Below are 69,296 nucleotides of genomic sequence, written 5' to 3' on the forward strand. Positions count from 1 at the left end.
GCTTTTAATTTCCGTGAATAGCAGCCACCCATAAATCTGCATTCATGAAGTCCCTCTCAACTCTTGCAGCCTTTCTACAGCTGCATTCATGGGTCATGTCAACTTATGGGGTACTATTTTAAGGATGAGATGTTCTAGCATAAAAGCGAAAGTTCTTTTTCATCCATCTCTGGGAACAGAGGTTTTCTTCTTTGTGTTCCTGGGGCAAGGTTTCTCATCTCTCTCATCTTCCTCTGTTCAAGATTCTCATTGAATCATAGCTACTTCAACATCTGCTTACTTCAGTACTGGTGCCTCTGCTCATGGCTGTGGTTAGAACACTACATCTCCCAATGCATCCCATGAATTACAGGGAAAAAACAAAGCCTGATATATCAAATATATATATTTACTATAGCCTTACAAAAGAATTTCAGCCTAAGACTAAGGCATCTTCTCAACTCCCTCCCATCTGGGATTTGAATCCTTCTTTACTGGGAAGACACCTCAGTGTCCCATGTTGTTATCTCTGTGTGTCTTCACCCTTTCCTTTTCCTGATTTGGGAGAGAACTGGTGTTCATAAGCTTATTTGTTTTCAAGCTTTATCAATTGAAACAGTTTTTAGAGTTCTGCAGCACTGAAAGGTTGGTCTCATCCAGGCCCTGAATCAGGGAAATCGCACACGGTGCCTCCACTGCTGGTGACTCAGTCCCTGCTGACATTGTGTGAGCTGTGCTGGCCACCAGCTCCACTCATTGCTTTTCTTCACGCAGAGCACCAAAAACAAGAAAAACTGCTGCGGATTTTCTCCTTCTGTCTGAAGTGTGGCTGGCTAAAAGCAGCTAAACAAAGAAAGTTCATGGCAAGCCATGTCAAGGCAGCCATGACAGCTGCTGTCCCGGTAATGCTGATTTTGGCTGCACAGTCCCGGCTACGAGACTGCTCCAGTTCAGGATGGCAGTGGCCACTCCTGGCCCCAGCTGCTCCTGGCCTTGGGGCCAACCCTAGTGCCAACCATGGGGCTACTCCCGGCCACATAGTTGCTCTCGGCTTCGGGATGGCCTCCGGCGGCATGGCCCAGCATGGCCCAGCAGTGCCACCAGCAAAAAAGGACCAGCAGGCTCTTCTGGGATGGGGCTTGGTGGGTTTCCTGGGAAGGGGGCCAGCGCTGCAGCAGAGCCCAGCACAACTCAGCCAACGGCCTGATCAATGACCGAAAGCCAAGTCACCTTTTCCCAGCCCTTGCTTCTTTTTAAATGTGCTTTTCAAGAGGCATGTTCAACTCTTCTAAGTGCTTTAACTGGGTGTCACTCTTCAAAACCAGCCCGCGGATTGGCCCAGCCAGGTCCCCACAGGGAGCTGGCCCTGCAGCCGGTGGACTGCCACAACCGAAAACCAGACTTCGTTACACCATGATACCAAGTAAGGAGTTACCTGTCCTGCTAAGAATCTGGTGGGAAAACCCAATGTCTTCCAAGGACAGGAAAAATGCTGAGGTAGAGCAGGTGTGCATAGGAAATAAGAGACTTGTGGAACAATGAGGCTGCTCAGGCCTGAGTTTTTGGAGGGACTGTAAGCCCAAAGGACTGTGCTTCCCCAGGGGGATAGTGCCCTTGTAGATTCCCACCAAGCTCGGGGCAGCTTTGACACAAAACAGGTGTGTGGTCAGGGATGAGTGCACCTGATGGGAAGTAGTGCCTGTCTCCCACACTGGTGTCCAGCCTGTTCACCAAACACATGAGCTCCATAGTCTGGGAGGTGTTGCACTTTGAAGAGCAAAGAGGAGGTCTACTAACCCATCATCTCTACTGTTGATTCCTTAGGTGTGCCTGGCTGAGAACAACCCTACTTGCAGGGAGAGCCTTTTTTCTGCTCTTCTCTTGTGCCCCCTAGGAAGAGAAGGGAATTTGCTCAATGAGGTTAAGGAATCCTCCAAATTCTACCTTAGAAAAACTACCTATATAGGGCCTGAAGGAAAGGAAGGCAGAAAAAAAACTGTTTGGAGGCAGGGAGGCAGCTGAGCTCTGCTACAGTGGGTGGTGGGTGGTCTCAGCGTGAGGAGATGGGCTGCAGTGCTTCGTGCCAAACTATCCCCAGCTGCCCCACCATGGCCTCATTGAGTGCTCCCAGCCCAGCTGGTGGTACAGCCAGTCAGTAGTGCCTGGGAGGAGGCAGAAAGCCCAGCCAGACGGGACAGCTCTGACAGCCACCCAGCAGTAATGTGGGAAGAGCTGTCCCTCCTGCAGCTGACAGCCACATGAGAAAAACCAGCCCTGGCCCACCACAGCCTAGTACTCTGCTGGAAATGGGCATTAATTCTGGGAAGGGGATAGTCCCATCACTCATGACTAGCATGAGGGTGGCCATAAGATTTACAGGGACTTGCCCCAAGATGCCTTTGTGGCCAGCAGAGGACCGGGGGATGCAGTGGGGGTGCTGTGGCAAGGGTGATGAATATGTGGGTGATGGTGATGAATAGACAGAGGTGTGAGGGAGGTGGGTGGGGATGAAACAGAGGAATCTGGGGTTGCAGTGCAGACCTAGGAGAGAAGGAGCAGGCTGTTGGAGCCTGACCCAGGCACACGTTTAACCTGGCTCCTGTTCAAGAACTGCTGTCAGGACTCAGATTAGCATGAAGGTTATTTTCAGTCAAATATTTCTACAGCCCACCCCTTTCCCCTCCCTTACAGTGATTGAATTTCTTCTTTCCCATAGTCCTCTGGAAGAGAGGAGGAGAAGAACAAGGCAGGGCAGAAGGGGTGCCCGGGCTCCCTGTGTGAGAGAGCTGCTTTGTGTCCAGTCAGCTCAGGACAAAGTTGCCCCACCTTCCACAGGGGCCAGAGTCTTGCCTGGGCCAGGTGTCCTGAGCAGCTGTGAGCGCTGCAGACATCCATCTCCTGAGTGAGAGGCAGGTACCCTGCAGTGATGGCCAGGCTGCTGACCAAGACTGGCTGCTTCAAAGCTCTTTCTCAGGCTCCCAGGTGCCCCTCTGGGCTGGTGGCTGCCAGATCCTGGAGCCACAAGCCTCTCACTGCCTACATGCCTGAAGCTGTCGCCTTCCCCAGACCCAAGGACCACCAAGATTTATATAAGGTGTCAGTGGAGCAGAGTGACATCTTCTGGGGAGCACTAGGAAGGAGCCGACTCACCTGGATCACCCCCTTCCACTCTGTCCAGGACTGCGACTTGTGCCAGGGCAGAGTCTCCTGGTTCCTGGGTGGGCAGCTAAATGTGACAGGTAAGGAAGGAGGTGGACATGGGATCGTACTAAGTGCCTGCAGGTGCTTCTATGTGTGTGACTTCAGCCCTGGGAATGTATCAGAAGAGCAGAGTTAAAGGTCTGGAGAGAGGGGGATCCCCAAAAGGTCCAGTTGGTCCTGCAGTGGCTGTAGTGTAAGGTTGTGGCTGGCCCTAAGGAAGCAACTGGGTTTCATCAAAGAGGTTGCAGCTGGATTGGTGTGTGCTGGGAGCTGGGATGCTCTCCCTCAGCCCCTGTGGATCCCACAGCAGTGCAGTAGCTCTGTCTTGCAGGACCATAGGCAGTAACCCCAAACGCTGTGCATTCAGCAGGCAGGGTTGCTCTAGGTCATTCCTCCTCAGTGAAGGCAAGATGTATCTTTAGAAAGCAAAATACAGGAGAAATGAGCCACTGTCACCACTATAGTGGGAGGCTAGTGGGAGGCTCTTCTGTGGGCTGGGGTTATTGCCTTAGAAGAGCTGACAGGGGAAGACACTGGGGCTGGTGAGTGTCCTGCTGTTGATCCCCGTGTTCAGACTGACCTCTGAGAAAATCAGGTCTTATGTAATCTGTTTGGGAAAGAGAGCAAGAGTTATTTGACTTGGGGATTTGACATCTTACTTTTTCTCCTTTTATATGCATTTCTTTCTCTCCTGGAAAACTACAAATGGTCAGGAGAAAAGAAGTTGGTATGCAACCTGGGGCTGATGCATAATCTCATGACTTTAGCAGGTTTAAGGAGAAGAGAGAGTGGAACAAGGCTTCTGAGGAAACTGCAGGTTCCAGCAATGTGGGGAACTTTACATGGAAGAACTCCAGCCAAAGCCTCAGCTTACGATGTCCCTGGAAAGCCAGGAGCTGTGCACTCTGTATTTACCCTGGCTCTTTTCCATCTTGGACAAATGCATACTGCAGCCTTCCAGTGCAGAGCTTCCCTTTGTCCTACATTTGTTATTTAGGAGCACCATCACTAAAAAACTGCCCTAGTTTCCCCCAGAGGCAGCTGCAAGGCAGTGCTGGGTGGAGTGGCAGCTTCATTAATGTTTGACAGTGCTCTGAGGGCACTGGGGATGTGACCTCCAAACGGACTTCAGGTGTTTTCTGCTCTGGAGTGCATGAGGTCACAGTTAAGGAGGCAGCTGATAGTGGGGATTGGCAGTACTGGAGTGGTGAGGAGGCTTGGGATGGTGCTTGTGATCTCCTGGCTGGTATCCACAAAGGTTGCCCAAGGCTAATGCTGAGAAGACACGCACAGCCCTGACTTTGACCTGAAAATGGGACTGCCAGTGCTGGTTTTATGAGAGGTATGAGGTACTGAGTATCTCTGGTATCTCTGTCAATGATACTGGGTTTTCCTTTCCAGTGAATTGTCTGGACCGTCACGTCCATGTAGCCCCAGACAAAGTGGCCTTAATCTGGGAGAAGGATGAACCCGGAGAGGAGGTACGGGTGACATACAGGTCAGTTATTACCTTTCAGCGTATGAGAGGCATATTGTAGCATGCATGAACACTGCACAGGGCTGATTTGCTTATGTCTGTCATGTGAGGGAATGCAGCATCCCTTCACACAGAACCAGAGAATGGTAGCTGTTGGCTTGCTTCTGCTGATGTGAAACTTCAGCCTACCCCCTGATTAAATCTTCTGGGTCCTGAGGAGTCTCTGCCCAGCTGGGGAGGCAGATATAAGCCCCTTGGGGCAGTGCTGCAATGCAGCACTTACCTGTCTTACCTAGCGGTAAGACACACAGGAAAGTCATGCATGTGCCTTCCCACCCAGGTTCCTGTTACCTAAACTTCTGGGTAAGTGGTCTGCAAGAAAGGCAAATTCACAGCTGTAAATGTGTTGAGAAATCCCACGCTCATCCTCATGTTAGCAGTGCTGCTGGATTTGGCTCTCTGGGAGGGCTGCCTGTCCAGCCCTGCTAGGTTGGTCTGGGGCCTCCCACCTTCCAGCTTAAATTGCCTACTGTCTGAGTCACTGCCACAGAATTCATTTAAATCCCTCTGCACACCAAACAAGTCCCTCTGTCCTCTCTGACTTCAGGCCTCACAGGACAAATATGACCAGCTACCCCTGCCAATCCCCATGCATGGAGAGCCCTTCCATAAAATGACTCACTGACCGTCAAGCTGTGGTTTTTGTGAGGGACACTTCTTGGGAGAGGTATCTTTCTGCTCACTGCTTTCCTACAGCTGTTGCTCTTGCTTGACCTCAGCTTTAGCTAAGCATGGAACCCTGTTTTGGGGAAAGGTATCTAACTTCTTACATGTAGCCTCCAACTGTGCAGGGCAGTGTGTCACACTGGTTGTACAGGTTGGTAAGAAATGTGCAGGCTGCCACTGAGAAAGACAGCTGAGGCGCTGTGGGTTTGCTGAGCCAGAGGAATTGCCAGTGGCTGTTGTTGTACAGAAATCATTCTAATTTATGTCTTTTCCATAAACAGCGAGAGACTGTTAGAGACTGTCTTTTTTCCTTCCCACTGATTTTTACAACTCTCTCATGGTCTTCCAGAGTGAGGAGGGTTAGGGTATTTAGGTATATAAGTTGTGTCCTTGTGACTCTGAGGCCCACCATCTTTATGCACACAGGTAAGATCTGCAAGAAAGTCTCTAACTGTGTCATTGCTTCTTTGGGCAGGGAACTGCTGGAACTGACGTGCCGCCTGGGAAATACCTTGAAAAGGCAAGGGGTGAAGCAGGGTGACAGGGTGACAATCTACATGCCCCCGTGCCCACTGGCAGTGGCTAGCATGCTGGCCTGTGCCCGCATCGGGGCCGTGCACGCTGTGGTGTTTGCTGGCTTCAGTGCAGAGTCTCTCGCTGACAGAATCCGGGATGGTAAGAGGCAGTGGGTAACAGTGACATATTTCCCTTGGAGGAAAGTGCTGAGCTTGTTGGTTCAGCAGCTCAGGTGGGCTCAGGGTTGTGTGGGTTACATAGGTTTTCTGAGTGAAACTCCCTGGGCTCTCTGAGGCTATCTGTGAAATAATGTGTAGTCATGGAGCAGGTGCTAGCAACTCAATAAATGCCATAAGCCCACTGAATACCTTCCAGGCAATAGGATGAACAGGTTTTCTCTTTCATCCATAAGACTGAAGGACTGGGATACAATGTCTTCTGTAAGGAGATGCAACACAGACAGAAATGAATGGAAAACCAAGATGCAAAGCTGGTGTTTTTGCTAAAAGACATGAGTACTAAGGGCTGGGAGATAGAGGTGAAAGGTCATGGTAGAGCCAAACTGCTCTGTGACTGTTGGAGAGGGGCAGAGTTGCTTATGTGGCTCTTCTGTCTTCTGCAGCCCAATCAGAGACGGTGATTACAGTGAACCAGGGGCTAAGAGGTGGCAAGATTATAGAGCTAAAGAAGACAGTGGACCAGGCTGTGAAGCAGTGCCCTGGAGTGAAACGGGTTCTGGTTTCCATGAGGACCACAAGCAAGGTTCCCATGACAGCTCTGGATGTACCCCTGGAGGAGGTGAGAGGCTGCCCAGCGATTTTGCCACTTCTCCTGGGCAAAGTGCTTGCTCTTGGTGCAGGGACACCAGGTGGAGAGAGGATCTTGCCTGGCCATGGCAGTTTTGCTGGCATTGACAGAATTTGGGGACATTGTCCCACAGCAGCAGGGGCAGTCAGAGCTGCACACAAGCTCAGGACAGTCCCAGTAGCCATTAGAATGGGCAACTTGTATGTGTTCCCACACTACCAGCCCTGTACTGTCAAGGGCAAGCAGTGCAAGCCAGAGCACATAGCAGGGTGGACAGGGGCCTAGAAACACATGAGACATGGGCTGCTACTTTGTGAATCCAACCTTGAACTGCCACTATACTGTCACACATGCGTCTGCTGGCAGACCTGGCATGTGCCTGTTATTCACAGCACACAGGGTGGCAAGGCTGCCAGCATGGCGCACAACTTCTGAACAGGTGAGCCCCTGCCATGCATTTCTTCTGGAAGATGTTTGTGGGGAGCAGGGTGGCACAGGTGCTCAGAGGAGACTCGGGAGAGAGGTGCACAAGCAGGTGTGGACACAACACAGCAGAGGCTGTGAGACCCTGAGAGAACTGCTGTGCTCTTTCCTGCAGGAGATGATGAAGGAGGATGCATGCTGTGAGCCTGCTGTTATGGACAGTGAAGACATGTTGTTTCTTCTGTACACATCAGGCAGTACTGGCAAACCCAAGGGCTTGGTTCATTCCCAAGCTGGTTACTTGCTGTTTGCTGCTCTCACACACAAGGTAATGGATCCCAGCCACAAAGTGGTCATAAGCCAGCAGTTCATAGGCAGTGCAGGGAAGACACATGCTCCTTGTTGCATTACAAGCTCATCTTTATCCAGTGCAAAGCTTCTGGGAAGCCCTCCAAGCCCCAGCAGACTATATCTGGCTACAGGTAATGCTCCACAGCAGGGTTTCCTAAATACATACTACTCTGAGCTTGGAACACTTGAGGCCCTGGAGCCCCTGGATGAAAGTCAGCAGGGAGCTGCAGGAAGAAATGAATGGATTTGAAACCACAAAAAATCAGAGGAGACAGCAAGAAGTGGTAGGGTAGTGGGAGAGTGGCCCCTAGGAAGTTTTCCTGGCACTGAGTAAATGAAATGAAGAACAGTGCTTTAGGAAGCTGGTTGTATTGTTGCCAATATGACAGCACTCAGCCCCACCCTGCACAGGGTAGTCATAGATCCTTCATGTTTCAGCCTTGCAGCCAAGGGTCTCATGGGGAATAAATGGGGCAGTGGGAAGAAGAGCTTGTTTTGCTTTCTGCCTGCAGGCACAGCACTGCACTCACCCAGCAGAGATGGAGAGATTCCAACTCTTGTGGGCAGGCTGGGGGTTGCTCTGGGCCAAGGCATCACATGGTCCCTCTGCTTGCTGCCTCGCTGCTTCTGTGCTGGGCTCCTTGCTGAGCTCAGGGGGTTCTGTGTGTTTACTGTCCATCTGGAGTCCAGCAGTGCTTACAGGAGGTTCATGGAGTCCTCTACCACTTTGCCCTTGCCTACAACTCCTTCCATATGGTCACATAAGTACAGGGGCACCTTTCTTACCCAGAAAGTTCTGTTTAGATGCTACAGGATGCTTGGATCAGCCTTGTCTAGATACCAGCAGAAGGAAAGAAAGGCTGTATCTCATTCCATTGGAAAATAGCAAATTTTGCTGGTTTTTTTTTTTTTAAAGTGTCTCCTGCATCTTCACTTTTTTAACTTCAATTTTATTTAATTAGGTTTTTTTCTGATTTTTAAAAAACTCTTTGCAGGAAGGTGTCCCTGCAGGGGTGGTAGGAAGACAGAAGAACACAGTAACTTAGGGCTGACACAGAGTACACTGCTCCCTGTTGTGCCCCTTGCCAGGAGTGGAGGCCCAGGTGAAACCCCTCACTGTCTCTCTTTTCTTGTTCAGTATGTGTTCGACTACCAGGACAGGGACATCTTTGGCTGTGTGGCAGACATCGGCTGGATCACAGGACACACCTACGTGGTCTATGGCCCCCTCTGCAATGGTGGTACCACTGTCCTGTTTGAGAGTACTCCTGTTTATCCTAACCCTGGTGAGCGAGGTGACTTATGGGAGTGGGGGCATTCCACAGCACCCTGAGATCCACAGCAGGTAGGGAGCTGGCAGCTTGAGGCCAGGACATGAGCAGCAAAGGCTCTGTTGCCCTCAGCAGCAGCCCATGGGCTGTGCCTAGTAGAAAGCTGCAAGAGGAATAGTCTTTTCCTCTGCTTAAGAAGCCACTGTTGCTTCTTCAGGGGTGGAGCTGTTAATCCTTCTCCCTCCCTGCAGAAGGAACGGTAGCAGAGCTAGGTGATGGGAAGAAAAAGGGGCTGCTGCTCCTGAACTGCTTCCATCCTTCCCCCCATGTGATTAACTTGGCTGAGGGTCCTGGCACTGCCGGAGAGTCTTTGCTCTCATCTCTTCTTTCTCTGCCTTGGTGTTGGGCTGGGAGGACCTGTATGGATACTTACTGGCCCTGATTCCATTCCAGGCCGCTATTGGGAAACAGTAGAGAGGTTAAGAATTAACCAGTTCTATGGGGCACCCACTGCCATCCGCCTGCTCCTGAGATACGGCGATGAATGGGTGAAGAAGTACGACCGCTCTTCTCTTAAACTGCTTGGCTCAGGTAAGTGCAGCAACATGGGCTGGGGCAGCAAATCCTTGGACATCACATTGTGCCTCTTCCCACAAATGGCAATAGTAGCACATGAGACCCCAGAGTCAGGAGACTGCACTATTTCAGCTCTGCCCCCTTGTCTTTCCCCTTGCAGTGGGGGAACCCATCAACAAGGAGGCGTGGGAATGGTACTTCCGCGTGGTTGGCGAGAAACGATGCCCAGTAGTGGACACTTGGTGGCAAACTGGTGAGATGCATATGATTCCTTGTTCCAGCTTCTGCTTTCCCAGGCTTTAGGAGTGACCTACTACTTTGCTGACCAAGTGATAGTGGTTGTTGGTGACAGTCTTGTATGAGCAAGACTGTAAGGGTCCATGAGCACCCAAACATAAAAGAGAAAAGCTATCTTTAAAGCTAACCCCGATAAACACGGGAATTTGATCTGAACAGGTCCCTGCTGAACTAAATGAGCACAATCATCCTTCTGCAAAGTTGTTCCCCAGCTCTCTGGCAAAGCCAGCCTCAGCCTGTGCAGTGTGTACTAAGGGACAGGGCAAAGGCTGTTGGCCAAGCAGTGCTACTTCATATTCCTCTTGTCCTCGACTTTGATGACCCTTACTGTTTCTTTTCCTTCAGAAACAGGAGGCATCTGTATCTCACCTCGTCCTTCTAATCCTGGAGCCAAAATCCTCCCAGGCATGGCTATGAGACCCTTTTTTGGAATCAGCCCCTGCCTCTTGGATGACAAGGTACATTTATAGCATGTGGTCCAGGCGCTGGCTCAGCCCCCTTTCCACCAGGTATCTGTAGTGTGTATTTGCCAATGCGAGTGGAAATCTGTAAGCATGTCTCTCCTGCTCATCTCTGCTAGACAGCAAGCTTCCTTACTGGAAAGGGACAAACAGGGAAGCTGTTCTTCCAGCTAGTGCAGAAGTTGAGTGGTTGTCTAGCTTGCACTGTCCTGACAAGAGAGGCTGTGTTTGGGCTCCCTGGCACATCTGTCCAGGAAGGATAGAGTTGGGCAGGGACAGCCAATCTCCCTGGAGAGGCCTTGTATCCCACCATGGGAGGCAGTTTCTTGCAGGCATATGCTGGGAGAGACTAAGCCTGTCCTACTGAAGTGAGGCACACATGACCCTCCTTGCAGGGTTGTTTAAACAGGCAGTAGCTAAACATCCCAAGTACCTACAGCCATGGTTACTAAAAGGTAACTATTTTACAGGGAAATGTCCTTCTGGAAAATGATGTGTATGGAGCTCTTTGCATCTCACAAGCCTGGCCCGGTATGGCACGAACCATTTACAATGACAACAAGAGATTTCTTAAAACTTACCTGACTCCTTATCCAGGTAAGGATAACATGCGGCAAGACACTTGCACACATTTGGTTGGGTATGGTTGGATATGGTTGGATCTGCTTGCTGGTTTCTGTATGAAGGCAGGATTCAGGAGAGCTGGTACTGCTCCTTTGTTCTTCTAGAGACCCTCCACAGCCCTAAGGCCTTTCATCTCCCCAGGTGTGATATCACAGGACTGCCCCTCACCAACCTTCCTAACTGGATCACACATTGTTTTAAGGCAGTGGATTTGTCCTTCTGCCCCCAGTCCCCTTGAGCACAGACCTCTTGCCACATCTCTTGCAAACCCTGTCAGCCTCAGTGACTCACCCAGAGGCGCTGAGCAAGCCCAAGACTGTGTGTCTTGATGTAATGCAAAGAGAAGCAGCAAGACCACAGGCACCTGCACTGGAGCAAAATGCTCCCAGCACATGGTGATGGGCCAGGCACAGCATTAGCCAGTACACTGCAGAATGAGGACAGGAACCTGATGACAGAGCAGGTACCAACAGATGCAGAAGACTAACAAGGAAGGAAGGCACATTTACCCATGACCAGCTGAGGAAGAAGCAGAGTACATGGGCTCTGAAGCCAACAGACAGGAGGAGGGGAAATGTGCCAGCATGCTGGAAAAAGCCCAGTATGGCTGCTGGGCAGCTTACATGCTCCCTCCAACAAGTGACTATGGCATGGTTCTGGCTACTGCAGGATTTTTCTTCACTGGGGATGGTGTGTATCGTACCAGTGAGGGCTACTACCAGCTAACAGGACGGCTGGATGACGTCATTAGCATCAGTGGACACCGGCTGGGCACTGCAGAGGTGGAGGATATTGTGGTAAGAGATGTGGGTGGGAGGTAAAACCATCCAAACTAAAGCAGTCAGGGGCAGGAGAAAAAGACCAGTGCTTGCAGACCTACTGAGGCAGGAAAGAAAAAGGGCAGAAGCCATCTGAGGCCCTTCCTTATCTCCCTGCATTATGATGGGCTGGAACAGCCAAGTCAGGTCAGGGCAGCTACAGGTGGCAGCCAGCCTGCCAAAAGCACTGAGTCAAACTCCTGCCCTGTTCTCTTCCAGAATCACCATGTGGCAGTGGCAGAGTCTGCTGTCATTGGCTACCCACATGAGATCAAGGGAGAAGGTAAGATGCTTTCTTTCCTGTCCCAAAACATCTCCCAGTGCTATGATACTGCAGTGGGAAGTGGCACTGGTAGCAGTGCTGTGTCCACACCATAGAGCATGTTAGCAGGGACCTCAGCACAGCCATCACAACCTGCACCACAGACCAGCTAGGCTTTGCAGCAGCAAAAGGTGGCAGCAGCAGTGCTTCTGTGTGGCCAAAAGCACATTCAGTTCTGGCTACAGAGCATCCCCTGAGGCTACCAGAAGAGAGGGACTCTCATGGCACTAGGTCCAGGCAGGGGCTCAGGGGCATGGTATGCACCATGCTCAGTAACCTGGTGGTCTTTCTGCCAGGAGCCTACGTGTTTGTCGTGTTGAAGAAGGACAGTGGCCACACACAGGAGACTCTTGCTCCTGAGCTACAGGAGCTCATCTCAAAGAAGATCGCTAAGTACGCGGCTCCAGATTATGTTCAGGTAACACAAGCAAACTGGTCCAACACCCACACTGGCAGACTGGCCAAGCCCTTTCCTTCAGCCATGACTCTGCTCCTCCCCATCACAGGTCACACACCGGCTGCCCAAGACACGCTCGGGTAAGATTATGCGTCGGGTGCTACGAAAAATTGTGGAGAACAAGGCCAATGAACTTGGGGACCTAACCACCCTGGACAACCATGAGGCTGTGCAGCAGATAATAGAAGGACACAAGCACCTTGTGGAACAGCAGAAGGGCCACTAGCTTGGCTCTGCCAGCAGCCACCTCCTCTTCCTTCACCGTGAAACCAGGGAAACATCCAGAAAAGCCTCTAAGCAAGTGGTGGCAAGTAGGTTGTCAAACCATGCCTCCATTGCAGTCTTAAGAGTGACCTCTCTACAACACACGAGACCTTCAAAACCTGTCTCCATACACCCATGTGGACAGAGAACATGACTCATCATAGGCAGAAGAATAAGGGGAGACAAGCTTTCATTCCATGAAAGCAGAGGCCAGAAAGCTCTCCTTGAGGTTCCTTGTGCCTTGCAGTAGCTGCAGAGGTAGCAGCAGGCAGGATGTCCAGTCCTGGATACAGATACTACTTCTACCTTTGCTCTGCTCTTTAGCAATAGTCTTGTCCAGGACCAATGCCAATATACAGGCATCTCCTCCAAAGCAAACCCCAGAAAGAAAACATGCAACACTCTGGTTAACAAATATTTGATCCTTCTCCATAAAAACAGCCTGAAAACTGGCCCCAGATTTTAATACAGAAATGTTCCTTTCACTTGTATCCATGTGTTATAAGGAGAGCAGAGATATGCCCCTTCTCTGTGCTAGCATTCTCCTCCCCTTGTCTCCTGCTGGAAAACACAATTCTCAACAGAGCCATCAGGTACATAAATCTGTTCTGCAGAGCTCCTAGCAAGGCACAACGGACAGAAAAGGAGGCTGCATTCTAGCCTCACAACACTGTATCCCAGACAAAGTGGAGGTTTCTCTGGCTACTGTTTCTACAAGACCCATGAGGCAGCAGCTTCTCTCAGGGAGGCCTAGCAGCTCAGCTCCTTTGTCTCCTGAGAGCCAGGGAGGCAGAAGGAGGCTGGGAGAAGGATGGCATAGTTGTGTCTACTCCTGATAGAACTCCCCACCACGAGTTCAGACAGTCTGTGTCTATCAGCAAAATCCAGAACTGGTCTTCCACTGTTTGACACAGCTGCTGGCTTGGCAGCTCCATGTCTGCTATTGAGAGCTCTTCCACACGTGTGCAGGTTCTGTGACTGGCCAGACAAGGGTGTGTTTTTCAGTGTTCTTCCTCAGAGGGCAGCCGCTTCATCTTCTCACATCGAGTGAGCTCCCATCTTCCCTCCCCATGAAGTTTCAAAATCCAGCTGTGGAACTGCAATTTAATAGCACAACGTTGAGGGATGATCACCCACAGTGAGGTACTCCACTCCCCTCTGCTCACCAGAGACCTGCTCCACACCTCACCACCACGAGGGAGGCATGGAGCACTGCCTCCCTGTCTCACCTTTTCCAGGCTGCGTCTGTGTCCCACACTGATCAGTGTCATGCCCAGCTGAAGGCACATTCGGTACAGTTCATGCTCCACCTCTTCTGTCAAGGCACTGGTGGCTTCATCTAACACTGAAAGAAAAATCATAAGCCCCACAAATCCTCTCCCAACCAGAAATCTGTAGCCAAGAGCAACTCCCAAGAACATTTCACATAGTATCTGGAGTTCCCCAAGGGCATCTGCAGAAGGGCAAGTGAGGAGAAACCTAAGGACTGTGGTATTCCTCTGTCACAGCAGGTGTCAGGCAAATAGGAAAGCTGTCCTTCCCCTCAAGTACTTGAATCCAACCACACTGTTCACCTCACTCCTCTCCCTAAACAGCTGCCAGCCACTACCTCATCCCTATCATGGCAAAAATCAAGATATGACCTTCTGCAGGCAGACGATGTGCCAGAGTGCCAGGCTGAACAACAGTCAGTGTACTCTTCCAGCACAGACCCTACAGGGAACATGTGCCTGTGGCACCTTCCTGACTATTAAGGGTAAATACTACAGACCTGTAGCAAATAAATTCAAATCATCTCCACAACTTTTAGTTTGGAATCCACAAGTTCCTTCTGCCCAGACATCACTGAGCTGTGCCACAGGCTTCAGGGGAAAAAGAGGTACTTACATGTAGCTACCTGCTACTGGAACTGGCTCTGTTCACCCACATCCAACCTGGCCCTCATGGCAAGTCCTCCACCAGTTCAAGCCCCCAGCAGAGCCTAAGGAATTGGCCCCACTAGCTAATCACAGATGCTTCTCTGGTCTCTCAGGACTGTTTCTCCCACTGCTTCCTGTCTTCTTTTGCCACATCAGGGCTAAACCTTCCATATTGCCCCCACAACTGTACAGATGTTCATGAGCTTCAGATATGACAGCTGCTGCCACACTCCTCAACACATGCACTTCTTTACATAGCAAGTGGTGAGCAGGTTGACAAAGTTCTTCTGGTGCCATTGCAGGTGGCCGTGAACATTAATCACCAGTTCCCTAAGAAGAAAGTCTTACATACAGCCTCTTGATTTACCTCCCTTACAGCCTTGTTTATACCTCCATAAAAATAATGAAATATTTTCACATTTCACAAATTAATCCTCTGTGCTATGCTGCTAAAATAATGTCCAAGATAAAGCATATTCCTAGCACAAAAGGGATTTCATGAGCTGTCTCTGTACCAGCTTCCCTAAACATCAAAGGCCTTGTCTTTTTTTCTCCCCTCTTTTGTAGTCAGTCACTCACCTGCGTATTTTGGCTGGAGGTAGAAGAGCCGTGCAAATGAGAGCCTCTGCATCTCCCCTGGGGACAGGATGTCATACCTGCAGCAGGGTCGAGATTCAACACCTTCCTCAAGAAACAGAGCTCATTTGCTGAAAATCTTATGGCTTCTGTTATTGGAGACCAGCAAACAACTGTCCCTGTGTGTCCCTTGTGTCCCGCTCCATGCTGCACCCCTGTATACAGTCAGCTGCCTGTAGAACACTACATCTGGATGCAGATAAACCCAGCAGCAATGTGTATCTGTTTAGAAGTGTTCCCCATTCAGAAATCACCCAAATACACACAGACAGTGAGCTCCCTTACCAGTTCCAGTCCACCTGTTCATCCAGTCCTCCAGCCCTTGCCAGCAAATCAGTCTACAGAGAGCACAGCAGACTTGTGAACACAGTCCCCAACCCTGTCAGCCTGTGGCCCCTGAGCACAACTACCCTCTTTTTGCCGGTCGCCTTTCCCCACTTGAGCTGAAGTTGTACCATATCTCTCTCTCCCCTCCTCTTTCTGTCCTATAGACAGTTGTGTCCCAGGTACAGACAATGTCCCCACACAAGTTCAGCACACAATCATGCTGTGATGCCACAAAAAAATCACCTCTTCTTCCCTCACTGGTGGCACCAGGAAAGAAGGCAGCAGTGCTGCCAATGACTCACCAGCCCAGCCAGCTCCAGGAATTGCACAATCCTCTCATCATCTGCGGACCCTAGGGAGAAAGTCATACAGCATAAGGAGAGGCAGTGTGAGCTGAAGCCACTGCTGAATGAAGGGGCTGGTGGGGCAGAAGGGAGGAACTGGAATTTCTCCTGAGGCTCAGTATAGTTAACCTGACCACTTAGTTATACCAGACCCTGAGCTTTGGCAGATAGCCCTAAAGACTGACCTTCCTTAAAAATGTTAACCATGCCTGCAAGCAGCATACCAGGAGGTAGCTGGGCTCCACAGATACATCTGAGATTTGCCTCAGTTCATGGCCACAGCCGGAACACAAGAATCCAGGCTTCAATTGCCAAGGCCCTGCCCAACAGTTACTCTCTTAGAGCTGAGACTACACATTACAAGTGGTGGAGTCATGGGAATGGGTTTCAGGTAAGAGACAGAAAAAGGAATGTGGGAAGAGAAATACCTCAGGGTGGGTCAGCTGTGGAGCAGAACATACACTTGAGCTAGTACAGTCAGCATCTATGGAAGCTGAGTAGAAGGGCTGTGCATCTGCCATGGACCTCTCTGAAGCTGCCACAACAGTAGCTGATGGCTGTAGTTACTCTCAGCAAGATTGTGACTCCCATGTGTTTGAAAGCAGCAGGTAACACTGCTGGACATCTTCAAGCTACAGCAGACCACATGTAGTCTGGCTTTGGAAGAGAGCAGGGGAGATAAAGGATCCATATGTTCTGACCTGGGACATTATTTTGAAAAAGTGGAACAGTAAAAGATTGAGATGGATGAAAAATGAGATGAAGGCAAATATGACTTGCTGAAAATCAGCCTGTACCAAACAAATCAGATGTATCCCAACAGCAACATATATCATGTCTAGCATAGCAGGAAGAGCACTGCCAGCTTGTCCTCACTGTACTATGACAGCAAGTTGTTATGAAGTGGGTATGCTCCTTCACAAAAGGAGGGGGACAGACAATTGACCTTAACACACACTAATCTGCTAGGGAACACCAGAGCAACAAGAGCAAAATGGATGAGTGTTCCTGATGGGTTACAGCATGGGAGAATCTGCACTGGGTACAGGACAGTGAGGCAATATAACAGCATTGGTTAATTGCTCTAATGGATTTCCACAAACCTGAAAGTGGATAGATCTCCTTCAGGGGATAGATCACCTGTTTAACAGAGCAAAAGAAACCATGTCAGAAGGAGATGGACGCTGTCCACCAGAGATGCAATAGCATGAACAAGCACAAGGGAAGGAGCAGTTACAGGCATCCTCCCTCTTGCAGGCCTGCACCCCACAGATTTGCAGAGCATGATCACAGCTGGGAGCAGAGCTATGGCCAGAGCAAAGACAGACCCTGGGCTCACCTGCTCACGCAGGCTTCCATCAGTGAAGAAGGGCCGCTGTGGTAGGAACACCACTCCTCGGGGGCCAAAGCAGGTCAGCATCCTGATGCTCCCTGCACAGAGATACTCATCACACCTGCAGTGCCAGGCAGCAATGCCCCACTGTCCCATGAAGTAGCCAACAAGTCCCCACAAAAGTGTGTTTGCAACACAGAGCAAAGCAATGAGAGCCAAAGACTGTGGCAGAGATGAGTGGCTCAAATCAGTGTATCAGTGACACATTCACCATCACATGGTGGTACTGGCCTTACAACCTGGCACACTGCCACCTTGCAAACTAAGGGTAACCTTGGCTGAGAAAGAGAAGGCTGAGGCAAGTAGCAGTCCTCACCCCGTGTGCTCTCCCAGAGTCCTCCAAGAACCCTCAGGAGAGATGTCTTCCCTGTACCAGTGTTTCCCACAATCATCACACTGTTTCCTTGTGAGATCCTGAGGCTCAAGTCCTTGATGAGGAGCTTGCCAGAGGATGGTACTGAGAGTGTCACTCGCTCCAGAAGGAAAGCTGTGTCCCTTGGCACTGGGTCCTCCCCAGAAGGGCTGCTGGGCCACCACCAAGACAAAGAATGAGAGATCCAGAGGTAAGTGACCATGCTGAGATTGGCAAAGCTCAGGCACTTCAGACCTCCTGTGCCTCTGTGACAGTAGCCCTGCCCCACACACCCTGGGAATGACAATTGACAGGGAGCACTGGCTGCTCCAACCAAATGCATGCAACAAGACTACGAGACCAAGGGCTACCTCCATCCTATGGCAACCCCACATTCTGGCACATAAGTTGCAAGCCAGCCAGTTGCTGAGGCGACTCACCTGTCCAAATCCCAACTGGTTTTGGCTTCTGAGTAGTTACCATTTTTTTTCCTGCCAAGGCTCAGCAAGGTCTCCTGCAGTTCACCAATCCTAGACACACAAGATGTTGCATGGAAGTCAGGGACAATTCCAGCAGCCTCCTCACAATATCCAAACTTGCCCATGCTTGCACACGAGCGACTGTTTCTTTTTTTTTTTTCAGCACAGACCTGGGCAGGGTCTTGCCCTGCACTGCCCTTTCCTCCAGAGATGTGTCCAAAAATAAGCTCACCTGTGCGTGTAGCCAGCTACATCAGTCACAGTGCTGGAGAGATCTATGAGCTGACTGAAGCAGCCAATGAGGTAGATGGAAACAAAGGCATTCTGGGGAGAAATCACATGCTAGAGTAAGGGTCAGTGCTGAGCTGGGGCCCAGACCCTGAGTCCATGACTACAAGGAGGCAGCCAAGGAGTCCACACATTTGGTTACATCAGCTGTCTCACAAGATGAATGAGGGGCGGTAAAGTCACCCAGGGTGGTGGGAGTGAAGACGACCACATTTGAAAGAAACAGGGCTTCCCTGATCAGTACAGCAGTTTTTGCCAGGTAGACACATGTCCTGTCACCCAGGGATGTTGTTTGCAAAGTGCCTGATAGCCTGTCTAGGGCCCAGCATGTTTGCCCAAGTGACACAGATCCATGCCACAAACCCTGCCTCAGCACCGTATATGGCTCAGAGCAGGGTGTCCCAGCCTGCAGTGCCTACTTAGCTATTTTTAGCTCTGCATTCTCTATCACAAGCCAGTTTTGAGTATCTGGTAATGAGTCAGGTTAGGAAGGTGAATGCAAGCCAGCTCAGCCTCACTGGTGGCCAGACTCACCACAGGCCGTAGCTCAGGGCATAACCCAGACCCACAGCACTACACAGACCCCATCCCAATCTGCACTGCTGAAAACCAGACACTTTCTGAGCTCCTGGTTCTTTTTAGACACAGAGGTCTGAGCTAGGAAACACTTATGTAAATGTGTCCTTGACAGTTCTCACCCCCAAGTTAATCACATATCAGCTGGCTACAAGCTCCCATTTCCATGACACCGTGAGTAGGGACAGTCTAACCTGAAGATCAAGTACTGCAGGTTATCTAGCCCCAGGGCCACCAGCCCCACATGAAACCTCCATCCTCAGTGCCTGCTCGCTCTCCACAATGGGGTCACAGAGATTACCCTTAGCTCACCTTGCTGACAAGGGCACTGAGCTCTGTTGGACTCAGGTCACCGTAGACCCCAGAAAAGATGGGAATGGCAATGACCACGTAGCTCAGGATGCTGCCCAGATAATCAAAGGTGTTGATCCCAACTGGGCACAAGCACATTGAAAGAAGACAGTGAGTTAAAGTAGAAACCTTTGTCCCATCCAAAGTGCTGACCCTGAGCCCAGTAAGGAAGAGCCATGTTCTAGCTTTGGCCCTTTATGATGAAACTGAGCAGAAAAACCCATTTGCAGGATAGCACAAGCACCAGGGTGAAAATCCATTTGCCAAGCAAAGAGCACTTTGGGGCAGGCCCCTGAGTAGGGAATCATCATCCAGACACACAGCTCAAGGACCACTATGGCGCAAAAGCCACTTTGTCTGCTTGTTGCTATGCCTCAGAGGCCTCACTGTCTCACAGTAAACAGAAGGGGAGGGCAAAAAGGAAGCTCTGGGGTGAGATGGTTTGCCATAAAGTGTGTCTTGGGAGCACACAGCAGGCAGAAAGACTTAAGATCCCAAATTCCCACAGACACTTCTGTTCAAGGTTCTCCCTCCCATACACTTCTCACTGTGCTGGTGAGACTGGGAAGAGCTGTCTTTACAGGGGTCATTTAAAGACAAAACCTGGACCCAGTGAAAAAAGGGAGAAGGGATATTTTCAGGGGACAACTGTGCTTAAGGGACAGGCTCTACATGGAAGAAGTTTCCACAGCTCCCAATCACATCTACAGTCCCCAAAGCTCAAGCCCTTCCTTCTGTTCTTGGCCATTGAACACCTGCCCCACAGAAAGCTGGATTCTGGGTCCTACACAACTTTGCCTCTTTATGAAGCTTTTACACAACAGGATTCCCATTCAGCACTTCAGGAGGCACTCTCTATTCACCCTCGGGCTTTTATGTATACCAGCAAGAAGCAGCAGAAGAAAATACAGCACTCACCCAGCTGCTCTACCAGTAGAACTTCCCAGTGTGTGGGCCACCACAATGGAGTTACCACACACCCCACTTCACCCCCAATCTGCCCACTCACTGTATAGCCACAGCTCCTTGCCTATCAGCTCCCTCTGGGTCTTCAGCAGGCTCTGCAGCTTCTGGTCTGTGCGCATGTGCTCCACTCGCCCAGCCCTGTAAAAATAAGATTGCAACATGCCACAGATATCCCTAGGACCATGGGCTTTAAAACTGAAGCTTTGAACGGGCCTGGCACCTTTTTCTCCAACTAACAAGCTCTTTATTGACCAGGAACTGAACACCCAGGACTGCCTTCCTGAAGGGTATCATCAAGGAACTCTGGCTGAAGCAAACAGTCCTACAAATCTGTCCCAGAGCCCATGGCTGCTGCTGTTGTAGCAGAAGGAGGTAATGCCAGGCCAGACACTGTCAGCAAGGCTCCAGCCTGAAGCAATGTACACCCAAGGTCAAACACAATTCCCAAATACACAACAGTCTGGCTGGAAAAGAGGAATGACACTGCTACAGAACTGGACCCAGAAAGGAGAGGGCAGAGGAGTGTCCAGGCGATGATAATCAGCCTACATGGCCTGCATGGCCAGCTGCCTCAGCCTACCTCTTACCATTTCCCACTCCACAGGAATGGGACAAAGGCAAGTCCTGAGCAGTGCAACCCCTGGTACGGGTACCCCAGCTCCACAACTCCCCCCTTCCCAGGGCTATCTCCATCAGATCAACCACCACACAAGTTAGTGGTGATGCTCCAGTGGCCAGGCTGAGCCAGGAGCAAGGAGATATCTCCTAAACCACCACCTTCAAGCAATCATGAGAGCTCCTCCTGCTGCTTTGCAAGGCCTGGGCTGCCCTCAGGTGGCAAAATGCAGAGAAAGCTCCACATCACACTTCAGACTCCCACCTGCCATGGCACCTATTGTCCCTGACATCCAACAGAGGCTTATGCCCACTACCCAAACCATGCTCCCATCACAGTCTGTGCAACAGAGGAGTCACTAGGGCCCAAGAAGATAAGGCCAGAAGCAGCATAAAAACATCCAAAATAAGATTTTTGACGTCTCATTTCTAAAGATTCTCAGTTCATAGAAAAATACATTTTCTTTCTCAAAAATGCACCTGGTTAGAATTCAGTTTGGCTTTACTGCCTTATAACACATCTCAGGTATCTGCTGAGCTGCAATCCATGAATTAGGAAAGGAGAAAGGCTTGGACACAAGGAGTTAAAGGTGAGAAAGGAACCGAAACCTTTGTTCTACAGCTATAATTCTGTTGTAGATGAGGAGAGATTGCTGTATTGGTCTCCTCTTTTCCTCCCATTCACTTCAAGTTTAAAGAAAGTTTGCCAAAGGCTTAGTAACAAAACAAGTAAAAAGGTGGCAGTGCCCTGCTTCTGTTTCTTCTTTTACCAAAAAAATGTTTAGGCAATCTTAAGAGGACAAGATCACAAGCTGGAGAAGTTGAGCAATCAAAACCAGCCATTCACCACATGCTCCTCCTCTTGCAAGATTCTAGGAATGCAATCTTTAAAAAAATTCCTTAATTTTTAATTATGATGCATACCATGAAAATGTCTGGTTGTGTGCAACTCAGCTACATTCTAGTTTAACACAAAATGAAGCTTTTCTACTAAAACACTGTACTGAACCAAGACATTCTGTTTTCTGGTATAATAATCCACTTTCCATTTTCTACTTAGTAATAGAATAAAAAATTCAAAATTGAGAGGGACAGTACTGAATTTTAAACCAGGGCATGTAATTACAATATCTTTTCCATTATAAAAAATTATCATCAACCAGTAAGAATCAATCAGAGCACAAAGAAATAACTCAGGCTTGCCATGCAAACCAAGATTGATTTTGGTTACTTAAATCAGTTTCATGCCTGTCAATATAAGGTATTATGAAATCTGTGATTTTGAATCAAACCACTGTGGGGACAGCACCACAACACTTGAAATGCCCACTCAATCCAGCATGAATGAGCCAAATACAGATCACAGGCAGGGAAGACCAGAGAGAGAATACGTGCTACAATTCCTGGAAGAGCAATTTTGCAAAGTACAGGACAAAGGCAGACTCATGGCGAGAGAAGAAACACTCTCCTGCCACCCAAATGCAAGCTACACCAAATTAATGCCTCTTTTCCTGGTGAACCAAGCAGCAGGTCAACAGGCTTCACAGCATCACTAAATAGGAGTGGTGCTTCCAGGCTCCTGACTGTGTACTCAGCTCTTGGGTGAATGGCACTGAGCAAATTCAGAACACCAGTACAGCATACAGAAGGTCAGGGCACAGACTGACCAAGAGGAGCAAAGCAGAGCTAAGATGGCAGGTAGCAGCTAGCACACCCACAGAAGACATACAGGAAAGCAGCAGCGGGATGGGTTCAAAAGGAACATTCAACAAGTCCTCAGCAGAACCAGATGCAAAAACTTTGAACAAAACATCAGTAATGATCTCTAAGCCAGCACCAAATCTGTATTTGCCTCTGAGGATGTTAGAAGGGAGGCAAAGGAAAGATAGTTGTCTCCAGTTGCTGTGGATTATTTCTGCAGATGATGGACAGAATGCAAAGAACAGACTGTCAGGGCTGTATGATGCTGCAGTGGAAGGGATAGAAAGCCGCAGCAACAGAACTTGGGCTCCTTTAAGATACGTGAACACAACAAGGATGCTCTGAAATGGGACAATCCTTTTGAGGATACAAAGAAATTAGCTCTACTAACCTGTAGAAAGCAGCTGGTTCTGCATTGACACGAATCTGCATGTGTTTGAACCTGTACAACCAAAAAAACACCATAACTGTACACAAGTGCTTGGTATTACGTAGCCAAAACCATTACTAGAGGAAACTTATCTTCCATGTTAGACCAGTGATCTGAGGCATCTCTTGAGAGAATTATTCAACAGGTTCAGAAAGACACCAGAGACCAAGGCTTAACATGAGGTGCCATCATTCAGGGCTAGCTCAGTGGTGCATTTGTTTGATAATCCTGCTCTCTGTGCACATCTTCTTAGCCCTCGGGCTTACTGTTTGCTGCTAGTCCAGCATCTCCATCATACAAAATCACTGCAGCCAACTGCCCTGGGTTCCCTGTGCAACAACAGCTTATGCTTCTGTCCCTGGATGCCTTGAGCCTCAGGGAAAGCTACAAAGCCCCCACCGCACACATAGCCAACCCTACAAGCAAGGGGGAGGAAATGAGTTACAGAGCATATGGAATGACTGGGCTGTGAGACTGAACCAAGGGCATTGCCAGCTATGACACAAAGCTGTGAATGGTTGACAGGGGCTCAGTACACCAACTCTGAGGCACCATCGCACAGGCAGCCTTCTCAGAGAGTGAGGAAAGTCAAAAAGACAAAAAAAAGTAGCTACATACATAGCACTGAATGGAGACAAAAAAGAAACTTTCACAGGAGCTGCCAAGGGCCAGTGAAAACACAGCTCTGCTGGGACTCACCTGAAATCTCCCTCCAGTTTTTCCTGCTGCACAAGTTTGGACACAATTGGGCTCATCAACACTTTGTTAATCATTGTCCCGATGACGAAATACCCAAAGATGCTCAATGGGCCTAGCCAGCCTGTGCTGCAGAGGAGAAAGAGAAGTCAGTTAATAATCCAAACAAAAGGACACTCCTGCACCATTGGACTCAAGCAATCAGAGCCCTCAGCTGTCACCTCTCTTGGCTTTCACAGAAGTTTGGGTGCCAACATTGCACATCCCAATATCCCCAAGACAGTACTCTTTGGAGTGTAGAGACCACTCACACATGTGTACAAATATCCATCCGGGGAGTTGTAACGTGGGTGGCAGGCTCCAAAGAAAGAACACAGAAAAGAGGTGTGCAAGCAGGGCCAGGATACATCCTTACCCTTACCTGTGAAAGCACTGGTAAGTGTAGTAGGCCAGTGTGAAGGGTGAGATGACAAGCTTGCTGGCCATGGAGCTGAGCTGCCTGCAGAATCTCTCCACATCCTGGCTGATGCGCTGGTCCCTGCTCAACACAAAGAGCCATTGACACCATTACACCAGAAGTAAGTACCTAGCAGGGCACAAACCAGGCTGTTTCATTGCATGAACACAGGACAGGCTGCAGGTGAACAACCTTGCCTGGGAAGGACCTGCAGCTCACCTACAGAAGATAATTTTCATGGCCCAGCAGGACCCACCCAAGGGCCTTTATGGCACCCAGGAAGAACAACTCTTGCCATTGCTTTCACCATGTTCCTTATATTTATCCCTTGTTCCACTTTCAACATTTGTTCAACAATTGTTCAACACTTATGCTGAAGTCTCTGCATCAATGTCCTTTACTCCTCTCCTGGAACAAGCCCCATACTATGAAAAACTACTGATTCTCCCCCTAACCTTAAGTACTGGGCTGAGATGCCATCAGACCCACCAGGACAGGCTAGGGCACAGGGCAGGCCTTCACCAGCTGTTGGATATTTGCAAACACTTCCATCAAAGCTACCTTTCCACAAGAGCCGATGCCTTGGCTCTGCATAGAGTGGCTCTGCATAGAGTGGCTCTGGTTCCTTTTCTGCAAAGAAGGAAATGCTTCCAGCCACCCCAGCCCCCAAGAGCAGGAAGCAGCACACCAAGCCTTCTCACCTCACTGGCAGCAGGCACATGGGTGACAGACCCTCAAGCCCCATCTATCCCACTACTGAGCAGGTGTTGCACTTGGATAACTAGGAAGAATTTCAGTATATTTACTCCTAAGCACCTCATCTGTCCAGCGCAAATGGATGAGGGCCTCAGCCTGCTGTGCTAAGCTCCAGTGGAAAGGCCATAACTTAATGCTGCAGTTCAGAACAAAGAGCAAGGATGGATTCTTGGTTAGTCTTGGTACAGATACAACCACAAGGACATTCATCTTTTAACACTTCTGCAGTTCTGGAACAGCAATGGATTTAATTCTGGGGCAGCTCTCACCTAGACGGACCTTAGAGTCATCATTTTTCATTTTCCTCAGACTGTAATATTCCCATAAAATTGTAACTTAAATTGTACTATAGTCTCATAGAAGGATATTGCCTCTTACCAGCTATTAAGTAACATGCAATGAAAACATATGAAACACATGAAAGCATCAGCTCAAATGCTCTGCTAGGTGCTGCAAGTGTTTGTATGCCACTCAGAACCCACTTTTCATTCCTTCAAAGTGGATGACTCCATGCATTTAACACTCAGTTTAGTCTACACTGCATAATGGGAGGCTCTGTTGCTCTAGTTTGTTCTCTAAGTACCTGGTGAAGGGAAAAAACTCTCATCAAGGAATTGCAAGGTGAAGAGAACTTTTGCAGTGACACCAAAACCACACTAAACAGCAAGACCGAATGTTGGAGCAGAAGTAAGGTGTAATGAGACATGCTCCACAGTAATCTCATTTGGTCTGCAAAGGCCAGAAGAGCTGTCTCTTTTGCTGCAGAGCAGATTGACCCAGTTGTCTCCTACATTCCAGTGCACAATATGAACACGTTCCCTAGTTAAAAATAAACCTGAGAAGAATAATCATGTGGTGAGAGGCCCCTGTCCTCCACTTCCCCTCACGCCCCCAGAGAAAAAGACAGGCATGCAGGAGCTTCTGGCTTCAATGTGCTGCACTGCCTGGGAAGTGCTGCATGCCCTGGTGACAGACATGTTTTTTTAACCTCTCCTTGCAACTCTATGCCACTGTAAAACACTACCAAAAATCAACATTTAATGATAGTGGAAGTAAACCAAACAGCAACCTCAAAGTGCATCAGCTTGATAATGATGATCTACTGCCAAAAACGTAGAGCTGTTTTACCCAAGCTGAGACCTCTCCCCTTGCTTGCTGCTCCCCCTTAGATACCCAGCATGTTTTCTTGCAGCAGCCACACAAACCACCCTGCTTGGCAATGAAGGAGCAAGGACAGGCAGCAGAAGTGCAGAAGCTGCTTTGGTTTCTTGAAGTTTCCACTATTAGCAAGAGTTAGGAGGCCTTGCAAGACAGCAATTTTTGCCCAGGACCCTGGGCATGGCTTCTTCTCTTGCCATCAACATGAGAAATGGCACCAATGCAGTGAGTAGATCAGAGGTGCCCACTCCAGTGAAGGAGAGGTTGGAGTCTCAAAACAACAGTATAACAACACATTATTTAGACAACATTCCCCCTTGATTTCTAGTTTTTCAGCTAGTATTTAATAATAACTTTGAATTCTGGAGGGGGAAGAATTAGGGGGATTCTACACTGAGATTAACTCAGCTGGTTAAAGCATGGTGCTAATAATGCCACAGGTTCAATCCCTGTGTGGGCTATTCACATAGAGTTGGACTCAATGACCCATGTGGGTCCATTCCAACTAAGAATATTTTGTGATTCTGTGACCTCTCACATGATGTCTAATATAGGATTTTTAGCTCTTCACAGTAAGCAACTATTGACAGCAATGCCCAAGTACAGGCTGAAAGGTCAAGGTCCACACACAGCTGTGAGGAAGGGAATTCGACCTTTGCTGCACAGCCCAGGTAGATCAACAGCTCTGCAGTAAGCAGGACAGTGCACAAATCAAACTGGAGTGGGACCTCTTGGGGGTGGGAGCTGGAATCCACAAGGACACTGAATGCTCCTCCTCTTGTATTCCAGGTCACCACTGACCCTTCCTAGGAACAGGAAAGGGAAATGAAATAAAGCCCTTCCTGGATGTGACTCCCATGGGTTATCAAACCACTAAAATACAACAGAACTGTGCTCAGCTGCAGATTCTGGTGTTTGAAGTTCAAACTGAACATGGACTGTCCTAACACAACAGATGCATGAGGGAAAGAACAGGCACTGCTGACTCCAACCAGGCCCTTTACAAGGTCACAGAGTATCAAGGATTGGGTTTGCAGAGAGAGTGTTTTATAGCAGCACTAGATCCCTGTTCCAATGGGTATCCACTTTCCTTGCAACTGAAACAACCTGCCCCTAAAACCATCTCCACCAGCAGTCACAGGAGCTCCCAACAACAGGTATCACCTCCCACTAGGGTAGAAGAGGGTACCTAGATTTGTGCCTAGAAGGTAAAACCTTCTAGGGCTCAAGCCCCTATGCAGAGACAAAGAGAAGTCAGGAAAAGGTGTGCAGCAGCCCAAGAGAAGCCCAGCAAGATACTGAAAGAAGCTGCTGGCAGCCTACGGGTTATCGATGTCCTCATGCAGCACGTGCAGGCTGTAGTAGACCTGGCCGTGGAAGTAGCAGCTGTGGAGGTATTCAGTGAGGGATTTCCTCCAGTTCACATACATCATGTTGCAGATAAACTGGTCGAAACTTTTTAGCTGGAACAAGGTAAAGAGATGGATGGGGAGAGATAAGTGAGAACAAACATTTTTTTCAAAACGAAATAAAAACTAGCAGTTTGTACTAGTGATCCAGGGCATGGACAGACTTGAATCCTTTGTGACCAGGATCATGCCATGAGCCATGGGCAGCTTTCCCTTTCTCTCCCAAGACATGTGAGCCTCTGGTCTTACCGTGGAGTTCACAATAATCAGAGTCACGGCAACGGCAGTCAATGTTTTGAACCCGGAGAAGTCCTTGTTCCCCAAGACCTCATAGTACTGGCTGGGGATGACGCCGACCTGGTAAACAACCAGCTGCTCTGGAGGAGAAAGGCAAGCAGGGGAAGAAACTGATGGCCTGCGGTAACACGGCAAAGTGGGGGACCACAGGGAGCAGACATGGGACACAGCCCTCCATCCCCACCACCCAGGCTCACCCAGCAAGGCGACACCGAGCAGCGTCAGGAACATGAGGGCGCTCGGGGAGGGCCAGCCAGGAAAGAGCACGGCCAGAAGCCGCAGGAACCGCCGCAGGAACAGCCCGTCCAGCCGGGAGCCAGCTCTGCAATTGAGGGAGACGCGGGGGCCGGCAATGAGCTCGGGGATCCCTCCCCACCGCCCCTCCGCCACGTCCCGGCCCAGCCCGGTCCGTCCTCACCGCCCGCCGGCCCCGGCGCGCCCCGCGCTGCCGCGACCCCCCGCCATCGGCGCCCGCCGAACCGGACCGGCCGGGCCAGACCCACCCCCGCGGGCGCTTCACATGAATATTCATCACCTCTCCTCGCCCTGCATCAGCCCCGCCCGGGGCCGGCCGCCGCTGCCGCCGCTTCCTCGTGCGCCGTCACCACAGAGGTCCCGCCCGCCAGCGCCGCCTCTGCCGCGCCGCCCGCGGGAGCGCCCCCTGGCGAGACGTCGCGCTGGCCGCGGGCACAAACTCCCCCTGGCGGTGCCGTGCGCGTGTGCGCGGTCAGCGCCCGCCCCGCCCGCGCGGTCCCGACACAGCGGGACCGGGCGGGCGCTCCCCTCACGGCGGGACCGGGCGGGCGGTGCCCACTCGGCCCGGCTGGGAGGGCTATGCTCACGGGCGGGCCCGGCGCGGTAGATCTCCCCGCGTCCCTCAAATCCTCCCCTCCCGCTGCTCACGGACACCGACCGCAGTGCCGGGCAGGGTCCAGGACCGAGCCCCAGACCGCAGGGCCGGAGAACCCGAGCCCTAACGCCTCTCTTGAGGAAGGAGCTGGACAGGCACGAACTGATCCCTCTGGAGATCCCAGAGGCTGAGGGATAGTCGCCGTGGGCAGCAGGTATTGCCCGTATGTTACAGGGGAGACAAGAAGGAAGTACCAGTACTAATTCTGCACATTCGTCTTATTTTGGGTAGGCAGTGAAGTTTCAGGTTGTTTCCAAAGGACACGCAACTTGCAGTGGCCGTTGCAGATTTCTCAAGCCGGGACATTGAGATTAGGCAGCGATCCCCACCGTGATGGTGAACGGCAGCGTGTCCTCCCCGCCTTGCTGCAGGAACGGGAGCGGAGCAGTGCGAAACCCCCGGCAGAGGGAGGGACTTCAGGAAAGCAGCAATGAGCTGTCAGTCAATGGACCCTCTCTGGCTTCTCACTGATACCAGTTTTAATATAGAAACCAACAATTTTTTTATTTTCGGGTTTGGGCTGGAATCTGGTTTCATAACCCAAAACTCTAAGTTATGAAATATTTCAGAACAAGTAAATTTCTGGGCAAGGCTGATGATTAGAGGTGAGAGATCCTATGAGCTGTCATGCCTTCCTTACTTATGTGTCTCTCACCTACCACTCTGTTGATGCCATTTCTTCTGCAGAGCCTTTGGGCTTCTGCATGTACCCTGCGGGTCCCTCTTCCCATATGCCTGGTAGCTTTGTTCTTCTGCCAGTTCCCTCCCTCCCAGCTCTCCTTCTCTTCCTTCATCCTCATCTCCTTCATCTTTGCTCTGCTGATACCTGCTCAGTGGTACAGATAATTCATACTTCACACTTCACAAAATCAGTGTATATGCTCTCAAGGATGAAAGAAGACACACCAGTGTGTTTCCTCAGCAAATGGCCTTGTCTCTAAGCTGTGCCCCTTTCTCCTTGCCCTCATCTCCCTTCTCTCAGCTCTTTTGGAATTCACAATGCTATCAGTCATACCTAAAGGTTAAGCTCCAGAGGGCAGAGATCAGCCCTGTGAAAACCTGACCTCAGTGATGACTAACTTTTATGTTAAAAGAATCATGTTGTTTTTTTTTTTTTTTCTCAGCTGTTGCATCAGACCTGGGTGATGGTTGCTCCAAGGCAGTCACATCCTCTCATGGGGCAGCACTGCAGCTGTGGCAATTGTGTGTGTCACCTTGTCAGTGCTCACCAGTATTGAACTCACTCCTTTGCTCTTTTGTCCACTTTATGATGAGGGGATATTCCTTTCCTTCCTTCCTCGACTGATGAAATGGCTTTCCAGCAGCAGGGGAGTCAGAGGATCTAACACACAGATGAGATGGCCACAACTGTCTATCCCAAACCTGCCCTCCTACTTCTTCCTTCTCCCTGCCCTTTGTTCTGTCACTGGCACCCCACGACCTCCACCTGATAAAGCACACGCTGTGAACTCCCTTTGGCGTATCAGCTTCACGATTTTTCCTGGGAACCATCTTAAGCCAGCCAAGATCAAGAACAAAAGAGAAGTGCTTTCTCGGTGCCTCTCCACCCCCCTCTGAGGCTGTGCCCTAGACACTCAGCTGCTGTCAGCACAGAAACATTTACATCTTTTACAGCACTCCAGCTCTACTTCTCACGTTTCTCCCCCAGCAAACACCATGGCCACTTCAGTGTGTGCCTGGGGGCAGGGCTTGGGAAAGGACTGGGGAATCACAACTTGAACAGAGTTTTATGGGTCTGTTTGCATTGAAGAGCCATATCTCAGCTCCCTGACTAGGTACAGACCCAAGAGAAACCCCCTCTGCATTGCTAACCTGTCTCCAAAGTGTATGTCATGAATCCAAGGAAGTGAGAGCTGGGCCTGGCTTGCTGAGTCCTGGGCTCCTTGAGGCAATGCGAGTTAATTCCTTGTGGTGTTTAACCGAAGCCCCATCTGCTCCTGCTTGCTAGGTGTGAAACATCCCATCCCCCATCCTCCCCTGTCTGTTCCATGCATTTTTGCATGCCCTGGACCAGTGAAGGAAGCCAGATCCTCCTGCATCTCTGGCCTCCCAGCCGCTGGCTCACGTTTTTCGCCACTGCTCCTCTATGTTTCCATTTCCCTGTCATCCCTCTCTGCCTGCTGGCCTGTAGCTGGGGTGCAGGGAGGAGCCTGACAAACCCATCTTTCGCTACCTTTGTGTAGTAGGTGGTCCTGGGTGTTCTCTGAGTAAGCAGCAGCCTCTGTCATCACGGAAAGAAACAAAGTTGCAGCCTTGAATCCGTAGCTTGCTTTCCCTCTTTCCCAGGTCTTTCTTAATGCTGCTGGCTTTTCATGATGTTGCGTAATGAAGCACTGGCAGAAGATTATCCCCTTCCTGGGCTTTCCAAAACTGAATCCACCATTTCCTGCCCATGTTTCCAATTTCTAGTCTCCTCATAGGTACCTGTAATCACCGGAGCTTGCAGCTTCTTCAGTGTGGGATCACCTATAAGCTTTAGCCCTCTGTCAGACCATTAGTAAGGAAGGGGTAATGAAAACTCCCATACCGAGTTTCGGCTCTGTCTGTATTAGGGTGTGAACTAAACCAGCTAATTTTTAGCTGGATCAGCAAGCTGAACTGACTGACAGAGTCGCTCACAGTCCTGTGCCACCCCAAAGCAGAGGGTGGGAATGGGAAACCGAAGGGGAGCAGACAGCATAGGCCAGGCTCAGCATGGCTTAAACCTCCATGGAGCCGCACCACGGGCTCCTGCTGTGATATCTTAATGATTCTGCCTTTTCCTTCTCCACACTCTGTGTCTTAATTAGCCTTCCCCCTCCTGTGGGCCAAACTGCTCTGCTTTCTTTTCAATCCTCCTTCCTTGTGCTTTGCCTCTAACAGTGTCTTTCTACTGTACACTTCAAAGGCTTTGCTTGCTGCATCTCCCCCATGCTGGCATTGGCTGGTAACACCCCCAAAACAGGCCAGGTCTGCCATGAACTCATAGTCTTTGAAACGGTTTTGGGTCCTTTGGATCTGGGTAAGAAGCAGGCATGGGGGAGGAGAGGTCAAGGATTTTCAGCATTTCACCTACCAGAAAACTATTTGTAACACAGGAAAAAAAAATAGGGGGAAAAGGGACCCCCTCCTCCACCCACCCTCCCCAGAGGAGAGCCCGCTGAGGGCAGAGTGCTTTTATGTGCAAGTGGGAGGGAAGGAGAGTGTTAGGGCTTCAGAGGGAAATGCTTTGATCTTGACTTTGAATCTCCTTCAGTTCCCAGCTCTCCCCCACTCTCCCACCTATGGCCAGGACCACAGGATGCAGCCAGGATTCCTAGTCCTTGCTCAGTGCGATGGTACTTCACTTGCTGTTTCACATTTAATTTCCTCCTGTGCACCTGAGAGCTTCAGGGGACAAGAGCACAGTGCCAACACCAAGTTCAAACTTTCTCTCCCATCTCACAGAATGGGAAGAAAAAGGGAGCCCAGTTGGACAGAAGCCAAAAGGGAAAAGAGCCCCAACATGAGCAGAGGTGAATTAGAGATGGGACCTACTGTCAAGGCTCTGGCACCTCAGGGCAGGGGGCAGGCAGACCTGTCTCTCCTATGTGTCCTGGTGCATTAGACTGCTCAGCGCTGAACATGACCTAGAACATGAACTGGGAATTAGTAACCATTGGGAGAAGGACAGGGAGTGGCTCTCAGGAGACATCACTGATGTCCCCTGGTCCCACAAAGAGTTATTTTAAGTTGCAGAGAGGAGAACAGCAATGACGGCCCTTGGTGTTCTCTGCAGGATGGGAAGGAGGTGGCATGATGGATGATGGACAACGACCCTGAGTTCTGATTCACTTCAAAGGAAGAGGATGATAGGGTGTAGGAGAGACTTAGGGGCCTCCAGTCTCTTGTCCAAGGTGGGATCCAATGTGTAGGCAAGTTCCCCACTTCCCTTGGGAGATGAAACTCCTGACTGGGCCTTACCCTTAAGCTGTCTTGAAGTTCAGGCCAAATACTTCTGCTGTCTGTGTTGACTCTTTTTTTCTCAGCTGAAGTGACTCCTGTTAACTGTTCTCCCTTGTTGAGGCTGATGCACTTGAATATCCCTGCCTGCCAGTTCTCACTTCAGCACCACTAAATAGATTTTTTCCTCACATCATCTATTTATAATTCAATCGGTCCAGTTCTGCTACTCCTGAAAACTTCCTATAGTTTGTCACTTTCCCTTTCAGTATGATGTGAGCAGACCTGTCTGCTGGTGTCCAGCACTGTCCTGGACATGCACAGGCCAGAGGGTGCCTCACCGGACATCTCTGCAGAGCCCAACCATTGCTCTCTCTCAGCATAACTTCAAGGACTTCAGCACAGCCATGAGGCAGTGGGTTCAAAGGTGGCTTCAGGTCTGGGAATGAAAAATACCAGATAATGTGAATGCCAAAACAGGACTTCGGTCATACACAGTAAACAAGTTACTACAAAAATTGTGGTGGACTCCATGTTTTCAGGTCTCTCTTGGGCAGTATCACACCAGAACCCCTTGAACTTCTTTCTCCCTATGACTGGTGGCCATATTGCAGCCGCAGCAACCCGATTTCTGTTGCCATGAACTCGCTGCAAGCTCTGCTCATTGCTCTTTCCTTGTGGAGCAATGCCAGGCACAGGAGAGAAAGCAGCAAGGACAGTAGACACTTAGACCCTCCTAGAAGCTCCCATGCTCTCATTTCCATCAGCTCTTCTACAGTCCTAGCTCCCCTGATTTCCCAGAGAGGTTCAAATTCTGCAGTGCTCTGGAGGGGAAAGGTGGGGAAAACAGAAACCAGGGTACCAGTAATGGCTCTAAGAGGATGGACATGTCAATTTAGCCCATGTATAGATCATAAATGGGTCATAAGGTAGTATGGGTCAACCTTTTCCAGCTCCAGAAGCGATTTTGGCAACCGGTTCAAAGGCTGACCTGCCTCAAATAGCATTTGGCTGCCCAGGTGTTTCAGTTATATTCCACGCTATCAGAATAGTCTGATCTGGTCCACCCATGGACAGCCCTGCAGTACGTAGGGTGCTCTGACTCCTTCCACTCCTGGATGTCCCCTAGGTGGGACTGGGGAACTTTCCTGATGGGGTGGATAGCTGAGTGTTTAAATATTGTCCCCATATGTGGGACTGTCAAGATTGTCACATTCCAGTGACAGAACCAGGGCAAGCCCTATCTTATTATACAAGAACTCAGCACCAAGTTCTTGAGACATCCTTCCTCATGAGGTTCAAGCCAACAAGAAATCTATCTGCTGAACAAAGACATTTCTCTTGACCTGGGAGACTCCGTGCCCAAACTTAGAGCAGTAAAATCTGCCTTACAGCACATCTGGTAACATGGTGCCTGGAGACCCCCTTACAGCTGGACATCTCTGCACTTTTCTCTGAGCCCTGACTGGGAGAGATGGGCTGCAAGCAGGCAGGTTAAAACACAACAGACAGAAAACTTCAGGCAGTCATAGCTAAACTGCAAAGGTCTCCATGGTTGTTGTGCTGAAGTATCCTGCACCAAAGCAGGAAGCACTCTGGTCCCCCACTGAATTCCTCCGAGGAACAGAAAAATGCTAACTACTTGTTTATAAGCTGGAAGCGAGTGTGTGCAGTCATCTACATAACAGAACTGCCCAAGCTGTCTCTTTGTGTGTTTTCCAGCTCCTATGTTAATCACTGACCCTGCTGACTCTGGCATTTACCAGTGTCTCACTGCCCTGTGAGCACTGCTTTGCATTTGCAACCGAAGAAGTTAAAAGGATGAAGGATGGGAAGGGAAGCTTAGCAGCTGTGGATATGAACACCAGCCTGCCAGAGGAGAAAAGAGCCAGGACTGGACATGTTGATAGAGAGAGTGGAGCTGGCTTTGAAAGATTGTCTGAAGGGCATAAATCTCACCAGGGAATGGTTTAGGTCTCTCTTCCTTGAACTGTAGCTTTTCTGTGTCCAGTGAGAGAGACCTCTTTGAGTCCTGAAGGCCAGGGTTCAGTGTCACCTGGAGTGATTACTCCTAATTGAGGCTGGGAGGACTCATGAGCAGCCAGTCCACAGCTTCCAGGGAGCCCTTTCCTCCTGTCAAAGCCTCCTTGCCTGGCCTCCCCCTGCATTCCTGGGATCTAATATGAGACAAGAGAAGTGAGGGAAAATGCTCTGGGATATATGCCTTTGGGCAGTGAAGGTATGCCTTGATTTGTGAGGCAATGCTTGCCCCTGGACTACGGTGGAAGAGAAGGCAGCAGGAGAGGGAGCTGGACACATTTACCCTTTGAAACATGTGTTTAGTTGCTTCCTGAATTGCACAGGAATCCTATACATGGTGTCTCCATGAGCCCTCCTGCCCTCTCATTCCCAAACGCTGCAGCAGAAATGAGTGCCACAGTGAGGTTCCCCAAGGGCAGAGGCATGTGGGGCAAGAAGACCTTGCTATCTCTGGCATCAGGAGTTACTTTATGCCCCTCACTGAAATTGGGGAAATTGTGGCAGGTTTCAGGCTGGTCCCCAGGGATAGGCTGGGGAGAGGGAGAGGAAACTAGATACTGCCTGCAACTGGAACTATACACACACAGGGGGCATGAAGCACTGAAACAGTTAGCGAAGATCCCAACTCTTCCCTCTTGACCAAATTATGACCCTGTCATTAAAATGCACCCAGGCTTCACACCCAAGACCAAATGGGCTCCTTGGGTACCTGTTTTGAGGTGGTGTAGGTTGGGATGAGATAGGTTCTGGAGGAAGCTCTAGGGTTCTGGACATATGAAGAGGCCATAGGGTAGAGGCAGTGTTGACAACTTAGCAATGCTGGAGCGATGATGGAGAGAGGTGCCTGATGTGCTAGCTGTTTGCACAGCCTCACGTGATGCCCAAGAGACAGGATGAAGCCATTGTGAGAGTGGGAGTTAAGGAGGGGGACCTCGGCCCTGAGATTAGGCTGAGGAGGCAGCAGGGCAGAGATAATAAGGAAGAGGAGAGCTCCACTGAGGACCCAGGCACCAGTAGGCAGATGTAAGGCTGTCAGAAGGCTGCTTAGAACTGAGGACAGGTAAAAGGTTTCCGTAATTTGGGTGCCCCCCCACAGACAAATGAGAAGGTTTTGACGGGCAGCTTTGTCTGCCTTAGGAGCCCAAGGGTCCCACCAGCCTGGCCTTGCTGGTGAAAGGGTCACCACACTTGGCAAGGAGGGAGGAAAGGGCATCTCCTTGCTAGCAGGACAGAAGGACCGTGGCCTCGTCAGGAGCAAGCCGGGAGAAGGGAGCAGACACACATAGAGGCTGTGCCAACCCTTGGACTGCAGTGACACTCACCTGGGACCGGCCTGCTCCCAGTAGGACACGATGAGTGCCCCGCGCGGGAGCCCAGCTCCCACCCCGTGACCCAAATGGGCTCCGCCACTCGCCATGGGGCTGCAAGCCCGGGCGGGGTGTGGGGCAGGAGGATGCTTTGGGGCGCAGGGTGCCTGGGCGCTCCGGGACAGGGCGGCCTGAGGCGGCGGGCCCTTTAAGTGCGGCGGCGGCAGCACAATGGCCATTATCACTTTAGCTTTGGAAGTGACCCCCGGCCCGCTCCGCTTTCATCTGGGCCGGGGCCGCGGGGATGGTCCGCTTCCTGGCGGGGGAGGGGAGGGCGGGGGCCGGCGGGGAGGGGAGGGGCGGCCCGGCCCGGGTCGGCCCGGCCCGGCGCCGCACGCGGCCGCCCGCTCTCGGGGGTCACTGCGGGGCTGGCATCGGGGCGGCCGCGGCTCCGCGCCGCTTCCTGCCGCCGCCCTTAAAGGTGCGGGGCGGCCCAGGGTGTGGGCTGGGCGTGACTTGACCCCCGGAGTCAGGTGAGTGCGGAGCGGTGCTGGGCGCCGTCGGGGCCGCGTCTCCTCGGCATCATTTCCAAACCCGCGGGCTGACCCGCTGTGGCGGCACCACCGTTCCTGGGCGGGCTTTCCGTCCAGTTCTGCCCTCGGTCTCCGCTCGGCAGCTGCCTGGGCACCGGCGGCCTCTCCCCCGGCCCGGGGCTGTGTGTCCCTTTGTCTCCTGGCGAGGGGAGCGGCCGCCTGTGCTCCCACCCGGGGTGCGGGGCCGTCCCCGTCGCGGGGCAGCTGTACGGAGCCACCTCCGCCGCCTTCGGGAGAGGCGTGAGCAGCCGCGGGTGCCTGGGGCTGGGGGTGTCTGTCAGGCGCCGCCCGCACCCGGGCGCTCAGTGCCCCCGCCCGAGGGGCGGACGAAGCCGGGCTTGGCTGCAGCGCTTCGGCCTAGGTTAAGGTGGGTCTGAGGCTTTTCCCTCTCCCCGTGAGCGACGCCCCGTTTGTGAGCTTCGGTGGATATATGGGTGTTGGTAGATGGAGCAGGCATCCTGCTGCCTTTGCTGCTCATCCCTGGAGCTGCTCTGATTTCTAGCCTAGACGGCTCCTAGACGGAGAATACCACTTCTGTGCTCCTGCTTTACGGTCCCAGTGGTTCAAATAGCCTTCTCTCAAATGAGAGCCTTTGCCATTGGGGTGGCCTGACCCCACAGCTGGGGCTGGGAAGCGAGCCACTTAACCCAGGTGGGTTGGGGTGCATAGGCACCCCCGCTTCTCTGGGGTACCAGGGATCCTGTGCAGTTGGGGCTGAAGTCTCCTGGATTCCTGCTGATGGGAGCATTTTTGGGACTGGCTGGGGGAACTTGCACTACTGGATGCCACCAGCCATCAGTTTAGGTGAGGGAATGTGACCTGCAACTGTTTTCTTATCTGTTACAATGCAAAAGCAGTCAGGTTAGGTAAAACCTTTATCAGCAGCAAAAAGCTCCCTTAGTTATTTCTTGGCGCTGAGGTGGTTTGGTGAACACTTGTCTGTCGTGTTCAGTATGCTTCCCTGAGGGTGCGCAGGGAGAAGTGTTCCCTTTGCATCAGGTTCTCTGTGCTGAGAGCTGCTGGGTTTGATCTGGCCATGAGCCAATACCCCCAGCTTGTCTGACTTCTGCTTCTGATTTACCCAAGCCCCTTTCCACCTGCCCCAGGAACTCCCTGCTGCTGATTCAGCTGTGGGTTTTGCCTTAGGATCGCTGTGGGCGATGTCAGCAGGAGCTGACAGTGACATTGAGGCTGTGGATTTATTGCTGAAGAAAAGGATTAATGGCCATTAAGTGGTGGTTCTAGCTCTCCCTCTCTATCTACTCCAGTCTATAAGAGGGTGGGAAATGCCCACTGGGACAGAAATTCTAGGGTTGTTGCTGATGCTTTCTAGCCTATGTTAGTTATGTTCTCACCCTAGATAGGGTGAGAAAAGTTTGTCTTGCCTCTCTTGGCTCTTCTGGTGGGATGGTGCTCAGCAGACCCTGGCTGCTGCAAGGGGATATGGCTGGTCCCTAAAGCATTTGACAAACTACAGAGAGGGAGGACATGGCCTCTGTCAGCCCTGTAACTGTCCTGAGTTGTACCTTAGTTCTAGCTCCTCAAGCACAGCATAGGCTTAGTCAAATTGCCATAAACTACTGTAAATTTCTACAAACTTCTAGGAAAATAGCAGACCTGACCTGAAGTGATAAATCCATACCTTCTCAGCCCAGGATTTTAGGATTAGTCTGTCTTCCCTGCATCACAGCTGTGTGCATTCTCCTGTGTTAGTCTCTAGTAACTGATGCCCTACAGCTGTGAGAACAGCTGTAAGAATGTTCTGGCCTCTGACATGCAGGCGATAGTGGAGGAGTTTGGAACAAGGGAAGGGATGTGATTGGTGACTACCTGTGATTAAAGGCAAGGGGCAGCTGTGGCAGCAGCATGGAGCCTCCTTGTGATGAGGAGCTTGTATGTGTCAGTGTGATTCTGTGTCACCTCATGTGGTTTGGTCATGGCTAGGGGCCATAGATGTTACAGCACTAATAACCATATCTGCAGCAGGGCTGAAAATTGGGAGAGTTCAGGTAAGAAATCTGCTGATTTTCCTGTTTGTCATGTACCCACAGAGCTGTGAGTGCCTAGTGATGCCTGCAAAGTATTGAGAGAAGGTGAGCTCTGGCTGAGCAGGCTGCAAAGTGACGCTGTACATATTAGGCATTATATGAGAATGAAGCTTAGGAGAAAATGGAGAAGATCTGTCTTCTTGAGTGAGGTGTTGTGGTCCCTGGGGGAAAATTGGCCCAAGAGGGAGCGAGTAGGCTGGCTGGGGAGAGGCCTGAGCTGGCTGACAGTGAAAGGATGCTGAAGAGGGTTGTGCTGATGAAGCTAGAGCTGAGAGCCATGCAGCCATCGTGAAAGCCCCTGGGAGTGGTGGGGACAGAAACATATAGGAATCCAAAAGCTGAGCAAAGAGGGCAGTGCAGGTTTGACACTTAGTATTTCGTGAGTGGGAATTGATATGCAGAGGGAGGTAGGACAGGACTGGGACCAGGTCAGGTAGGGAGGAGCGCTCCGTAAAGACTCCAAAACACCCACTCAGTGCTTGCACTCTGCCTGTACTTTTGGGTTGTCTCCTGCCTGGTAGCTCTAGAAGCCCTCCTTTTATGTCTTCTTAGCTGGTGGTGTGTGTTGGCTGAGCGGCAAGTGACATCTAGTGTTGGCTCACCCAGCAGCAGCCGTGTCTTGGGCTGGCTTTGTCACTTCCATACCAGGTTCTGTGACAGGTTTTGGTGCCTGCAATGGGTGCCGCTGCATTGCCCTACTCTGAGGGTGAGGGCAAGCTCCTTACCCCTTCTTCCACTGAGCTTGAGTAGCTTGAGCCAGGTGCGTCCATGGTCCCACAAAAGGCGGTTCTGTCACAGGTCCTTTCCCGCAGAAAAGACAAACGTTTTCCCTTTGAGGAAAACTTCTTTCTGGGTGCTGGTAGGGGAGTAGTAGAATGGAAATGATGAAACTACTAGTGGGAGAGGTGGGCATAGGAGTGATGCCAGGCCAAAGCTAGGCATGCAGTTGTAGGAGGTGACCTGGCTTCCCACCCTATGGGTGCAGTCCTTCCTTAGTTTTGCTTTGACAGGTGGAGGTTGTGTGCCATATGTGCTGCCCACAGGAGGTCACTGGTGAGCAAGCTGAGCCCATGTCCCTCTCCCAAGTATGCCTGGTGAGGATCCAGGCTCCCTCTTTTGTCCTTGAAATGTGCATGGTGGCCTTTCCTCTACCTTTTTCCCCCATCCTGTCCTTTGGGCAGGAGCTGGACCTGGAGGCCAGGCCACTGCCTGTCTGGAGTGTGCACTTCATCTCCAGTGACTTCTTTCTATTTGCCATCCTTCAGGATGATCCAGAGGCACCAGCTGGTGCAGTCTGTGCTGCAAGAGCTACAGGAAGCCACCGAATGCTTTGGTCTGGAGGGCCTTACCAGTGCTGCGCTGGAGGCAGAGAGGACCTTGTCATCTTTTTCCCTACCTGGCTATTGTGGGAGTCAGTTCCAAGAGGAGCTGGAAGTTGACCGGGTAGCCAGGAGCCTCTATCCTGAGGATGCCCCAAGTAACATGTTGCCTCTTGTTTGCAAAGGTGAGGGAAACCGCCTCTTTGAGGCTGCCAGTGTGTTGCTCTGGGGCAACCCCAGCCTCAGCCTGGAGCTGCAGGTGCGTACTGTGGTGGAGATGCTGCTGCACAAACAATACTACTTGAATGGCATGATTGATTCCAAAGTGATGCTGCAGGCTGCCCGCTACTCCCTCTGCACTGAGGAGACCCCGGAGATGACCAGCCTCCCCATGGCTATCCTGGAAGCCATCTTTGATGCTGATATCAAAGCTACCTGTTTTCCTGGCACCTTTGCCAACATGTGGCACGTCTACGCTCTTGCCTCAGTACTGCAATGTAACATCTACTCCATATATCCCATGAGCAACTTGAAGATACGACCCTATTTTAACCGGCTCATCCGGCCCAGGAAGTGTGGCCCACGAACCTCTACACTACACATCATGTGGTCAGGGCAGCAGCTCTCCCGGCAGGTCTTCAAAGCACAGTACTTTGTGGCCGTGGTTGGCCTGGAGGAGCTGGAACCTACAGTACCTTCACCAGAGCCTCCTGTCCAGCCCATGAAGACCCTTGAGCTGCTGAACAGTGACCCCCAGTTGACCTACTCCAACCTGCGTGACCGCTACAGCATTACCAAGAGCACCTTCTACCGCTGGAAGCGCCAGTCTCGTGAACACCGGCAGAAAGCAGCTGCCAGGTTTGCAGCTAAACACTTCCTCCAGTCCTGCTTTCAGGAGGGTAATGTAATCCCCCTCCAGCACTTCCGGCAAATGTTTCCAGAAATCTCCCGGTCCACATACTATGCCTGGAAGCACGAGATGCAGAGCATGGTCAACGGTGATGCCTCTGCTCTGTCTGAGGCCCACAGGTTGCAGGAACTTCACAGGGTTGTCCCAAGAAAGGCTGATGTGAATGAGCCAGTAAATCCACAGGGGAGCTTAAAATCCTCAAGTCCTTCCCTAGATCCCATTCAAGCAGGAATCTTTATGCAGGGAGCCAAATCCTACTTGGAGAAATGCATTTCTATGAACACTCTGGTGCCTTACAGATGCTTCAAACGCAGCTTCCCTGGCATCTCCAGGTCCACTTACTATAACTGGCGAAGAAAAGCAATCAAGGAGAACCCCAACTTCAAACACCCCCAGTCACCCTTGGATAACCAGAAAACTCTAGCTATAGCAAAGCCATTCCTGCAGTTGAAGCCAAGCAGTGTACCTGTTAGGAAGAGACGGAATGGAGACCGACCAGCATCCAGGAGTCTCCTACAGCTCCATCCTTCTCTGTGCTGGAGAAAGCAGCTGCGAGATGTGGCCAGGAGGCAGGTCCAGAAATGGCAGCTGCCTTTCTGCAAGTACCGTCTGCGCTATCCATCTCTCTCTTCCACAGCCTACTGGTTTTGGAAGGGCAGTGGCCAAACCATTTGGCAGCATCGCCTGCCCTGGAGCAGCTCCAGCCTGCCATTGAACCGTGTGGCTTCCCTGGCACCTCCAAGAGCAGAGCCAAGCCTCAAATCGCAGTGCCATTTGGAGGTAGCCACCAAGCACATAGATAAGCCAGTGCCTGCCATGCCATGCAACACCACTGTTTCGGGCTATGCCATGTCAGAGAGAGCCAACAGCCGGATGTTTGTGATGGATGTGATTGCCACTGCCCAATTCAAGGCACAGGCCAAGCTGTTCTTGCAGCAGCGCTTTGAGTCGAAGACCTTCCCAACCTACAAGGAATTCAGTGCTCGCTTCCCACTCACGGCCCGTTCCACCTATTACATGTGGAAGCGTGCACTACACGATGGGCTGACGTTGGTGGATGCCTGAGTGCCACAGCTCCTCTGCTGATGTGCCCTTTGGCTTCCTGGTGTGGTGCCCAGGCTGGGGCCTTGCTAATTTTTGTTCTGGTTTGGTTTTGTTTTGTTCCTAGTCTCTGGCTTTCTTCTTTGTGTGGTTCAATCAGGTATGGGAGCATCCTCACAGTGCCTATTCCCAGAGGTGGGAGGAGTGGAAGAAGGCATTGAGCATCCCCAGGGAGAGGGGCCAGATAGTTTTCCTCTATTTGTGCTCAGAGGATGAGAAGGGGAGGTAGTACTATGCCATGGGATGCTGCTGGGCCTCATGAGATGGATGATGTGGAAGTCTCTCTGCCCCAGGCAGTTGCTTGAATGAGTAATGTGGATGTGCAGGATGAGCATGGAGGTGCCTAGCATCTCATCAGTGAGCAGAGTATTACTGGCTCAGCTGTAGGTGAGGAGAGGTTTGGGGAGTGCTCAGCTTTATGTGAAGAAGTGTTTTTGGTCGGTTTTTCCTGGCTAAGGAGAATAAAAGCTTCACTTGGGATGAGTGAAGCTCTGGCTTTTAATACTGGCCTCTGGCTGCCCTGATCTTTCCTAGATGGAGCAGAGGCTGGTACATGAGGGGACTTGTTTGTGTCCTCACTGTAATCTGTATGCTGGGAATGCTAAAATAGGAGTCAGTGTCTTTTGCAGGCTCTGGAGTCCCTGACTTTCAGGTCTTGTAGCAATAAACTTTTCACACAAACCTTTATTCTCTCAGCTGGCAGCTGCCTTACTTTTCTGGGGTCTTTCTTCCCTGATGTCTAGGAGAATGCAGAGAGACTACAACTTCTGTGCCCAGTGTCCCTGCATCCCCTGTGATGTGCTGCAAGCAACATGGATGTGTATGTCTCACTTGTAAGAAACCAAAGCAATAAAGACTCTTCCACTCCTAGTCCTGTGTGGTTTCTCACTCTCACTGCATGATTTCTAGGCAAAGCTTTCTCCTCCCTCTCTGCTTTCTAAAACTGTCTAATAGGCAGGGAGAGCCTGTGCACTCCTCAATTCCTGCTCCTGAGAAGGCAGTCTTCTTCCTGGTGGGGAGTGTCTGCTGCTGTGGAGGCCTGGCTGGAGTTGTGCTCTCCCTGGTTAGAGCCTAAGTCTTACCTTCCAGAACAGCTGCAAGGCTGGAGATAACCCAGTGTTACCCTTGACACAGGGCTGTCCCTGTGTGACAGCAGGGATGCAGAGACTATGTCTGAGATGTGGGTGGTCCTGCCCTGAAGTGGTGGTGGTGTACTGGGAAGCTGAAACCAGCTGTTTGCACCTTTACCTTTTGAGCATCTTGAGCCATAAGGCTGAGAAGGTTGCTGCCTGACTCCAAAAACCCTCATCCTCTTAGTGTGAGTTCTCCTGTGGTGTCTGCCAGCATGGCTATGCAGGACTAAGCTGTAGGATGTCTAGGGCTGGCTGATACCACTGAGGATTGTGGTGATAGCTGCAGTACCTGTCTTGCTTCCCAGGAAGCTGTCAGAAGTCAAAGCAACTTACGGATGTGGGGGGGGAAAATATTCCCAAGCTCTGCATTTTCAAGGTCAGCTCCTGGGTCAGCAGGACTGACTCTTGTCTTGCTCTCAGGCCTTTGTCAGGGCATTATGAGCCTTGGTGACCATGTTAAGAGGAGATGCCATAACACTTGTGGTGTGTCTGTCCCAAATCCATCCCTCTGCTCTGCCTCACCTCCTCATCCTCCCAAATAACTTGTTTTTCCTTAAGGTGTCTGGAACCTGTTGCCAGCTGCTGCAGCCCAGTCCTGTTCCTGACATAGTCTGGCTTCATTCCCTGTGAGCCTCCTAGGCACAGGAGCCCTATGCTAGACAGTTCTGCTGAGCTTTCTTCTGCAGCAGCCTGCAGGAGAAAGGGGGGCTCAGGGTTGTCCTGTGGTGGGGCAGCCATGTTGAACCAGCATCTGAGGCATGTCTTAAGAAACTGTTTAGCTCCTTGTCCTTGGTGATGGTGGGATCTCACCACTGCTCATCCACTCAGCATGTCCTCTGTGGCCCTAGAGGCGGGGTTCTGGGGCACTTGCTGCTTTGGGAAGGGAGAGGAACGTAAGGAGCAGGGAGCTGCCAAGCAGTGCTGTGTGCTGCTGCAGGGAGCCCTGGGCTCTGTGTCGGGAAGTAATTGAAGTAATTAGCTGCCAGGGAGGATTCATCCATGAACTCCGCTGAGGGAGTGAGCTCGTAATTACTCCAGAAAGATTACCTATGTCTCCAAACTGCTGGAGGCTGGAGATAGCTGCTTTCAGCAGCAGTGGTGGTTGTGGCAGCAGCTGTGAAAACGGATGGAAGACCCCCACAGTATTCCCTGCCTTGCCTGAGCCAAGGGAAGCAGCAGGGAGGGTGGGTTTCCTGACAGTGGGTGCCAACATGGGCCCTATTTGGGCAGTCATGAAGCTGAGGCAGACTGTGCCTGACAGCAGTCATGTGCTGGTGCGTCCATTAGCATGGCATAGTACAAGGGGTGGTGGCCAGCTGCTGCTGGGGGCAGGTGGGCATCAGGAGAGCCTGGGGGAGTATTTATGATGTGGCCCAGTGCTCTGCAGGGTGGAGGGATGGCTTCTGCTTCACATCATCCAACTCTCTCTGAGCTGGGAGTGCTGTATGCATCACACCTGGCTAGTTGCAGGATTAATCTCTTCTGGGTACAGGGCTCCACAACCCTTTGCAAGGCATTTTTTTAGAAGCCCCGGTGAAGAGATTTAGGTGCAATATTTTTCCTGCCCTTAGCCGGATGCCTGAATGGGGCGTGGTGGGGAAAATAATACTCCCTCCCTCCCTTTGCCTTGATGGCAGCAGGCCATGTTGGATCACTGCCAGTTGACACCACCTAAATGGGGGGGGTGCTTGTTCATTACTGATGTCCTTCGTGGCTGAGCAGAGCTCAAATAGGGGGGAAAATTTTAGTACTTGATTTGTGAATGTCATGCTGCTCTCACACTGAGCCGGTGCTGGGAGATGAGTTTGAGGCAGGCTCTGATGCTCTGTATAACACTGCCAGGTACCAGATGGTGAATCTCTCTCCCTTTGCAACAGGGCAGTGAGGTTTAACTCAGGTGACACCTAACTCCTTCACAGACAGGTGCTTATAAATACTGACCCCAGAAAAGATGAAAATTTAGAAGGTGACTGAAAAGCAGAGGCTGAGGGGCTGCAAAGCATGTGGGGACCAGCCTTTTGTTTACCTGTAATTCAGGGCTCTCCTCTGCCCTGCCACTAAGGCATCCCATTTTCATCCTTGGGGGGAGTGTGGAAGGTGGGCAATGCAATGAAGCAGAGCTTGCCCAGGTGCTGTGGGAATAGTTGATTATACCCAAGCAAAGCTTTGGGGCACTTAGCTGATACGTTAGCTTGGCATGGCTTTGCCTCCAGATTTTGCACAGGCAACTTTTTGTTGGTGCAAAGAGCAGTAGTGCTGGTCTTAAAAGCATGTCAAGATGGCAAAAGGGTTGCATTTCACAGAATTGCTCCTGTGCTTTGCTGGGATCATCAGAATGGGGAAGAAGAAGCAGCTGCTGGAAGATAGAGAAGCCAGAGACACCATTCAAAACTGCTCATGAGCTGACAAGTGTAGCAGCAATTCATTATCAAGAATATCTGCGTGCAGAGGGGAAAAAAAAGATAAGAAAGAAAAGAGGGGGGGAAAGGGATTGTTTTTATCAGTCCCCTGTATAATTCCCTCCATAGGGCCAGACTACAGGCAACTAGTGCAGCCAAGCCAATTCAGTTGTTCAAACAGAATCTTTTCCTCTTGTGCCCCAGCGGTGTCTGTGGGGAACCATCTGCTTCTGTCCCAGCACGTTACCCCAGCCACTGCCAGGTCCTGTTCCCTGCTCTTCTACTACCGCTCTGCCTCCTTTCTATTAAAATTCATCTCATGTTCTGTGGCTGAAAAATGTCTTTTGGAGTCCAGCTGTGGCCCATCACTGCCCTGCCATTATGCTTCATGAATATTTTTTTGCTGAACCAATTACCCAAACATCAAATCTGCTTTTTTCATGTTGGAGCAATGGCTCAGGCCTTTCCCTGGTTCCCTGGTTGCTGTAAGCTGAGGACTTCCCTGCCTGCTGCAGCAATTCCTGCTGGCAACACCTCATCACATTTCCCTGCATTTCATCCCATTTCCACTACTCCTGCTTTCAAGGTAGCCCAGTTTCTCTACTCTTCTGTATTTCATAACCCTCCTAATTTGTCTCATTAGCAAATTACACTAAGGTACCCCTCTTTCCAGCTTGCTAGTGAAGATCAAGTGGAAGATGAATCCTCATATAGATCCTTAAGGATCTTGCCCTCCAGTCCAACTGATCTTCTAAAATTTCAACAGTCCCTTAATACCTGTCTTAGCTTTCTTGGACCAGCCCCCACCTGACAACTGGTGGTTGTGGTTCCATTCCAGCCTGGCATCTTCCTTTACTGACCTCCCCATCCCTTTTCCATCACTTCAGTAACTGTACTGCTGGGAAAGGTAGTAGAGCTGTGGCAGGATGGACACACGCTCCTGCCAAACTCAGGTGCTTGAGAATAAAGTTATATCTTCATGGCATTTCTGTAACTGTGTGAGTCTGGGCAGAAGGGTGGTCGAAGGGACCCCTTGCCCATTGGGCTGTCCCTCAACTCCCCATGCCAGGAGAAGGCAGCACTGTTTGCACTCTGATTTCTGTGAGAAACTGGGATTGATCCTGCCTGGCATTTTGATTAAGCAACAAGATCTATTTAAAAATGAAGCCAGCAAATACTGAAAGGATTAAAACCTGGTTAAGTATTGTGTCTCCAAAAGTAGAGGGTGCAATTGCAGACTGGGGACATTTCTGCTGGGAACCCTTCAGAGGAAGGGAGCAAGTTGAGTGCGGCCCTGCAGCCAGAAAAGCTCCTGAGCAGAAATGGGCAGGAGTAGGGCAGGGCAGAGGGAGAAGAGGAGCTCTTCCACTGCTGCCCTCAGCCTGTCCCATCCCATGCCATCCCGTGCTGTCCCATCGTGCCTCACCCTGCCCCGGCTCTGTCATAGCTGGAGGGGCAGCACCAGCTTCTCTGCCCAGGGGAGCTTGGCTTGAGGGGAGGTCCTGCTGATTTTGGGTGGGGAGACACAGGCCCTGTCTGGCCTAGGAAATCCTAAGTTGAGTTCTTCTGATACCTATTAGTCTTGAGTCTCCAAAGCTTCTGAAGTACCATCAGTGAAAATACTTAAATTGCATCTTCAAGACACACCTACTAAAGGGCATTTGTGGTCCATCTACAAAGGCCAGCCTTGCTTCTGAGCTCTGGCCCAGACATCAACTAGAGCAAAACCAGGGTCAGCTCAGAGCACACCTGCAGATGTGGTCCTCAAATGTCCCTGTGCCTGGACACCACCAGGACACAGAGTGGAGCAGTGGAGAGGGGGCTGTATTGGGTACAGTTCCTTAGCACCACAAGGGATAGATGAGCATGGGGAGGGTGGTGCCAACACCCTCCTGTGTCACCCTCACTAACCAAGCCCTCCAGAGGCATCACAGCAAGACCTGCCACTCATCAGGGACCATGGTGACAGCATATGCATTGTCCTCAGCAAAGTGTCCCCACCTAGTGCTCTGTCCCCTCCTGACACCACTTATCCTCTTGCCCCATGGGGACAGCTTCACCCCAGCAGGGTGTTCCCGCACGTGTGGCTACCAGAGTCTGTGGAAGAGTGATCTGGTGCCTGCATGTGTGGTGAGAGGAGAGGTAATGAAGCTCCTGATTTTCCAGAAGCCGATGCCTGCCTGAGTGATAGCTCTTAATTGGCTTCTCTCTGCAAAAATCCTCTCCCACCAGCCCCAGGAGAGACGGCATTGCCACAGGCTGTGCCTCCCCATACTCTCTCCAATGCAGGCTGTTTTTGGGGAGCAAAGAGGAAAAGATAAACTAGTTGAAGAGATGCAGTGCTACAATTTATAAAGGGCTTTTTTGACAGAAATAAAAATTTGCCCTCAGATAATTATCTATTTCCTTACTGGATTACTGTGAAGGGAATTATGTTATTATTATTATTATTATTATTATTATTATTATTATTATTATTATTATTACTTATGCTATTAAGTGAGCCAAAGGACTCACTCTGCTTGTATTTCCCCATATCTCTTTTCTCACCATCCTCCAGATGAGAGATGGGGTTGAAATAAAGGCATTTCTGCTCCACCAGCATGGTTGCAATCCCACACCACTGATGGGTGCTGGTGAGAAGAGCAGATGGTGGCTTTGCCTCTGCAAGGGGCTTTGTCCTCCGAGGGAGTAAGGGTTCTGGGCATGCAGCAGGAAGGACACCCCATAACCAGCTCTGGTAGTTTCCCCATCACCCATGTTGTGGCTGACCCCAAGGAGGAGCAGGTTGGCTGGGGGTGTGTGGGAGGACCAGTGTCCTGGTGGATGCCATTGACTGGGGACAGCATCTCACAGGGGTTCTGAGTCCCCCACAAACCACACCAGTTCTTCTCCCCTTCGCCATCCTCTCACCTCATCCCTGTGGAAAGAGGAGTGAGATCCAGCATGGCCCCATCCCAGCACCCCCCATCACCACTTCCCAGCTCCTATTTGTAGCCAGTGAGACTGTTTTGGCACACCACAGCACTTGCCAAGGGGCAAGCAGTGGCAGCAGAGCAGGTGAAAGCTCAGATGTATTGATCACTCACATCTGTGCTGAGGTGCTGGTGCTTTTTTCCTCAGCAGCTTTCTTCCTGGCTGCATCCCAGAAAGAGGTAGGATTCAAAGGCCACCCCTGCCCTTGGCACAGGCTCCATCCACCTTGTCCTTAGCTGCTTCTGAAGAGAAAGGCCCGCAGGAAGTGCTCACCTTGATGCTGTAGAGGTTACAAAAGGAGCTCAAGCTGGAAGGCAACATGTTTTTCACTGCTGTAAAAAGAAACTAAATCCAAATACACTTCAGACAGTGCTGCTCTGAGCTCCTGGCTGAGCAAGGAGCATCTCCAAGGCAGGGGAGGGATGGAGGGGATGTTCAGCCAGTCCAGGGAATGGGGCTGGCTTGGTCCCCAAGTTCTTGTTCTCACAGCAAGGAGGGCATTTGGGACATCTGGTCATGGCACTTCTGACAACCAAAAGGCCACAGACTGTGTGAAATGAGAGACGGGTGTTAGTGCACAGATTTGGGGAAGAGGGCAGGGAATGGGCTTTTTGGTGACTGTCTGTGTCTGTCTCTTGGTGTCACTGGCTTAGGATGAAGGCTGGTATACTGGTGGGGCAACTGAGCCAGGGCATGGGCATTTTGGGAGCACTGGGGAGGAGGGTGATGTTACAGGACTGCTGAAGCAAAGGGGTTGAAATAGCTGTGCTGAGGTGCCTGTGCTGAGGGTGTCAGACAGTACCTGTGTTCACAGGGACATGCACCTGCAGCCATCTGCTGGGGAACTTGGTTACAAGCAGATGTCCTAATAATGAATGGAGAAGAGGGAGTTGTTCTGCTATGTCATGAAACTCGTCAGTACCACTTGCAGTTGTTTTTTAGAAAGCTCTGGGATGCAGAGAAAGAGAGCAGGTTGTGGTTATAGGACATCACTGTTTTACCAACCCTCCTCCACCCCCATCTCAGAGAAACCCAAAGCCTCCCTCACAGCCACCAGAGATCTCACTTCGTCACCACCCCTCTACACAGACAAAGATCATCTCTGCACTATCTGCCCTTTGCATCATCTCCCATAGCAGTGACCTGCCAGGCTCCCTCCATTCCTTCTCATTTCTGGGATAGACATGTTGCCAGGCCAGAACTTGAGGCTATTCCTACTTTCCCCCCAAACTTCTGAGTATCCCCTCTGGGATCTGGACCATTACAGAGCTCTGCTGCTGAGCTGAGGGTCCTGGTTGGGAGAGGGACCCCTTCTCTGGGAGGACAGGAGGAAGGGGGTGAGGAGTCACTTCTTCCACACCCACTGGTAGAGTTTAACTTTTTATTTTTTAAGCTAAATAAAATTTCTGGAGCTTGAACCTTCCCTGATTTCTGTGTCTCATTGCTTTTTTCCTTCCTTCCCTTCTGCTTAGGCAGCTACAGCAGGCACTGTGAGTCTATAATAAGTTATTCAGCAGTGATCATGCTCTTCCTCGGATTTCAATATCCACATGTTTCCCTTCAGGCTGTTTCCAACTAATTTCTCCATTTGCATAATACCCCCCTTAGGGATGCTCTGGCACAGCCCCTCCTCCCCCGCTTTGACAAGTTCATCAGAGATTCAGGCTATTAGTGGAAAAGACTCTAATTCTGTTGGCCCTTTAGCCTGCTCCTTCCCCATGCATCTCCAATTAATAAAAGACAAAGAAGCAGTTTGGGGTTCAGAGGAATGGAATGCCCATGGGAAGTGGGCTGAAGACTGCTGGACCCCCCACCCTTGGAAGCCCCTGGAGGAAACCAGCTGGAAGAATTAAAAATTCAGAAGCAAATGCTGTATGTTGTAGATTCTGGTCTGGCTGCCCAAATAATTTTGTCTGGACTAGAAGCAGCTGTAACCCCCCACCCTTGCTGATTCTGGGGTGCTTGAAGGGGAGAGATGAGGAGGGCTTTAGCTGAGACAGCTCTGAGCTGGGGGGTGGTGGGGCTGGTCACCCCTGCTGCAGATGCACCCACAGATGTCCACTCTCCTGAAATAATGCTCTTGTGTGGTTATTTGGAGGGATAAACATATAGGAAAGCTGAGCACATGCAGAAGAGAGGAATGAAAGCCATCACATGGGTGCTGGGTGAGTCTACCCCTTATTACTCTTCTCTAAGGCCACCTCATCTCTTCTGGACATGCCTGCTCTTCCCTGCAAATTCTGCTTCTCTGTCTGCCATCAGAAGCAGGATCTGCTTACTTCCCCCGATGTTTGTATTCTTCTGCCCCTCTTCAAGCAGATTTTATGCTTCTACTACACACAGATCTCTCTCCCTAATTCTTGTCCAACTACACAGGTTAAAAAACCCTACACCACCATCCTGTTCTCAGTGGTATTTTCCCACTGTGATCTACACTGAAATACATCTCCCTCCAAGATACCCAGACACCAGCTGGATTATAATTTGCCTCATGAACAGCATAAGCACCTCCAGGTTTGAGTGAGTGTGGCACTCTCATGATGCTCACCTCTTTGATAGCCAGCTCCATGTTATTATAAACAGAGTTTTTTCTTCTGCTTTTTTTTATTAGCTCTTCCATGTTAAAAAACATAATTGGAACTTTCAGACCAGCTTCTGTACAGGTCTCTGATGCACTTCTCTCTTTTATGGCTCAAGTACAATGGCAATCTCAGACATTAACATGCTTCTTTAGGATGAAATGTACATTTGAATGGCACCCAGCTGGAGGAACATGCTGCATCTCTTGCAGAGCTGGCTGCAGCCTGCCCAGAAACTGCCAAGGGGGTGAGGGATGCCCAGAGTCTGCCTGCAGTCTCCTGCACCTGGGGAAAAGAGGCAACAGGGAGCCAGAGAAAGGAGGGATGGTCAAAGATTGATGCTGGAGAGTGTGGGGTAAGGCATGGCTTTTTAACACCAGCCCTTTGGGACATCCATTGCCTTCATACCCACCTCTGAAGCACTTAATATGTTGCTGACAATATATAAATAAGCAAAAGTAAGATGTATGGGGGGAATGCTTGGTATCTCCTTGTTACCAGAGGCTTTTGGATGGATGGAGATACCTCTCTCCATGGCATGGGAAGGAGTGTGTTGAGGTCACCCTGTGTTTCAGGGTCCTTCCACATCTCTTCCTTCTCTGATCTATCTCGTCCCCTCACAAACAGCACTCCCACCCCAGATTCTGCAGGTTTTGTCAGCCTTTTCTTTCCATCCCTCTTTGTGTGCAGGGCCCTGACCTAGTACAAGGAGTGGAATCCTTCAGGCTAGCAGCCCTCCCAGGACACTTCTTAGGTAGAGATTTCCATTATAAATCTTTCTGAGGGCCCAGCACTCTTGGATGGCAACCTTATAAGGGCTCTGACTTGGGATCACCATAACAGACACTATTAACACAGAGAAAACCTTGCTGTCTTTACCAGCTTGTGCCAACAATGGGAGAGATGGTGTGCAACCACCAGCCTGCCTTCCTCCTTGTTTCTGATTTGGGATAGACCAGAAACTGGGATGTCCTCCTGTGGATCAGGGGTTTGTATGCAGAGGGATGCAGAGAGCATGCTTCTTGGTCTTGTCCATGCTCTGTCCTCCTACTTCACTGCAGCTGAGGGGTCAGGCCACCCCACAGCACTGAAGTGAGAATGCCATCCCCATCACAAGAGTCTGGAGACCCCACCAGGACTCTGGCCTCCCAGAAGAGGCAGCAGTCATTCCCTGGCAACATACCCCCTCTTTTCCCTGTGTGTACCCTTCATGAGCCAAGCCTGGGCAAGTGATGGATCTTCCAGCTGCAGGGCTGAGAAGAGAAGCCATAGCCCCAGATCGGGGTGGTTGCACCAGCCCAGCGTGTGGTTTCTCTCCTGCACATCTTCCACCAGGCAAACGTGCTCCTCCTTGTCCCAGCAGCAAGGCTGGTGCTCAATTCCCTGTTGTTAGATGGTTGCACACCACAGCCTCAGGGAGAACAGGGGTCTACTGTTTGTCTGAAAGAGGAAGAAACCTGCACAGGACATCCATGCTGGGGGCCTGCTGTGCAAGCAGCCCTTGCGGGCACTGGTGTTCTGTGCTCCGCAGGAAAGCTCAGTCCCAGAAGGGTCAGCGTCCAGGGATGGCAGTGACATGCAGGTGGCAGCTACACGTGGCCCCCTTTTGAGAGATAAGCAATCAGTGCTACCACCACCCCGATGTACACTCCTGTGCCGATGGTTATGGAGAGCGCGGCAAGGAAGAGAGCTCGGCGGGAAGCTGAACTGGCCAGATGAAAATCTCCTTTGGAGACAGCCTTGCTGGTCTGGAAGGAGAAGAAATGCTTGTTGCTCACAGCTGTACCAACCTGGCCTTTAACCAGCATGCAGTTGTTTCATTACTCAGTGCTTCTTGTCTGGCCACTGCACCCCATGGAGGCTGGGAACAGACAGCAAGGTGTCTGTCAGTCTGGGAGGGCTCAGAACAGCTGTTCCACCTACACACAGTTTCCTGTGGATTTTGCCTCCAAGGGAAGCATGGGCTTCAGATACTTGTCTGAAAGAACCCATCTGGGCACCCAGCCAGAGCTGTGAGTGGGTGGCTGGACCCTTGTAAGACCTCAGTGCATGGAGTGATGGTTGTGTGGTACTGACCAGATACCAGTGCACCTTCTACAGAGATGTAAGGAGAACTGCCTAGGCTCAGGGAAATGACTCTCGATGGCATGATCTGTCCGTCCAGCTGTGCTGCCACCTGATTCTTCCTGCATGGGGTTTTCTGCTGAAGCCTATTTGCTATTGAAGGGCTGACAGAACTAGCACTGGAGATACATCCTCATCTCTCTGGAAAAAGATGGGAACTTCCAGCTTCTGTGTATGCTTAGGGCATATTCCAAGGTGCTCTTGTTATTACCTACTATTTCAAGTTCAAGTTGCCAGGTATGCATCGATGCACTCAATGTGCAAAGATACCAAACAAAGATATGGTTCTTGCCTCAGTGAGTGAACAAAGGGGGTAGTTATAGAAAATGGGGCTAGATATAAATTTCCCCATCATTGCGTGGAGAGTGCACTGTGCTATCTTGCGCTATGTGGAAAAATGTGAAATCAACTGCTCCTTGGGGTCCTAATCAATTAATGTTTTCCTTGCCTCTCACCAGCCCTGTGCCAGGCACTCGTGTAATATATTTTTCCATTTTTGTTCCTATCCTCTTGATTTAATTTCTTAATGCCTCCCCCCATCTATTCTTGGTACAGCAGCATCTATGCAAATGTGGAGTAAATCCCCTGGCTCTGCATGAATTATTCTGGGTCAACAATGATGTAAGTGAGCCCAGGCTCTGGGCTGAGCCCTCAAGGATGCAGCAGCTCCTCTGAGCTGCTGCAGCCTGAGGGCCACTGCCTCTCCAGCCTCTGCCAGCTTGTCATTGGTTCCCACAGGTTAGCCAATGTGCATCAGAAGCAAGTGCAAGAGAGGAGCTGTAGGGTGATATGGACACCAAGCTCCCCTTTGCATCCACCCTCCAGAGCAGCCTGCCTCCTGAGGCATGAGCTTCCTCAGTCTGGGTCATGGTGTAGAATCTTCACATTACTGGAGAATGTGAAGACAGGTAGGAAAATGTAATTTTCCTGAACCTGGCTGGAGGGTGAGAAGCTGGGTGAGCTTCTCACAAGAGGAGCCCCAGTTCCCTAAATAACAGCCAGAAAACCCAAAGCAAAAGCCTGACCTCCAGTAATCCACACCACTACTGGAGGGGTTCCAACCCCACAACAATTGTGGAGACATCCAGGAGCACCCTTTGTCTCAACTCTCAGAGTTATGGCCATGGCACAGACGTGAGCCTTAGATTCAGAAAGGTGTTGGTCACTTCCATGGGCTGCTGTGGCTTTCAGGGCCCTTGCTTTAGCACTTGGCACATGCAGGAAAACAAAGGGATTCCTTACCCCTTGGGAGAAGTAGAAGGCAGCAATCCCCAGGGGCCAGAAGCAACACAGCATGGAGAAAAGAGCCAAGCCCAAGTGGTCCCGGGGGGGAAGCATCAGGAAATGATCCTCGCTTTCACTGTCACTGGAGGAGTCGCTCTGCAAAACCAAATGGATTCAGCACATCCCACCTCCCTGTGCTGCTCCGCAGGCTGTATCTCAGCACCTCACCTCCCAGCTCCCACTCTCTCCTGATCCCGTCACATATTCTCATATAATTCCCACTGGCAAATTCAAGGAGTAAATTTCAACAATATTTTAGACTCTTCAGCATGGTTTGATGAGGAACAACATAGCTCAGCAAATTCAAGAGTGAAATGGATTCTTGGCTCCCTGACAGAGCAAATGCCGGGGGGTCTGGGATTTCCCTGCGTTAGAGTCTTAAACTGAAATATCTTCAGCTTTGGCAGATCTGACTGTCAGCTTAAACAAACTTAAACAAAGTTACTTATCCCCATTAGAGACTAGGAGATCAATATCCTGCTAAACTAATTTAGGAAGTGATGGAAAGCATTTGAAGTGGAGCCTACATTGCAGGGGCAGCATGTCCTGTCCCCTTAGTGAGTCACTGCTCAGTGGCTGTGGTGAGCCCTCTTGCCTTTGGGCAGCGCTGGGCAAGTGATGTGTCTTGGTGGGGAAGGGACACAGAGGTGGGGACATCCCTGCTGCCATCTGAATGGGCTACATCACCACCAACACTAAAAGAAGCATAGCTGTGCTAGGTCATCAGGCATCAGCTTCAGTGAGCTCTGGGACCCCCTCCCACCTCTCAAGATCCTGGATGATGTTTCCCAGCCTTGGCACCACTGCTCAGGCCATAGTGGGGCACAGCACAGCAACAATGCTGCTTTGTGAGCTCTCATTCTTCCTGTGCAGGATCCATCCTGTCTTTACGTATATAAAGCTTTCTCTCAGGTGCTGCCATCACACATGTGAATTTTGCTGTTATGCAAGAATTGCTGTTTCTCTTTAGCTTGAGTGTCACAGCAGTGGCAGGCTGCCCTTGTCAAAGCATTCCTATTTCCCAAGAGTCCCACAGAGACCCACCTCCCTTTTGCTCCCAGCAGCAGGCAGCCAGGCTGCTCTTAGGGAAGCTGACCTCCATCTGAGGTCAGCAGTGAGGAAAAAGGAGCAGAAATGAAAAGGAGGAAGAAGTACTCTGTGTACAAGGAGGCTGGTGAGGCAGGAGATGGTAGGATTTGGTGGGGAGTTCTGGATGAAGAAGGGAAAATAAATTATCAAGGATTTGAGCCAATGCCCAGAAAGAATAACCACAGGAGTTTAGTGTTATCCCACCTGTCCAAGCTCACCTCATACTCCTGGAGCTCCTCTTCCTCCACCTCATAGGAGACAGTTTGGATGCGGATGTCACTCTCTACCAGGCAGGACCCTTGTGCCTCATGCCCTTCAGGAGCTTCAGAAGGAGACTCTTTGCTTTCTGTAAAAGTGGTCTCGCAGCTTTCCATCTTGCTGTCCTTGGCCTTGAGAGCAGTCTCATCCTTCACAAGGATGAAACTGGGGCCATACAAAGCTTCAACAGCCAGCTGCAGGGAACTGGCATCCAGCAGCTGGTGAGTCCTGGCACCACCGGTGTTTTGGAATATGTAGGAATACAGTTTCCCTTGGCAGCGATGACTGGGGTAGTCCTGGCTGTGATGCTGGTGGTAAGAATAGCTGCTGCGAAGGTGGCCATTGGATTTGGCCAAGAGTGGGTTTTGGAGCTCACGCACGCTTTCCATGCTGCCAGCAGTGGTGGGGAGATCCTGCAGGAGCAGAGGGGGTGGGAGGAAGTATGCTGTTATTTCAGCAAGGCAAAGGAGCAGAAAAGCCTCTCACCCATGCAAAGCCAATGTCGAGAGGCTAGTGGGAACAGAATAATTTGGCAATACTGGAGAAAACAAGACCCCTCCCCACCTCTGCACAGCCTGAATGCTATTCCCCAGGTGGTAGCAAGATAAGGATGCAGCCCTGCAGTAAGGTTATCTGATTCAGGCTGGATTGAACTGAAGATTTGCTGTATCTATAATGCATCTTAAGCTGGCCATATGCAGCCTCACAGGAAAGGACCTACCGCATCTTTTCTGCTGGTTCATAATGTGTGCTGTGACAAAGACTGACAACACAGCAGATAAGAGACTGACAATCACTCGAGAAGCCTCCCTGACTTCCCAAAGTGGAGGGTTGCATGATGAATTATATCCCTCTGGACATTACTCATACACCTAACTGTCTTCCAGGTGCATGGGAAGTTCTCTAGGATTCATCCAAGGCTAACCGGGTGCTGGAACAAATGCAGTGAGCCACCAAGGGAAGCCAGGGGGCTGCTGTGAGGAGATGGAGGTGGTGTTTAGGTTGGGTGGGAGTGTTGGATGTTCTATGAGGAGGAGCAGTAAGATGTGGAGATTAAAGGGGAGACTCCATGGGGTTTGGTCCACTTTGAAATGATGAAATTTTAAGTAAATGATCCATTGCATCAAAGTGCTGTTTAAACCAGCTCCACCCCTGGGTACAGCAGCAGCCAGACAGCCTTGGCTCTGGGCCACCAGCTTCAGAAAATGCTGAGTCCAAAGGAGATCCTCAGCTACAAATGTCAACATGGGTTTCTTCCTCAGGGAAATTCACCTCCCTCTTCCTTCCTCCATTTCATAGTGCTTGAACTTGTATTACTCTAATTTTCTTTCTCCCATGAAAATATCTCAGATTAAATATTTCTACCCCTTTCCTTCAGAGGAGCATTTATTATTTTGGCTTCCCAACCCACCTTGGAACAAAGAAAAAGTACAGCGAAATATCAGCATTCTCAGGAGAGAGAAACAATTACTTTGCCCTCTTCACTACCTGAGCCCCAGGTTTTACAGTCTCTTTAGCATTTTCCCAGCTCTCTGACCGTGCCACCTTATTGCCTTGCAACCTCAAATGTTCCTGTCCTCTAAGCTTAGAGACCTTGGTCACTGACTTCTCTGCAGGATGCTGTGTAGCAGGGTCACACTTCCTCCTGCTGCAAGAACCCCTCAGGTGCACTAGGTTTTCTGAGAGACAGCACATCACCTTGTCTTTAAACCTCAAGAAGGAAATATAAATAGAGAAATTGAAGACTTTAGAGAGTGAAAAGCCCAAGTGGTCCTGTTTCTTTGGTCAGACTCTACCACATCATGAAAGTTTGGGAGCCATGCAGTTTTTTTCAATGGACCTGTCCACTGGCTTTGTTCCGGCAGTGGTCGTCACATTTTGGAAATCTGCTCAGGAAAATTGAACTGTTCAAAAGCCCTCTTGTACTGCTAAAACACTGTGCATTTTGGTGAATGCCCTTCACTTCTCCCTTCCCAAAACCATTACCTGCCGTCCACAGTCTCCCACCTTACTTAAAAGCCAGTAATGGCTCGTGCAGCAGACGGCCTTTAAGTATTTTCAAAATATTTAAGGGAGATGCATACTTGTAGCAAAGATGGTTTTATTTTCTGCACAGACAGAGAAGCTCAAAGCTACATCCCAGTTTTCATGCAAGGAAACCATGATCTTCCTATTTGCTTACCTTAACATGCGAATTAAATTTCTAATAAAATAACTTAATTTTTAACAAAACAGTAAGGAGAGAGCAGTCACCAGGTGTTATCTGAGCAGCAGCCAAAGAAGGAGCCCAGTGCTAGCGTGAGAAAATTGATGGGCTTAGTGCAGCATCCACACCTTATTTCAAGAGATGATTCTGGCAGCAAGTTAGGGTAGGAAGGAATGGGATCTTGCCGAGAACCACTGAAGGGAGTCAGTTCCAAATGCATTGAGAAACACCAGCAGAGGGACTGTGGGCAGGCTGCTGGTCACTGGGCAGTAGGTGCTACCTGTGTGGAACTTGCTGTGCTTCTCACTTGGGGTCCTCAGAAACAGGTTGGAGAAGGAGCAGAGCTGCACAGAAAAGCCATACTCTCACAGCAGCAAGCACTGGGAAACCGTGTGGGAGGGGAAAAGAAGGGAAAGAAGCTGGGAGGAATTGGAAACCTAAAAGGCAGTTTGGGAGGTGCCAGGGATCCAGTGGGAAGATGCAGCTGGACTGGTGCTGGGCATGGACTCTGCTGAGTCCCAAAGGATGCTAGAAGGACTGATGGGAGATGTCTCACTGACCTGGTCCATGGGGAAGAGGCAGTGAGGGCTTGCAGGCAGCAAACATCCTAGGGTGAACACAGTTTGTAAGAGTAACAGTGTGGGTAGCAAAAGAAATCACAGGAAAAAACTCAAGTATGGGGAAGTCTGTGAATGTGGGCTGGGCAGGGCTGAGGCTTCATCCCAGGGAAGTGAGGTGAGCTCAAACCTCTCTGGTCCCTTGAACTGTCCTGGAGGTGTCCTTAGAGCAGAGCCAGGATCTTGGAGTTGCTGCACAAAGCATGGACCAGGCAGGGCTACAGTTAGAAGGATTTAGCCTGTGCTAGTCCTATACCCTCTGGAATTATAAAAGATTTACCTGTAGTAAAGTCTCTTTTTCTTGCTGCCTTCAACTCTTGGGGGTCGGAGCTGATGCTCTCCCTGGGAGACTGCAGGGACAAAGGGAAAGTGCAGAAAATCTCACAGTGCTTCTGATAAATAAGCAAAGGAGCCACCAACTGCCGCCTGCGTACCCAGTCCTGGCATTTGTCAGCTGTGGGGAAGGGGAAAATAAGGACCAGTGTCACAACATGTTTACAGCAGTGTGCTCAGCCCTGCTGGAAAGCAGCCAGGCTGAAACCTTCCTCTCCAATAACGGTGAAGATGTGAAAGAGTCCCAGGACCAGAGGGATTAGAGATGCTTCCCACTCCTCAGTCACAAAGATGAGCACATCACATGTACTGAATGGTCTGGGTTTGCAGGTGGAGACAAGGGCCATCAAGTTTCTAGAGATGACATTAGGGAGGGAATGGCAGAGAGGGTGAGGACAAGTCCTGTGGGCACATGTGCAGGGAAGGAGAGAATCAGACTGGTCCTGAAGTTGTCCCCAGACCTCATTTGGGTTATCTGAACCCTACAGGGAATTTAGCCACACAGGGGCTTAAAAAAGGAAGCCTAGTAATAAAATAAGCCTGGTGATAAAGAAAGCCTGTGAAAAACCAGGCTTGGGGAAAGAGTAATGAACTCGGAAAATGAAAGCAAGAACGCAGTAAAAGACAAAACTGTCAAAGAGTGGCAATTCTCTGTCATGATAAACAGCAAGACTGGATAGTGTGCATATCCATCAGCCCCATGGGGCTAGTCTGGGCAGTACTGGCAGCAGGTAATGGGGGTGAGATGCTGCTAGGTGTACAGGGAGGATGCACACACAGAGACCTGCTGCTAGATGCACAGGAAGGATGCATACAGACAAGCATACATGCACAACTTGGACACACCTGGGAGGAGGCAGACTGCGGTGCCCTAGTTGAGCTGAACCATTGCTGCAGCTCTACTGCTGCCTCACAGCTGCTGGCTCCCTACCAAACTGCCTCCCCCTGTGCACGGCTGCTCCTGTAACCAGCTGGCTGAGCAGAGCCCCCACACTCCCCAGCCCAGTTGCAGCAGTCCCCAGCAGAGTGGGAAATGTACAGCTGTGTTGTGTATTCTCAGCTTCTTAAGGCAAGTACAGGGTAAAATGAGCCAAAATAAGGCATGAAAATAGAAAGGTAGCAAATTTAGCCTTGTATTTCACAGATCGCACCTCCACACCACATCCCCTGAGGTAAATCTCAGAGGGACCCTTGGCACAGATGCCGGCTATCATAAGCCAGTTAATGATGAATTAAGTAGCTGTTCCAGGAATCAATCATCATTAAATTGCCCCATCAAGCAAACACTCTGCCTTGCTTCCTGGGCTCATTAGCAGGTTGTGGCTGTGGTGCATGTCCCCAGACTCCAGAGTGAGAAGGTTAGCCCACCTTGGCTGAAGGCTTTCCCCTTCAGGACAGCACCAGGGGTGGTCCATGCCCTCAGGTACTGGTGCCCCATTGCACTGCCATGCCTTGGCTGGTCTGAGGGCAGGGGACAATGGGAATGCCTGTTCCTCATCCAGCTGATGTTAAACAGCACCATGGCCAGGTACAGCTGCCATAGCCCCAGAACAGATGTGGACCCACTCCTGATGGAAAAGGAAAGCATAGAAGATTTGTCGAGCACTTGTCTCCCACTCCTGATGGAAAAGGAAAGCATAGAAGATTTGTCAAGCACTTGTCTCTGAGCCCAGATCTTCCTAGAAGCTCTCAGGAGGTGCTTTGGATCTTCTAAGCAGAGGCCCATGTCCAGTCAGGACACAGTACTCCTGCCTCTGGGCATGCAAGCTTGTGATTCTGCCCAAAAGAAAACCATCTCACAAAGGCTGCTGAGAAGAAAAGGCACAGCATTGCCTGGGCAGTTGTCATTTTGGAGAGGGGGGTGAAGGAAGGGCCGTGAAAGCTCATGGACAGTGTGTCTGGCAGGAGTGGACCAAGCCCTCTTTCAGCCGTAGGAGCCTGTGCAGCAGCATGGATCCCTGGCATGTCTCAGCCCTGAGCCCTGCAGGGTGAACCACAACTCAAGGGGAGAAGGCAGTGCTTTCACCAGCCCTACAGACATGATTACAGAAAGCAGTTTTGCTCCAGTCAACACTGAAACACTCCCATGGGTGCTTGTGTGACACCACTGCTTCTGTCATGGGCACAGCACCAGCATGCAGATTGAGGGGCTGTTCATCCCTGGGGTGTAACAAAGCTTTCACCAGTCCTGGGAAAGGTGGCTGTGGCACGAGTATCAGGTGAGGTGGCCTGGGGGCTGGAAAGGTTAGAGGGGTGATGTGGGGGAGGCAGGTCTCAGTGTGGGGCAGGAGGGAAGGGTGGTGACACATGACTGCCCCAATGGGGCTGGCAGAGATGGTACCAGATGGTACCCAGAGAAACAAAAGTAGGGACAGCAGTGGGAAGGGAAATGGTGAGCAAGAAGCATGGGGCAGAGGAAGCAAAATGACATCTGAGAGCTGGACCCTGGACATCGACATGGAGAAGAAAAGGACTATGAAGCTGCTGGAGGGGAAAGAGTTGGTGAGGACCAGGAGGGAAGGAAGAAGGTGACACAAAGCCTGTGGACTTGCATTAGAGGGAGGATAGCTGAGGCATTTGTGATGTAGAGAATCGGATTCACACCTTTGGTGTAGCTGGTCTGATAGAGCAGGAAAGGAGTGAATAAAATGCTTGTTCTGATCTCCTGACAGGTGGAAAGCCAGTACCAAAGGACTGCTGGCTCCAACAGAGATGAAATTGCTCTGAGAATTGGGATGCAATATGCTGCTTTTCAAGGATCACAAGTCAAATTGGGCAATTTCCAGGTGAAAATCAGGTCTTTATTGTCTCTGATAAAAATGTTTCTCTGCGGCAGTGTTCTGACCCAGCTATGCTAAGAACTAAGGTGTTGCTCCTAATGGTAGGGAGCAGGAAATCCATCCCTGGGGCTGGAAGGGAAGAACCAGGCTGGTTTTGGAGAAGCCGTTCCAGGGGTTCTACAGGGCTGGGGCTCCCTCCCCTCCCTGTCCCCAGCTCTGGTGCCAGCAATCTGGACACATTGCCCGTGCGCATCACATCAGCAGGGGAGCAGTGGAAACTCCAAGCAGGCATCCCCATAACACCCGGCTTCACACCGGGAGTGCCTGCACACAGGCTGGGCGGCGCCGGCAGCGTGTTCGTGGCTGCCCCTCGTGTCCCTTCCCCTCGGCCGCGTCCGGCGCTCGCCAGGCGGCCACCAGGTGTCCCCGGCGTTCCGCGCAGCGCCCGCCGCGCCACCTGTACAGTCCCGCACCGCCCGAACAGTCAGTCCCGCACCGCCCGAACAGCCAGTCCTGCACAGCCCCGAACAGTCAGTCCCACACCGCCAGAACAGCCAGTCCCGCACCGCCCGAACAGTCAGTCCCGCACAGCCCCGAACAGCCAGTCCCGCACCGCCCGAACAGCCAGTCCCGCACCGCCCGAACAGCCAGTCCCGCACTTCTCGAAGTCAGTCCCGCACTGCCCGAACAGCCAGTCCCGCACAGCCCCGAACAGTCAGTCCCGCTCTGCCCGAACAGTCAGTCCCGCACCGCCCGAACAGTCAGTCCCGCACAGCCCGAACAGCCAGTCCCGCACCGCCCGAACAGTCAGTCCCGCACCGCCCGAACAGTCAGTCCCGCACAGCCCGAACAATCAGTCCCGCTCTGCCCGAACAGTCAGTCCCGCACCACCCGAACAGCCCCGGCCGCTCCGGACCCTCAGCATCGCGGGGCCGGGACGGCGCCTCCGGGCAAATCCTGGGCCCGGTGCCGGTGTGTCTAAGTCGCTGGGGATGACTACTGTGCCCCAAAACCCCATGGTTGGCGCTGGCTCCTCAAGTGTAAGCACGGCGTCGGCCCGGGGTCTGGGCTCACCGGGCTTGCCGGGATGCACATTGCAGTGCTCCTCAAGCACCAGAGATAAAGGGAAGGGCTCATCGAGCTGGCGATGCAGGAAGAAGGAAGCATGGATGGTGATGGAAATAAAGCACATGGTGGTGTGGGCGGCTAGGTGTATAATTAGCAAGTTTGGACTCTCTCAGCATTCCTTTTTTTAAGCAGGAGATGCAAACAAGTAAATAAGGTGGCTGTCAGAAGTTTCTGCAGGATGTCCTGTGTATGTGGGATCAGGGAGGAGAGCAGGCAGTGTAGGAGAGCTGCTCCTGCAGCTGACCCAGAGGTGGAGGCAGCAGAGTGGCCATGGGGTGCCCAGCTGAGACAGAGCAAATTGGGTGACCTGGCTGGCAGCACTGGGCCAGGGAAGTTTACCAAGACAGGATCAGTGATGGGCAAGTTCTGAAGGTTCCAACAGCGACACTGAGACAGTCCTCTCAGCTTCACAGCACTCCTGATGGGTTTGCACCCTAGCAGTGAGCAGCCCTGCAACACCCTCAATAATAAGCCCCTGCGAGGGGTTTTAAAGTGGCACATGATGCCAAACAAAGCTGATGGATTGCTCTCACAGAGGCTTCTTCACTTTGCTGTACAGGGACCCAGCAGCGCTACTGGCAGGCCGTGGAGGTCAGGGCAATGACTCCCAGGTGTGGTCGCTGCTGGGACTGTCAGCACCTCCAGTCCTTTGAGGCATCAGCCAGTGAAGACAGCTTTGGAGGCTGCTGGGCCTCGCTTCTCATCTGAGCCAAAAAATACCAGTCCAGGGTCAGGAGAGACTAATTCCCCTGCCTGCTACAGGATCTAAATCACTGTCCTGAAGAAACATGAGCTCAGACTGGGGCTGGGCTTCAACCTTCTCTTCCTCAGCTCAGGACCACCTTAAGGAATTACCCTAAGACTTCTCTCTGGAGAGAGGGGCACTGGCATCTTGCTGTCAATGCAGAAAACCTACTTAGAAACATCCATGTATACAGAGCCACTGAGAGCTAAATTCACTGACACCTGGGCTCCAATGCTTCCAGCACAGAGGCAGCCCATTCCCTCGCCTGAGATTGGGCTCCTTGCTTGGAGTGCCCAAAGGGACAAGTATCCCACCAGACTGCTCACAGAGGACCCTAGAGATGTGTTTATGTGTTTACTATCAAAACATTCTCTCTGCAGCTGGAAGATGCATAGAAGCTCTTGCTGGCAGATTTTAATTTTGCTCATGGCTGATTTTCCTCTGTTAATGACTACAGTCCTCGATTTCACATCAGGTTTTCTCTGTCACTATTTATACTCAGCACTGAACTGAACAGAGTGGTTATTCAAAATGGATTCATGCTCTTCTCCAAGCAGACACTTCTACCCATACCCTTTTCTCCAGTCCCATCATCTCAACTTCAAGGATCTTCTCCTGCCCATGAAGTCCCACAGGCCATTCATGGCTGCTGTTACCATGCTGTTATCTGCACCCAACCCTCCCCAGAAAACACTCTGAGAGCATCAGTATCCTGTGCTGGAGCAGACCTGTGCCTCATGTTCCTCTTCAGGACCAGCTGTGCTCCCCTTGGCCCTGCAGTCCAGTCTGGGACTATGTGCAGGTCTGTGTCCCTGGGATGATCTCCCTTCAGTGTCCTGGCACCCAGCACAGAAGTGGTCAGGCAAATGTGACCTGCCTTTCTTCCAGGTGAGAGACTTGCACCATCTGAGACCAAAATGGGAATGGAGATGTAGCACTCAAGGTGGCAGCAGTTGTTGGGCGCACAGAAAGATGCCATCCCCTTCACAGCTGTGGTTTGCTGATAGAGCAACTTAGCCACAGCACCTAACTCAATCCTCACATCTCCCTGAAAATCCCCCTCTTAGCAATTGAAGCCCGCAATGTAAAGCGTCTGTTAAGGACTGCTCATTTGTCTCTGTTTAGAACATATCCATACTCAAATGATTCATTAGCACCCTGAAGGCTAGCCCATGCGGCACCATCCTTTCCCCACTGCCCTGTTTATTTTATCCATGTGTCCCTGCCTTCAGCTCAGGGCTATTTCCTCCTTGCTTACTGTGTCCTGATTCTCCTGGGGATTCACAAGGCTCCTCTGTAGTTCAGATGTTTAATTCATCTGCCAGTGATCTGCTCTCTCTTTAAAAATTAACTGAAGTTATGGAGATGACACCTGTCTAGCTTACTTTTCCAAACCCTAAATTTCCAAAATCAGTGTGTATTTATCAGCAAGTAAGATGTATTTATCATCAATAAGATGATTTCCTGGTCCAGCAAATAAGTGGATGTCTGTCTTCCCATCTGGCAAACATCTGTAGACCCAGACAAACTTCAAGGTGATAAAAGTATTACTTGGGTCAAAAAGCGCAATCCAAAACAGATGTTGAGAGTCTCTTCCATATTCCAAAATTCCATATTGCCAAACAATACTCAAGTGGAGATGTGTCCTCTGAGTTTGAGGAGAGGCAGTTCACACTGGTTAATTCTATCGTCCGGAATATAATGAGAAGAAAGGCAGCAGCTGCCCCCAGCCATCCCACAACCCTTGTCCATCCCACAGTATCAGACTCCAGGATGATGCAGAGGATAGTGTTAATTTTTTTTCCATGTAGTATGGAAACAGCTGTTACAAAACAATATCACATTTTCTTTTCCATGACATTGTCAAGTTGTCTTGCTGAGGGGCCCTCTGGACTGCTCTTTCATTTGCTGTATGGATGCTTTCCACTTCTTCCTGGCCCATTTCTCTTCCCAGCCCATGACACCAGCCCCTGGAACAGGACTCAGCTTGCTTCTTGCACCCACCCAGAGTCATAGTGTGTTGAAAGAGGCAGCTGTGCACTGGGTGAGCTGCACTCTTGTTCCTATGTGGGCTGAGCAAGAACATTCTGCTCATGGTGTTTCCCTCTCAGCATGTTCCTGCTGAGTGGGGACAAGCCTCAGTATCACACTCTTGTCCTTCCCAGCCACCATGGAAGTCAAGGAGAGCAGGAAGGGTTTGCAGAGAAACCACTGCCCAGCTCAGGAGCAGCACCAGTGTGGCTCTCACATGAGGCATTGAATCTCTGATGTGCCTTGGGCCAGTTTTTCACACCAGTTGTTGAGCTTCCAGACATATAGCTTGGGGACAAATCCTGTGGCCAGCTCTGGTTTTCAAAATATGCCTGAAGTGTTTTACTCCAAAAGGAAGCACACAAGAAACACTAGGGATCATTGGAGCCTTCCCTTCCAGGCTGAACAAAGTGTTAGATTTGCTGCCTTTTTCACTTGACAGAGAAACAGCAACAGAAGTACAATTTGGAAGAAACCTGTAATTGATTTTTTTCCCCCTCCCTAATGCTGTGCCTGGGCTCTTCACTCAGAAAAGTCAATCATCTGCCCATCTCCAAATCTACAAATAGAGAAACTGTCTGAAGATTTGCCTGAAATTACCACCCTGAAAGCAGCAATGGAGTTGCAGATCCTGCAAGTGGTACCTGCCAGTCACAGGCTCAGGTCCAGAACTTTAGAAACTAGGCAGAAAACAGGTGGCAGAAAGGACAGAGCTTTGGACTACCTAGTGAAGTCAAAGATGGTCCTGGAAAGATGTGAGTATATCCCAACACAACCAGAGGGGCTGTGAGTGGGGCAGACAAACCAAAATGGCCTGAAGTGCCTATGCCCATGCCAGGGGCCCACAGACTGCTCTGCCATAAGCTCCTGGGCCAGGCAGGATTGGCCCTTTTGGGGCTTGCTCCATGGAGCTTGTGGGTGCTAGAGGGAGGTTTTAATGGCCAATATTTTTCTGAGTACGTGGTCACTTCTCTGCAAGTGATGGTGATGTCTTCAGGCTGGGCTGAGGGCAGGAAAGAGTTGGGTACCATGCAAAAGCAGGGATCTGCTGTACAAATTCACCATGCTAGAGCTGCAGCAAATTACTCATTCTTTAATAATGGTGTTTATTACCTGCCTCTGATGGTAGCTCAGGGAGACAAAGTGAAGTGGATTCAGCTCCCCAAAGCCTTAGCTCTGCCAGCCGTTTTTATGACACAAAAAACTTTTGCCAGAGAAATGCAGTCACTGCATTTTGGCATTTCTTCTCCTGACAATCTACAAAGTAACCAGCAACTATCCCTCAGAGACCAAAGCTATTTTTTTCCTTGTGTGTGGCAGGCAGGCTCAGAGCCCACTTTTCTGGTTTTCCCTTGTATTTATATAGTGCTACCTTCCTCCTGGGAAAAAGGATTTTATTGATGGCAGATCCAAGTTAAATGGAAGGGGAGTTTATCTTTTTCAGAAGCCAAGGGAACAGCCCAGCAAAATGGGTTTGGGAGAGCAGCACCGCTTTTGTGAAACCTGCAGCAGCTTCGGAGAAGGAATTATAAACAGGCATTGGGTAGAGAAGGAAAGCACTTCCCACTGAAACTCCCGAACGAGTGGCTTTTTCCCCCAGACACAAAATGGGAGGTCATCCTCAGGGCTATGGGGAGATGGTGCCGCTCAGGGAAGCCGTGTCGTTGGTACAATTCACAGCACAGTCAATAGCTGTATCTACCGAGGTCCCCGGACTGCTCCCCTGCCCAGCTGCATCCCGGGGATGGCCGGCAGTGGCGTGGCTTCCACCGGCTGCTGAGGCTTCTCAGAAGAAGGAAAACCACCCCCAAACTTCAGCCGGCGGCTGAGCTGCCACCGGGGGAGGGAGTCCCGAAGGCAGGCTGGGTCCAAGGTGTCATTGCAATTGCTCCGACATAGCTGGCCTCCAAAACTTTGGTTGAAATCCTTACATTTTGGCCACCCCAGAGCCTTTGACGAGGTAATTTGTCGTGGTTTCTCCAGGTTGTAGCCTTTGATCTTTACATCCCCGAACATATTTTCTGACATCCCCCCCCCCCCCCCGGCGCCAACTCGATCTCGGCGCGAGGCTGCCTTTCCCTGGGGACGTGCTGCCATCCCACTGGAGCAGCCTGGGGACCGGACCCCCCGGGAACCCCGACCGCCCGGGAGCCAGCGGGGGTGCCCCCACCCCAGACCTGTACGCGGGTCCTTACCTGCGTGTCGAGGACGGGCTCACCCGCCAAGTTGGAGCACCGGGGGCAGGAGTGGAGAGGCGGCGGCTGGCATGACGGCGGCCGGCAGCGGCTCGGCGGCCCCGCCGCGGCCTGTGGCCGGGTGTGCGCCCGGCGGCCCTGCGGCGGGCCCGGCCGTGGCCGTGGGGAGCGGCGGGAGCGGCGGAGCCCCGGCCGGTGGCGGAGTGCGGCAGCGCAGCGGCAGAGCGCGGTGCCGGCGGGGAGCGGCGCAGCGCTCCGGCTGCGGCCGGACCGCGCTTCACCTCCGCGCCCGCAGAGCCGCGCTGCTGCGATCAGCGGTTCGAGGGCTGGCTAAGGGGAGCCGCGCCGCTGCTCCCGACGTGACTGCTTCTCCTGCTGCTTCCGATAACACCGCACAAACTCTCTCCTTTCCCTTCGGATCGCTGCGTTTCCCAGGGCACAGCCCTTCCCACTCCCCCAGCAAGGGAAAGACCCCGTGCCAGCGAGCAGAGTTTAAAGGAAAAGGATAAAAGCGATTTCTCGCTGCCCGAGCCGGTGCTGAGGGGACAGGCAGCCCGGCCTGGGGGCTGCACCCCAGGGACAGCCAGCTCGTTTGCTGGCTCAGTCAGGTGTTTTTCTGCCGTCCTCCGTGAGGACCAGGGTGGCAGGCTGATTTGCTCCACACTCATGTGGGCATCACTCCGATTAGTGCAGGTAACCCGGGTTTGCACCAGCACGGCAGGAGTCAACACCACAGCCCCAAGAGCCCATTCTTCCTGAGCCCGTTTCACCCCCAGCCCCCCCCAAATGTCCAGGGAGCTCGTGATGCTCCCTCATGCTCCAGCAGCTCCCTGAGCCCTGCACCGATGCCCTGCTGTTCCTGAACTCCCTAGATGTCCCCCTAATAGCTTTCCCCACCTCAGGACCACCCAGCACCGAGACGGCTGTCGGCAGATACACACGCGGCTGGAGCCTGGTCTAGCCACAGCGACCTGCTTGAGCGGCAGAGAGCCGCCTGCCTTTACCCATCCTCAGCGCTGCTTTGCCAGGAGCAATCCGTGACAGGCACACCCAGGTGCGACCCACAGCCACCCGTGTCCAGAAGCAATACTACCCAGCTGTGATCCTCTGCAGCCCACAGTGAGGCTCCCCTGGGACTATGCTGTGTCTTCTCAGTACAGCGTGACTTTCTGAAGGTCCGGGCTTGTCTCTTATCACCTCCCAGCTTCTTCCAGGAGCTGAACTGACAGCTGCTGGGCTATGTACCAGGGCATCTGGCTCTCAAGGTCCCTTTACCAGAGGGGATGGGGCATTGGCTAGGGAAGGAGATCGGCAGGGCAGCCTCCCCTCTGCTCCAGCTCTCAGATAGCTGCACATCTTTCCAGTAGCAGCAGAGACACCCTTTTGCAAAGCTAAAAGGGCTGAATTAAGTGGGCTAACAACAGGACTGAAGTGCATATGTTCCCCAAAAAAGCAGTGACAAGTGGGCAGCTTTCCCTCCCTGGGGGTAATATCTGTGTCCCGCTGTTGACAACCCCCAGCAGGTCAGG

At 51.1% G+C, this 69,296-nt stretch overlaps 4 protein-coding genes across 4 annotated transcripts; 2 read left to right on the plus strand and 2 right to left on the minus strand.

Moving 5' to 3' along the window:
- The first annotated feature begins 2,905 nt into the window (after nucleotides 1–2,905).
- Nucleotides 2,906–12,532, plus strand: LOC134045060 (acetyl-coenzyme A synthetase 2-like, mitochondrial). The gene is made up of 14 exons (XM_062494635.1): nucleotides 2,906–3,218; nucleotides 4,582–4,678; nucleotides 5,859–6,058; nucleotides 6,522–6,697; nucleotides 7,305–7,457; nucleotides 8,619–8,766; nucleotides 9,205–9,342; nucleotides 9,488–9,580; nucleotides 9,970–10,082; nucleotides 10,556–10,682; nucleotides 11,379–11,506; nucleotides 11,747–11,810; nucleotides 12,146–12,267; nucleotides 12,356–12,532. The coding sequence occupies exons 1-14, from the start codon at nucleotides 2,906–2,908 to the stop codon at nucleotides 12,530–12,532; spliced, it is 2,049 nt and encodes a 682-aa protein (XP_062350619.1).
- Nucleotides 12,533–13,571: 1,039 nt separating this feature from the next.
- On the minus strand, nucleotides 13,572–28,272 carry ABCD4 (ATP binding cassette subfamily D member 4). The gene is made up of 19 exons (XM_062494634.1): nucleotides 28,256–28,272; nucleotides 27,918–28,042; nucleotides 27,673–27,800; nucleotides 27,338–27,477; nucleotides 24,065–24,181; nucleotides 23,647–23,772; nucleotides 22,909–22,959; nucleotides 20,245–20,339; nucleotides 19,197–19,318; nucleotides 18,253–18,344; nucleotides 17,982–18,071; nucleotides 17,506–17,714; nucleotides 17,136–17,227; nucleotides 16,900–16,936; nucleotides 15,755–15,804; nucleotides 15,411–15,463; nucleotides 15,069–15,145; nucleotides 13,800–13,915; nucleotides 13,572–13,667 (listed from the first exon to the last, which is right to left on the minus strand). Exons 1-19 carry the CDS (start codon nucleotides 28,270–28,272, stop codon nucleotides 13,572–13,574), a joined length of 1,833 nt encoding a protein of 610 aa, XP_062350618.1.
- Nucleotides 28,273–39,826: 11,554 nt separating this feature from the next.
- VRTN (vertebrae development associated) lies at nucleotides 39,827–41,854 on the plus strand. The gene has a single exon (XM_062495589.1). It carries the CDS (start codon nucleotides 39,827–39,829, stop codon nucleotides 41,852–41,854), a length of 2,028 nt encoding a protein of 675 aa, XP_062351573.1.
- Nucleotides 41,855–52,566: 10,712 nt separating this feature from the next.
- Nucleotides 52,567–56,139, minus strand: SYNDIG1L (synapse differentiation inducing 1 like). The gene is made up of 3 exons (XM_062495308.1): nucleotides 55,693–56,139; nucleotides 54,344–54,481; nucleotides 52,567–52,725 (listed from the first exon to the last, which is right to left on the minus strand). The coding sequence occupies exons 1-3, from the start codon at nucleotides 56,119–56,121 to the stop codon at nucleotides 52,567–52,569; spliced, it is 726 nt and encodes a 241-aa protein (XP_062351292.1). The 5' UTR covers nucleotides 56,122–56,139.
- Between the last annotated feature and the right edge of the window lie 13,157 nt (nucleotides 56,140–69,296).

This window comes from Cinclus cinclus, chromosome 6 (assembly GCF_963662255.1).
Source record: "Cinclus cinclus chromosome 6, bCinCin1.1, whole genome shotgun sequence".
Taxonomy (NCBI): Eukaryota; Metazoa; Chordata; class Aves; order Passeriformes; family Cinclidae; genus Cinclus; species Cinclus cinclus.

Coding starts and splice junctions, on each gene's coding strand:
- ABCD4 (XM_062494634.1), bottom strand. Junction 17,715..17,981: donor ACCAGTTGGGATTTGGACAG/GTGAGTCGCCTC, acceptor GTGGTGGCCCAG/CAGCCCTTCTGGGGAGGACC. Junction 13,668..13,799: donor ACAGACGCAGCCTGGAAAAG/GTGAGACAGGGA, acceptor ATTAAATTGCAG/TTCCACAGCTGGATTTTGAA.
- LOC134045060 (XM_062494635.1), top strand. CDS start 2,906: ATGGCCAGGCTGCTGACCAAGACTGGCTGCTTCAAAGCTCTTTCTCAG. Junction 4,679..5,858: donor GAGGTACGGGTGACATACAG/GTCAGTTATTAC, acceptor TTCTTTGGGCAG/GGAACTGCTGGAACTGACGT. Junction 7,458..8,618: donor TTGCTGCTCTCACACACAAG/GTAATGGATCCC, acceptor TTTCTTGTTCAG/TATGTGTTCGACTACCAGGA.
- VRTN (XM_062495589.1), top strand. CDS start 39,827: ATGATCCAGAGGCACCAGCTGGTGCAGTCTGTGCTGCAAGAGCTACAG.
- SYNDIG1L (XM_062495308.1), bottom strand. CDS start 56,121: ATGGAAAGCGTGCGTGAGCTCCAAAACCCACTCTTGGCCAAATCCAAT. Junction 54,482..55,692: donor AGGAGCTCCAGGAGTATGAG/GTGAGCTTGGAC, acceptor TTGGTTTTGCAG/AGCGACTCCTCCAGTGACAG. Junction 52,726..54,343: donor CCTTCTACTTCTCCCAAGGG/GTAAGGAATCCC, acceptor TTCTCCTTCCAG/ACCAGCAAGGCTGTCTCCAA.